Genomic DNA, 72,089 nt, shown 5'->3' with positions numbered 1-72,089 from the left:
TAGAGTTACCATATACTGGCACAAATAGTATTAAGTTTGAGGTGTTTATTAGACATCTAAGAGACAATATCAAAAGGCAATGGGATTTCAGTTCTGAGGTTTAGGGTAGAGATTTGGGCTGGAAGTCTAATTTTCAGGTTCACCATCACATAGAAGGTACTTAAAACCATGAGTCTAGAGGAGATACGTAGAGACAAACTACAGATGGAAAAGAGAAGATGCCTGAGGACAGAGCTCTGAGACACTTCGGAGTTTAAAGGTTACGTAGATGAGGGGAAACCATCAAAAGAGACTGACAAGGAGTAGTCAGAGAGCTGGGAAGATATTCAGGTAGCAAATTTAGGAGCAATCGTTCCAAATTGGCAATTTCAAAACAGAATAAGTTTGAAGAATTGTTAAAAGAATAAAGTTTGTAAGAAATGAATAGAGAGTACTTTCAGGAATGCTTTATAGCATACCTATAATGGAAAAACAAACCTTGAAGTCCAAGCTGTTCTCATCACAGTGGGAATGTAATGGGAGTGAAGAAGAATGTGGAGATGGGAAGACAAGTGCTAAATGGTAGTCAGTGGTGCAACTGGTGATCTTGACTTGTTCCCTAGGCGACAGGGAGCCATGAGATGAGGGAGGAGTCAGCCAAAACACGGGTAGAGGCTTACAACACAAGTGCTTCCTATATAAACGACTTTATGATCATAGATTTCTCTGTGGGTCTTATTAAAGTCATGGACACTTTACCCTGGAAGAGTAAAAACATACACACATTCACAAATGATTTCATTTACAATCACAGAGGTCCCACAGCATCTAGAATGACCATGGACTCCAAGCTGATGACACCTGGATTTTAAGTTTCTCATCAACTCCACTTTCTTTAAGAGAGGGGAGTCATTAGAGAATTAAGAGAGCTCCTTGTTTTGGGTTCAAAGCAACTGTGACCCAACTACTTGGTTGTAGCATAGGATTCTCACTGGTAGAGCTTAGTATCCATCTGCTAATAAAGAGACAACAATCATCCCGGGTGCCTGTGCCAATGGAACATTTTACTAAAAACAATTAATTCAAGTTTTAGTTGTGAAATGTTAAAGTAGCTTGAGGCAGAGTCACTTACATGGCCTCAAATAATGTCTCCAGTGTTGCAGAAACAACTATTTTCTCTCTGCAGTAGAAGAAGCAAGGTTGGGTTTATTTTTTTCCCTTTCTCTTCCCTGAGCAAATCCCCATAACAAATAAAGTTACACTTCAAGACCGGATTACTCAGACTATTGGCTTTGCATGCCAATGTTTACTTTAAGTAAAAATGATACTTCTGAGAATTCAAGTAATATGTTTAAGTATTTCCAGGCTATAGTTCTGCTTGCATTTGTCTTGGCACGAGCTCACAATGAATGTGTCAGCTTTAAGGCAGATGACTCTTCAGTCATAGCTGAATGTCTTCATCCAATGTCTCACACGTGCTGAATGTGTTTCTATGGATTTTTTGACTACTGCCATTTGATGACAAGTTTACTATCCCATTGACTACAGTTTCCTGATAGGATACGGTCATCTCTTCCAGAAATAGTCTCATTTTGTTCAAGAAAGAAAAATTAAAAGAGATTAAAAAAAAGTCTACTAAAATAAATTAGATGCTACAAAATTTATTATAATGGAAATAATCTTCACTCAACTAACTCTCCCCAAAGAAGTTAGCTCTGTCCTTGTCCTCATTTTAAATAAGTTCATTTTACAAATGTCAGTTATTGGCCACGATCCTAAAGATTACATTAACTTTATTTTAAAGAACTCAGCACTTTTTCCCTCTCTACTTTCTTTCTCTCTCTGATTCTATGTTCCATAAAACACATTATCAGATGACTAGAACAGTTCACATTTCCTGGGGATATCTATTGTTTGTACTCAGGTGATGGTTATCCACCTGAAAGAACAGATTACGGTCCCTACAACTATAATCTAAGAAAATATAACTTTCTTAAGAGGAGAGACTAGTACCAGATAACCTATCTTTAAGTTACCTGAAGCTCAAAGATTTTTTTTTTTTTATTCTAAAGGTACTTTTTTCAGGCACTATGTTCAGAATAGTGTGGGAGATATTTTAGAGTAATCAAAGGTGAACATCTTTAACTTCATTCATTTGCTTCATTATTTGGGAATGAATCATGCTAAGATTCTCTGTGACAGCACCTATGTCTTAAATGATGCATGGTAGCTGTTCTCTTACCTGGGAAGATTTCCAACTATAAAATCTGCATAAGAAAATGACCTTGGATATTATGCAATGGATATAAAAAGTTGAAGGAAACTCGGATCTCAGACATGATCATTTTTCAGCCTTTCTTGAAATATAACTATTTTTCCATGAAAGTTTCTTAATTATCTAACATAGTGCTCTAAAATATTTCCCTAGGGGTTAGGAAGTTCCTTTTATGTTTAAAATTCCACCTGGGTAAACATATTTCTCCTTATTTTGCCCTCAGTTGACACTGAGGACAACTATGTACTGTTCCTTTTAGATATATGTTTATAAATGTTAGGGACCCATTATTTTGTTTATATATGCATAGGGAATGCCAAGAATTCTAACTTCCTAGAAAAAGCAATAGTATAAAGACAGAGAGCAGATAATGACTACCTAGGGCTCAGGGTAGGAGCAGAGAATGACTGTAAAGGGTCATGTGAAGCTTTATAAGGTTATAGAAGTGTTCTAATACTGTATTGTGCTGACGGCTGAACAACTGTATAAATTTACTAAAAATCATCAAACTGTATACTTAAGTGGGTGAATTTTATGGTGTATATTCCTTAATCAACATGCATATAAATATATGAAATATATAAATAGCATAAAATATATCATATATATGATAAACATTTATATATATATACATTAGGCATGAATTCTATGAAAGATGGAGGTATCATGTAGTTACCACATAATTGCAAAATCTTAAATTAACTCTTTAAATTCTGAACAATGATACTTCATTTCAGTAGAATTCAGCTTCATTTATGTAACCCTGCACATTTTTAAAGAATATTCTCTTTTATGTTGTTTAATAAGCTATTCATTCAAAAGATAAAGCATTTCTTGGGACAAGAAAATAAACTGTTCACAATGGATTGATTTCTTGGGAAAAGTTCAAAACCACTTGAAGGTTACTTGTTTATGCTCAAAGAACAATTCATCTTTCCTTTCTTGAGTTTAAATGGGAACTCCTTATTCGTATGCTATTCACCAAATACTTATGGCTCTCTGCCTTCTAGGTTCATACAAAGATAGATCATCTGGTTTGGTGCAGTTGGGTAGTGTCATGTGACGAGTTCTAGCCAGTGATTTGTCAGCAGAAGTCATGCCTATCACTTTTATGCTGGAGAATTTAATCACTGTTGTGAAACCCACTAGAGATCTTTCTTTTCTCCATGGAGACTAGTAACTCATGAGACTTTGTTCCAACTGCTTGGATCTGAGTGAAGAAACATGGAGGAGAATTCCCAGCTGAATTGTGATAAATTATATATATATCTTCTCACTCTGAGATATATATATTATGAGATCTATATATACACATACACACACACACAGATAGATAGATAGATAGACAGACAAACCAAACTTCTGGCAGTACTGGTTGCTTGAGTATAACCTAACCTAACCTGAATGATTGAGGAAGCAAGTATATACAAAAGGAGACCAGTTTAGAAATTAATTGAAATAATCCATGTAAGAGATGATGTTGTTTGTGTCAGGATAGGGAAGTAGCAGGAGAAATGGTGAAACTAGTCATATTTGAGATGTGATTTGCAGGTACAGTTGATAAGATTGATGGCTCTGAGTTGGCTCTGCCATATGGCGGAAGAGAGAACTCAAGGATGAAGACAAGGCTTTTGTTATAACAGTTGGAAGATTGGACGTTGCCAGGTACTGCAAGAGGGAAGATTGGTAAAGGAACAGGTTTAGAGTGGAGTATCAGGAGTTAGGTTTTGGACAATATTAATTTTGAGATGCCTATTAGATGTCCAAGTAGAAATTGTTCACTGGCAGTAATATACATAAGTTTGGAGTTAAAGGGTGAAGCCAGGGTTGGACATATGAATTTACAAGTTACCAGATTAGAGATGGCATTTAAAGCCATAGCATAGATGAGATTATCTAGGAATGAATGCTCTCAGAAACAGAAATCCCAGAACCCAGACTTGGGCAAATCAACGTTTAGAGTGACATTTCTTTTCTTTTTTTTTTTTTTTGCAGTACGCGGGCCTCTCACTGTTGTGGCCTCTCCCGTTGCGGAGCACAGGTTCCAGACGGATGAGCAGGCTCAGTGGCCACGGCTCACGGGCCCAGCCGCTCCGCGGCGTGTGGGATCTTCCCGGACCAGGGCACGAACCCGTATCCCCTGCATCGGCAGGCGGACTCTCAACCACTGGGCCACCAGGGAAGTCCTTAGAGTGACATTTCTTAAACCATTTATTCCAGGACCTCTTTACACCCTGAAAAATTATTAAACTTCTACTTATGTGGTTTATATCTGTTGATATTTACCACATTAGAACTTAAAATTGAAACAAACTACATATTCATTGACTCATTTACAAATAAGAATTCAATGTTATGCTAACTTAAATAACATTCCTTATACAAATTAACTATATCCCCCCACCAAAAATATTCAGTGAGAAGTGTTGCATTACTTTACAGTTTGCAAACCTCTTTAACGTCCAGCTTAACGAGTACAGCTAAATTCTCATGTTTGTTTCTACATTAAATCTGTTGGGATATGTTGTTTTGGTTGAAATATATGAAGAAAATCCAACCTCACAAAGATATGTAATTTTTAATAGACAACTTTCCAGATATTTGTGGATATGCTTCTCTGAACTAATATCCAAACCAGACAAGTAGTAGTTTCTTAAAAATTAGTAACAATGTGGAGTATGAAATCATATCTGTTACACTGAAATCCTTTGATCTGTCTTACACTTTGAATGGATCTTTTACCCATGTGTGATTTTATAACATCAAGCCTTGGGTCATTTGGAAAATATTGTTTCACTGAGTTATGCAGATCTTCCAAATGCTTACACACATCAAAATAATCATATTATTATTATAAATAATTTCATGAGAAAATTCTTTAATTACTGGAGTTTTGTCAAGCTCATTGTAGCTGACACAGTTCTCCAAAATTCTAAGTTTTACAGGAAAGCTCAAATTTTATCATTGGCAACAAATACTGTTAGAATTTCCCTGAAGTAACAGATTTCCTTTATTGATCTTTTGAGAAAATGTCTACCAATACTACATTTTGTCTATCAGTCATTCTTTCAAGGGTAAATGGTTTTCCATGAAAAATGCAGCTAGTTCCACTCATAACTCCGACAATCACACAAAATGTTTCCTTAATATTACCATCCTATTTCAAATGCAGTAGTGATTTATGCATTCTTCCCATTTTGTTATGCACAAGATTAAAAAGATGTACCCAAGAGTAGATACTTAATAAAATTAATAATTTGTACTGCTCTATCTAGGACAATCTTTAATGAATTTTATGACTCCTAGTACAGTTTAATACAGGCTGAGGCACCAGCAGTTACCCAACACTGCTTTCCATCATTAGTATAAACATCAAAAAAGTGAAAAGGCAAGTGATATTTTGCTATTAGGAAAATATTTTTGAATTTGAGGACCCTTGAAAGGGTCTCAGAGACTCCCAGATGTCAGATGACCATACTTTTAGAACCACTGGCTTAGACATTAGTTCAAGAAAGTCTTCCAGACATCATGAGTATAAATGGCATATCTGAAAAATCTTACAATCATACAGTCCTATTGTTGTGGAATTCAACTTTTTTTTTCATATAAATGTGACTATGTTCCTTTTAAAAAGTGCTGAATGCAGTAAATATTTTCATGGGATAGAAAAACTATGATAGTCATGTAAAAAAACTATCTACATAACGAAGTATAGGAACTAAACACTTTGTGCTGGTATTATTCTCTCCTAAACAATGAATAAAAGGAAACGTTGGTCAAATTAATTAACACTTTGTTAAAGAATAAAAAACGACAGTAGTTTTAGGAATGACATGACCCTGAGATAAAGCAATAAGTCATTAACTGGTTATCTTGTGAAGACTTTGGGGAGAGTCCTAACAAGGTTACCATGACTTTGGCAGTGACCACAGCTATATTGCACTCAGGAACTTTAAGAGAAGAAAAAAAAACATATAAAGGAAGAGGAAGATAAGAAAATTGGATAGGTAATTAGGCAAAGGTCTTAAGTCTGCAAGGGTCATGTGATTTCCAGAAGGTGAAAAGGCAAAGTGCGTAATCAAAATGACTGAAATAATAGCTAACCCTAAATGTATTGTCACTTTTCAAACTGACATCAAAGAAACTTTAAAAGGCTGATAGCGGTTGTAAGAAGATAATTAGAAGGAGAGCCACCGACCATATTAAAGGTAGCTAGATAGCAGTGCTAATTAAAAATGTATACAGTCTAGGAATACAAATGCCATAAAATAAGAACAACACAAACAAGTGCAAAAAGTTTAGAAAATCTAAAATTAGTCATGATGAACATAACTTGAGTTTCCTGTATAATATGAATATGAAAATTTAAAATCTTTGGGGGGCAGATTTCTTAAATTGGCACCTTTTTTTTTAAGCATAATTTTTTAAATTTTCTAACATTGGCTATTCTGTTAGTATTAGCTGACTTTCATGATTGCTTAACGTGTGCCCAGCTCTGGGCTATTACTACACAGAATGCTGGAAAATATTTTTGCAATATGTAATACTAGCATACACTTGGACCTGGAAACTAGATTTTACTGTTTGAAGTTATAAAATGATGAACTGAAAGCACTGTCATCGTGTTTATTAGAACATAGTGCTACTTATTTGCAAAACCAATAATGTAAAAGCAAACATGCTTGGGGCACTTTAGTAATTAAATCCTGTGGAAAAAGGTCCAAAAGGAATGGCATACACTGCAATCTGCTTCATGGTGAATACAGGTATCCTTGTGAGCACTTTTTTATTCTGCAATAAGTGGGAGTTTTAAGAAATAGGTACAACTATTTGATAGTTTAGTGAAGGGCTTACCTTAAAATAGGGGAATGGACTAGTCCTTTTTAAGAATTGTAAAATGTGTCACAGAGAAATAGATTTGGAACATTTTATGTACTGGGGAAATCAATTCTCTACGTTACTTGAAATGTCAAAATGTAATTCTGGGTGCATTTAAGGTAATAAGCACGTTTGTTTTGGGGATTTCTTTTTTTTTGGCATAACTTTCTTACTTTTATGTTGAAATGTTCACAACCAATTCCATTTATAAATCAGCTGATATATTTTTACTTTTCTATTACTCTATTAATATAAACCAAGAATGTAATTCCATCTCTTTATAAAATAATTTATACATTGATTTCATGTCTTAATGAAATAATTTATCTATTCTCTTAAATGTCATTATTCTAAATTGCAGGAAATGTAAAGAAAGGATAACTGGAAAAGAGTGTTCCTTGGAAAACATTATTTTCATGTGTTTGATAGGTATTGTGATTTCCAAAATAAACTTTTGGAAAATATTTTCATGTATCCACAAATCCCCTTAATTTCAGGAGTTTACTAGATTATTATAAATCCATTGTGGTTTTTATGTTGATAGCATGGACACAAATATTTATTTTTCAAATATATGAAATACTTTTAGGGTAAAATGCACTGAAACTATTATTTCTTAGTAATACTGAGATATTTTGTCAGGCATTGGTTTCTACAGGAGATTATATCATTTATTCTAAAATTTTTTTAAAGATACTTATCAATTGTTAGGTTTAAAAATGTAGGCTAAAAAGAAAATATTGCTCTTAATATATTTTAAAGGTCCAACAGTGAATAGGAATGTATAAAGCTAGGCTTAAAAATATGATGTATTAGGTTTTCTCCTCCTAATTTTTTTTTTTTTTTTTTTGCTGTATGCGGGCCTCTCACTATTGTGGCCTCTCCCCTTGCAGAGCACAGGCTCCGGACGCGCAGGCTCAGCGGCCATGGCTCACGGGCCCAGCCACTCCGCGGCATGTGGGACCTTCGCGGACCGGGGCACGAACCCGTGTCCCCTGCATCGGCAGGCGGACTCTCAACCACTGCGCCACCAGGGAAGCCCTCCTCCTAATATTTGAATTACAATCTGAATTGGGCTACAGAGAAAGCATGGACATCCAGAAATAAAGACAAGAATAACATTACTGGTTTTCCCAATTGTCAATTCTTATTCCTTCTTCCTGCTCATCCTCAAAGATTCAAGACCATCCTATTAGAGTAATTCATTCTATATATTCTAAAACTGTAATGTCTACTTCAGGGGATGAGGAAGACTAGAGAGTGCATCAACGTATATTCTGGGAGGAGAAATTGTTCCTTGGTTTTAGATATCATGAAGATGGATAAGGAGTGAGTTTATTAAGTTTATCAGGTAAGGACTTTGCAATTCCTTCAGCTCCACAGGATTAAAAGGCAACATTTCTGACAGGATAAAAGGAAGTGAAAGACATGGTGTTTCTTACTGAGGATATGCTGTGTGGCTAACTTTTCCTTCACTCTGTAACATTTACAAATTACTCCTCACTGCCCTTCTGGATTGAATAAAGCTCGTTCCCATAGAAACTGGCTCTAATTTCACAGTCTATAGCACACAAATAACTCAACTTTCAGGAAACAAGGGTGGTAGCTCCTGAGAGCTCAAGGTCAAGGAGGAGCCTGTAGACACACACCTGGACTGGGAGAAGTGAACTGACCTCTAATGTTCAGTAAATGGTGCCTGAAAATACTCACTTTGAATCAGAGAAATAACATGATCACATATCAAACTACTTAACATAGCCAACTGAGTTTTCCTAGGTGAGGATGAGAACATGTAACTTATAGAACTTTTTAAGAGCTAAAATTCCTCAGTGAATGTGCATGCTGCCTTCCTGATGGAGGTGGTACCATGCAGTGTTGAGTGAATTCTGGAGTCGGCTCCCTCAGGCCCAGATCCTGCATCTTTCATTCTGTAACTGAGGGATCTTCCACAAGCTGCCAACACTTCCTAGACTTGTGTTTCATTATTTGTACAGTGGGGTAAGGGGAATATGCTTCTTGCAAGTTAGTCAAGAGAATTAAATGAGTTCAGTCAGGTTGACTGATTTAGAGCACTGTCTCTCAAAGCTTATCAAGGACTCGACACACTTTACCTATTTTTAAGAATGTGCCCCAAATCTTAATCTTAGGCTTATAACTTGGAAAGCAGAACAAAACAAATTGCCCTGTCTTTAATAATAATAGTAAAGACTTTTCATATATTTGAAATACTTTCTTCTTGTCTTTTTAGGAGCTTGTTTTGATACACACATAGATATTATTTAATGATATAATTTGATATCCTGCTTTTCCTCACTCTATAAAAATAAGGATTTCCAATGTTATAAATATTAGTATTTCATAATAGTCCATCATGTTTAATGCCACTTATTGATTGAAACTCCTCCTTCTCAGTAACGTGACATTTTATTTTAAAATATTAAGTTTTATGGATATCAGTGTATATGTGGGTGTGCGCATGGGGCTTCCTATCTGGCTCCACCGATTTACCTCATTAGTCTTGCAAGGAAATCCTACTATTTTAGTGATTATAGCTTTGGGGTCTTTACTAACATTTTATAATATTTATATATTAATTAATTTTAATGTGCTTTATTAATTACTTATTATATATTAATATACTTTATCATTGATATTTATAAACATGACTTAGTTATTTTTGAAAACTTTTTCTTCCAGATTATTCATAAACAAATTTATATAAGTTCCACAAACAAAAGTTAAAACAAACAAAAATACCATTATTTGGATTTTGCTTCATATCTGTATTACTATGCATTCATTTGTAGAAAAAAATATTAGTTATATTGAATACTGCCACCCAGAAACAATGTATGTATTATTCATTAAGATCTGTTTTCATTCCTCCCCATAAGGATTTTGGTAGTGTTTTCCTTTATTTATATCCCCCCTCCTTTTTTATAAATTAAAAAAATTAATAAACATAATGTGGGGAGGGGTTTGATTTATTTATCTTATACCTGTGATCTCTTAAAAATTTATTTATAATTTCTAACTGGTTATTTCTGGCGTAGAGAACTGCTGATGCTCTTACTTATTTACCTTGTTTTCAGTCATTAAACTCTTCAGCTAATTTTTAATGTTTTAATTTTTATATTTAATATTTTTCACTTCCTACTTAATATTTTCATTATCCTTCAAGACAGAGTATTTTTAAACATTTTTAAGAACATGTCAGTCACTTTTCTCATCTGTCTGTGTAGATATCTCTATTCAACAGTAAGAAGTCTTTTTTCTTACCTTTTTCTATGGCAATGCTGCGCTTGCCTGACTTTTCCTGTGTTCTTCTGTGTATCACAGGTGGGCTGATCCCCCCTCTGTCTGGATACCCATATATCAGCTGACTTCCAACTAGGAAGTGTCTGGAGGGATATTGGGGGCGGGGTGCTGCCTGCTTTGATAAACTCTCAGTTGCCTCACTATTCGTGTTTGCTTTTGGCTTTTCCATTGCCCAGCCCAAACTCCCTCTATTTTAAATTTCCAAGTGGATTCTATTTTCTGATTGGATCCTGATTGATCCATTTCTCACTCATCCCCTAAATCTGAACTTATTTTTCCTCTGAAATGGTTGCAGAAAATAATGTTCCAAACAACTGTCACTGAAAACATGTGATTTATTACAATGACCTAGAAGGACTTTTACAACAGCCCTACCATGTACAACAGTGGGGACCTTGGTAGAAAGGGTCACCAATGTGACTTTTTCTTGAAATGTCAGTATCTTTTTCCAAGAGTGCCACCATACCGAGATGACAAAGAAATGTACACCCCCGGATCTCAGAAAATTCAATAGAACACTTTTACACTTTCTACAGAACTGAAAGATTGTTGCTTAAACATGGGAATGACCATGTTCTCACTGGTAAATTTGCTTTTGTCAATGACATTTTGATTGTCTTCACAAGAGACTATAAGATGGAAGGCACCATTCACTGAGGCATCTTCCTAATGCTGCTTGGAACTAAAGACCTAGTCTATCAATCTTGTTATAAAAACCACTTTTTTAAAATTAGGTATACAGTTGATATACCATTCCAGATATTCAGAATCAAAGTTGCTAAACTTCTGCATGATGAATTATTCTATTGTCAAAGTGCCACATCACACCCCAGACTATAAACTTCATAAGAGTAAAGCCATGTCTGTGCTGTTGCTTCTGTAGAACACCGCCTCATGCATAACAGATACTCAGTAAGTATTTGTTGAATAAAAATGAATAAATGAATTGCTTTGAAAAACCAACTGTAAAAATGACCTCACGGTGTGATGCAGGGGGTGGGGGAAGGGGCCATTGGGCTCACAACGTGGAAACTGTCTTTCTTCACTTCATATTTGAAAGAAATGGTCAACTTTGCTCTGCGTTATGACTCTCCCACTCTGCACAACCAGAGTGACATAATCATAAATTGTATATTTTCAACAGAAGTTTCAGAGAGGATTCCATTTTATAAGTTTCAAAAAGAAAAAAGAACACAAAGCAAAACAAACTAAACAACAAGAGGGCTTGAGTCTCCCTGCAGGGCAGTGGGTTCTTATTCAATGGTTGGCACAAAGTAAACATTTGTAGGATGGGCGAAGAGTACAAGTTCCCTGAGAGTGAGGAAAGACAGACAATTGTTAGGTTCCCCACCACCACCTTTTTTACTTCTGAATTTGTTATCTTTTTCTCTTCCTACTCTCTTAAGAAACTTCAGAGCCAACTGAAGAATCAACACATAATAAACTGAATGACTAATTTTCAATAAGTGTGTTCCACTTTCAGATGACTAAAAAAATTAAGTTTTACAACAATACATTAGGACTATCCTTTTTTGATTTATGTACATCAAAGCTTGGGTGCATCTAAAACAATCCAGTTATTGATACCTTGCTTCTTTGTTTTGCTTTGTTTTTAGTAACACCATCTTTGGAATTTTCCAATGCAAATGTTCCACTTTTGTGTTAGCCAATTGCACTGGAAATGCAGCAAAGGATAGGCTGATACCAAAATGTACAGTTTCCTGTAATTACCCACTTTGTTCTCCCTTCATCGTCCGCATTTTCAGTCATCACTTTGGTGATCAGTTGAGACCTACTGTTGCCTTATGAAGGCCAAACTAGCAACAGAAAAGAATACTGAATCCAGCACATTATCAAAGAGAGAGGACATTGCGAGTTTCCTCATCCATAAAACAGAGTTAATTAAACCTGCACCCTTCCTAATCACAGGGGTGCATTCTGAATGAACAGAATTGTATTTTAAAAACACATTTGGGCTTCATAAAGAAAGGATCTGCATAAATACAAGATATTATAATTATTAGTGGGTTGATTTATTACTGAAACCACACCTGCATCGCTATTACCCAGCACCTACTTTTTTTTTGCACCATCCCAGCTTTCACACTGTCCTCTGCATGGCCTAGTTTTGCTACTGCAGAGTTGTGTAACACGTTCTGAGGATGCTTCACGATGCTACAGGCAACTTTACAGTAAAACAAGAATGAATGATTTTATTCTGGATGTGTTTCAGCTGCCCTACTCAAAATGAATTTTGCTTTTATGCATTCTTTCTTTATTTCTGGCCCAAACTTCTTTCACTATATACACTAATGAACTATTTTTGAAAAGAAATTAGTTTCATGTATAAGATCGTACTGTCCGACCCTTTGTAGTCTATTTTTCTCCTATAAAAAAGCATTTGTTACCATTTTTTAGAAAGTAGGTTTAAGCACACACTTTAGAATGAAGCTGAAAATGGACTAACCTTTGTGAATTAGTAAAAGCAGGGTAATTAATAATAATGCTTCTGTGAAAACATATATTGTGCATGTGAAGGCTTTTTTGGCATCACCAAATTTGCTAAGAAATTTCTTCTATAAATTAAATTCATTATCAAAAATGCTTTGTGAACCAGGCTTTAAAATTCCCATTTAATTTTTCTGAACAAATTTAATTAAAATCTTCTGAATTCCTAGTGTGTTTCTCTTTCAGTTTATGGAGAAAATACTTTAGACTAACCCTTCAGGATTACAAGCCTATAACAACCATTTATAATCATAGGGCTTGAGATATCTGTCACCATTTTAAAGTCATCTCATCTTTAATACAATGTTTTAAGCTGACAAAAAGTGGAAAGGGTTCCAATCAGGAAAATAATATTTCATAGAAGCTATGACTTATTCTTCTCCCCAACAGTGTTAATCAGATTTCATTTATTTTTATAGCATGCCAGGCATTAGCATTACCCTCAAGACATAGCCCCCTTTCTCTTTGTCCTTGGATAAGTTATCTGCTGCATTAGGATAACTTTCTTCCTCAAGATAAATGTTTCCTGATAAAACAATATTATTAACCTGTAGCAATTGCGTTGTGAAATAAATGCAGTTGTCAAGTCAACTTTGAAGTGGGGGAAGAACTGTGACAGATTAAAAAATTGCAGTATTGTTCCCTGCTTCTCCCGAGTTCATTTATCTTCCTAGCTATCGTCTATGACTGAACGGTAGAGAAGGCACCTGCAAGTAGGAGCCAATGACAAAAGATCTTAGCATCATGCCTGTGCTCTGATGCTTCACAGATACCGATAATCCTGCACTGAGTCATCCTGGTCACCTAACTTCATCAACCGAGAGAAAGTTTAATTCAAGAGGCCAATGTTTTTTGTTTGTCTGTTTCTCAACAAAAGGGGATGAAAGTGTTTTTGTGTGTTTCTAACTCTTCTTCACAGGTTAAATATCACTCTATGACCAGACCTTCCTGAGCAACCCCCAGAGGTGATCGCTAAATGTCTCTAAGTGGACACCCCTCCCTTGCCTTTGTATTAATCTGTGCTTTACCCATCCTGAGCCCATCTCATCATAACATCACATCACTGTTGAAAGCTAATCACACGCCATGGACTGTGCTAATTGCATAAGCTCGTCAAATTCTCACAACAAACACGGGAGATAGGTATTGACATCACCTGCATTTATTTATGTGTAGAAAGACAAAGTAGCTTGCCCGTGGTCACACAGCTAGTAAGCAGGGTTCAAAGTTAAGACCATCTGACAACAGAGGTCTAATTTTTTAACTCTTTGACTTGGTGCCACTAGCTTGTCTGTGTGTCTTGCCTTCACAAGTTTGTGAACTCCTAGAAAAGAAGGACTATACCTTATTTGCTTTTTTCATCCCTGTCTCTTAGCACTGTGACCAGTGCATACTAGGTATACGGTAAGAGTTAGTTGAATGAATAGAAAGGTGGGCTATCAAAAGTATGGAATAATGCCTACTTTTCACTTCTGGTAACGCTGCTCAACTTCCAGAAGCGTTATGGGAGGAAGCGTCTCTGACATAAAATACGCTCGGCTGCCTGGGTGTGGGGAAGCAGGAACAGGACGTACACAGGATGGAGTGAGCCTGTCTCTGGCTTAGGGAGCACGCTCTGTTATTCAGAGCACACCAAAGGAATGGTAAATAGTGATGCCCTACTTAGGTAAGCATTCTCACTTTGCTTGACGAAGAAGGCAACAACTTCAAAGAAGTAAAGAGATGGGGCTGAAAAGGAACAAAAGAGAGAGAAAGCCAAGTTTGTACATGCATAAGCAAAATAGCATTGTGACCTATGAACACACTGTACCATCTGAAGATGTGGCAGTAATTGGAGTATTTTCTTTTTAATTGGATGCAACAAAGATTATGTAGTGGTAGAAGAGCAATATTACTGGGACTCAAATAGTACTTTTGGGCTATTTCAGTATTAACAAATGAAATATAAATAACTCCATAGTTATTAGAAACATTACTGTTTACTACTAAATACTATTGCTCCAGAAGTAGAGACCACTGTAAGACAAACCACATAACCTGATGAAGAAAAGGTTTCTGTGACCAAGGATATAGAGCAGTGGTGTCAAAGAGTTGTAAAAAAATAATTCTGACTTATTGATCCCCTTAAACTAGACATTTCAAAGCTCTGACATATCCACCATATGATCTACCTAGAGAAAACTGCCAGGGAAGAAACTAGATGAGTCTTCTCAGCTTCACTTTTCAGAACTTTATGGTTACACGTTTCTTTCTTCTTCCTTTCTCCCTTTGAAGAGTTAGAAACAGAATTGTTCCAACACTGAGAACAGTATTAAATGAAAGTGAAGGACTGGCTCTGTCTCAGTTCTGAAAATCTATACATATTTCCAACATTGTGTTGTATGTCACTTACTGTATACTCACATCTGAGACTAACAGATATATATCTCCATTATAGTTCATTATGTGTATATATATACCTCCAAGTAAAAGAAAAAGACAAAGGGCTCCAGTAGGCGTTTTTAAGACTCACAGTGCAATCTTTTCATATTTTTATTTTCTTTTCCTGAAGATCTTTAGTATAAATACTTTTTGCATGACAGATTTATTACCCACTGTAGCTATAGATCTTCAAAACTGTGATCCAGCAATGCATATCATGATTGTGCTTTATTTAATGCACAGCTATCTTGTTTCCTTTCCTTTTCGCTTAATACCTTTGTTCAATTTAACTCATTTACCTATCCCTGGTATCAAGAGAGAAAAGTTACCTGACAAACAAGAAAATTCTCAACTAAATCTACTGCTCAAAGTCTACTTCCATGTGGTGTTATGGTTTGAAATGCACAGGATGGCTGAGGCTGCATTTGCAATTACCTGAATGTTTCTTAAAGTCTTGGATAAACATTACTAAAATAAGTGTGTTACCTGCCTCAGGGACTTCAGAAACACCTGTATAGGCTACCCACGCTCCTAGATGCACAGAAGCACCTAACTCTGTATATGAAACTATAGGTGGAGTCATCTGAAGAGTTAATGGACTGTCTTCCAAGTCAGAATTGACTGGCCTACAGGATAGGTAGAGAGGAACTCCAAGCCTTGTCTCAGGCCACAATGACCTGCATATTCACATCTGTGGATCTGACCTATCCTTCCTCACCTGAATTAGGACACAGCCATGGCTGATCATCTGACTAGACAGGTTGGAAAAGTGACAATTTCCATGGAAGCAGAAGTTGCACAGTTAAAAATCACCACAGCAGTTGGTGCTGGGGTTTTGATGCTAGAAATTCACAATAAAAAATAGCTGAAGAAGCTCCAGCAAGAGCCCTCTTGGCTGCTAATGGGAGGAGCAGGCACTGTAATTGTTCTCTACTTCTTCTCTTCCTCATGCCATCCCCTTTTGCTTCCTGCACCTTTTTACACTGTCATTTACAGGTACCCCTTGCCTGACCTTAATTCTGCCCATTCTTACCATGATCATATTGGCCCCTTATGAATTCCATAGGCCCACACTATTCACCTCAGACTTCCCTGTCTTAAAATACTGTGATATTAGCTGGGCAATTTCCTACATTGACAATATGTCTCTCCAAGTGGGAAAGCATGCTGAGAGTGTAGTTCCCTTCTGGGTAGCATCTTCGAAGCTGAAAAATGTCTGATGCCTGAGATTAATGACAACATTTACATTAAAAATGTGTGCAAATTTTCAAATGCTTTGCCAGGTCCTCAGTTTCTCCAGTATCCTTACACCTCTCCAAATTTGTCTTACATTATGCATAAGACATTTGTGTGAATGTGTTTTCTGTGTTCCTCTCATATGTGTAGGGGTGTTTTTGGTATAAATTTTTACAGTGAGCTAAGCATAGGGAGAAGTTCCGTTATTACTCTTACATTTTGTACAAATGTTAAGTTGTTTGCATAACATTGCATGGAAACTTTTAAAATAATGTTGTACACTCTACCAAATGGTAGGATTTTACCCCAGGTCCTCGCATCCTGCTTGGCCCACAGTAAATGGCCAGTAATCCTTTAATAATTATCTCTAGGAGGTACCTCCTAAAGTATTTGTGGAATAGCAGATTTTTAAATAATCTAATTAGCAAATACAACAAAAATAAGGGAGTGTATTTCTGACACATTGTCCTTTTTTGTAAGCATGTGTGAGTGTGTTTTCAGGCTAGATTCATTTGAGGCAGGAAAAGAATGGCATGTCGGATGTCTGCTGCTGAGAATTTGCTTCAGTCTCTGTTTTCTCCTCGTGTATGACAAAATTTGCTTCTATCCACATACTGTGGAGCTTTAAGGCAGCTCCTATAATTTTAGTGGATTTGGAACTTAATTGAAAATTATTGGAATATATTCTTCACACCTTATTTTCAAAACACAAGTACTGCATTAAGCTATCAAGTGGGGATAAAATATTGTAACATTTTTACTCTTAAATAATGTGATTTTATGTTATGTTGAACTAAGTGATAGTATATATGTCTGTGTGTATATACATATATATATATGGTATAAAAATAAATATATATACTATTATTTAGTTCAAATATATGATAGTTCAAAATATATATGTATACACACACATACACATATAAAAATGCACACTCATTTAAGGAGATATATTTTAGAGCTAAAAACCATAGCAATAAAATACACCAAATGATAAAATAAATTGGTTGAAACTTATGGCTTTTTGCTCAGAGCAACAGGTAGCATGAAAATAAAAGTTGTTATAAGAAAATGAAAATCAACTAGAAGAGTCATATATATAAAAGGAAGAATTGTTCCAACTTATACTCCTCTAAAGCAAACCAAACCCAAACAGCTTTTGTTTGTTTGGTTTGCTTTAACTAATGACTACTTCGCACGACTCTCCTTCAGGTAAATCTGCTTTGATTTGCCCCTGAAACAACTTTAAATTCTAGTCCAACCCTCTACTAAAATAAACCAAAGTAAGAAGGAGCCCATGAGAATAGAAGTCCTCAAATGCATTTTGCCCTCTTGAAAGTAAGAAGCTAATACACTCACTTAGAATACACTTAGAATACCAAGGAATGGTTCACTTTTAAGTTAATCCTTGGAATTGGATGGTTCAGTGAAAATTAGATTTTTTATTTCCAAATTAATGGGAGGCTTAATTAGCTAACTTGGCGGTTGGTAATTTATACCTTTTTGATTTTTTTAAAGGATTGTACAAGTTGACTCTCTTCTTTGCATGTTCTTACTCTCCTTCATTCACCATTCAATTAATATTAGAACTTTCTCATAAATGCAGAATATGTCATACATCCATTTATACCTTCATTCATTTTTATTAATAGATAATCCGCTTCATCACTCCCTTCAGTACATCCTCTCATTCGAGCAGGTGAAAGGCTAGTCTATTTATTAGCATCATAGAGGAGCACATGTTGCAACAATTCTCCCTTTTATATATAAGGAAATTGTATAAGGAATATAAGGAGTTGATAAGCAATATCAGGAAATTGTAGCTAACTTTTGTCCGGATAAAGGGGATCTTTCAGAGGGATGCCAAGGAAGTGTGTTCAGTAAGATTCCCCACTCTCGCTGCTCTGCACAGTTCTCTTGTACTGCTGAATCAGGTACAATTTCCCATCCAGCAGCTTGTGAACAGTTTGTTCTCTTTAGTCAAACAGTAAAGGAGAGAAGTGAGATATGAGGAAAGAGGAATAAAGCTAATGTTTCTCTCTGCAGATCTGGGCAAATTTGTATACTCTTTTGCCCTCTTTTACTTTTTGAATATTTTTATTACATAATCTTTTGAAAATACTGAAAAATCTTTCCACCCAGAGGTAGCCAGAGGTAGAAACCTTTTGTTTTGCCGAATATTCTTTAGGACCTTTGTTATGTCCTGTTGGCTGGGTTGTGTTTCTCCCACTTCTGCCCTAAACCAAGAAAAGGTAGCCGTCTGGCGAGTTTCAGGTATCGCTCCCTTCACATGTCAGCTGCCTGTGGACTGGGCTTTTAGGTTTAATTGGACAGACATTACTCACTAATATGATGGTTTTCAAATTAACCGCATCCATGAGTCATAGTAAGCATTTTGGTCACTTAACTAAATAAATGAGCTAAATTAATGAGATATTAATTAATGAGATAATTTAAATTAATGAGATAAATGAATGAGCTTCTATAACCAGAATATCTGTCTTTTATTTTCTCTTCTTTTCCTCTCACTCTCTATCTCATTACTTTTTTCTGTTTGAAATAATGGCATGACAGTGCCATGCCATAATATCGATAAACAGGATTTAATTACTCTGGAATTTTTTTCTTCTTTTTTAGCTTACTGAGTAAGAATTTAAATGTATGTTAGCAAGGTAAATTATCTGAATCAACCAATCTCCCTGATGTAAAAAGTTATGCAGAAAGTCTTCAAAGATTAGCTTTTCTCGCAACTACTATCGTGAGTCTTATTAAGCATGAGCTTTTATGAGAATTCAGAATCTAAGTGCCTTTTCTTTAGGTCAAATCACCACAAAAAAAAACAGACTTCAGTGTGGTATTTCCCTTTTGTAGTTCTCATTATAACCTTGACTTCCTCTCATTAACCTTATAGGATAACAAAATGTACAACTGTAAAAAACAAATGATATAAGCTATTTTGAACCTCAGATAAGATTAAATTGGGTCACTACTTCTGAATTAAACAAAGTTTAGTTCTGTTGCATTAAAAAGAAGCCCACTTGAGTTCCTTGTTCCTGAGAATACCTCTCAAATTCCCAGTCCTGCACCCATCACTTCTCAGATTTGTCTACTGAGCATGAAGTATGTGACCTTACTACCAATATGATCAACTATATCCTGAAGATATATTCCAGTACCACCCTGTTAAATATATGTGCTTTGTGCTCAGTGAGGTAGGAATAATTAAGCTTATATGTGTAAATGAGCTGGTCTGGGTTTCTTTGGCTGGTGGAGGCAAATATCTATTTTAAATGGTTACAGGTTCCTCTTGAGAACAAAAACAAAGTACTGGGACAGTGAAACTCCCAGGTACCATTCTCCAAGGGACCTTTGTCCGTAGTGAAATGCAAAGTGACTCAATTTGACAGGGTATATGCCTTGGCAGATCACATGAAAGCAAAGCCAGCTCAACAATTCCCCTAGAAAAAGTGCTCTTTACTAATACCACCAGGCAGTAGACAAGCTGTCACCAACAGAGTCATTATAATGCCCCAGACAGAGTACCCTGATAACTCTGTTTTATTCCGTCAGAGTCACTCTGTGCCACTTTCATCACTGAGAGTCTCCCTCGAGTTTAGAAAAAGAACTTATTCATCTTACCACTGTAAACTCAATACCTGGACATATCACCTCACACCAACAGTAGAATATGCAAATGGCAACACTTTGCACTTTATACAGAATGTTCCAGGAAAGGCTGTCAAAGTGGTTCGTGAACCAGGACTATCTTTTCTGAGGGTAAAGAAAGGCACCGAGTATTTAGATGATGGTGTCTCCTGGTCGACAGACCAACTTATAGGAACATGCGAACAAGAAAAATAAAAGCATCTAAGTGTTGTAGTACCCCAAATTGGTGTTATCCTTACAAAACTCTTCTGGAAAAAAAAAAAAAATGAAAACCTGATTTCTGATTTAGCAGAGACGGGTATCATTTTCTCTAAAATGATTTACCAAATCATTTACCAAAAAGCGTTCAAATGCCAAACATCAAAATATTTGGGTGGTACGTGGGTCCAGTCTTCAATTTCTATCCAGTTTATATTCAAGTTGGGAATCTCGTTTAATCTACAACCTGGCATTGAGGGACAGTGCCCTGGACTGCCTGGTGCCTTTTGTTAGATCAAAGCCCCTCTGCTCAGGTTTTTACACTGTCAGTGACATGGTGGTTTATAAACTGCCTCATCCTTCAACAGTTGTGTAGAAAGGTTCTCTGAGAAATTATTCTTCACCCAGTAAGCACAGAAGTGATACAAGTTGGAGCAGAGCAGATAAGAGCAATATGTAAAGATTAATACTAGTAACAAGAAAATTGTTTAGGAATATTTTCACCATGTTTATTTAAATGAGTGTACTGATAGATTTTTTTAGAAGTCCACTCAGCTTGATAGATATGATAGAGGAAGGAGCCTCTGAAGACTTTTAAACCCTAGAAAAGTAGTTAAGAAAATACTATGCTGGTCCCAAAATGGAATGATCAAGAATTCTACTTTCAAAGGCCATCAGTCTCTTCTCTGTATCTTATCATTTGTTACCCTTGCGTAGCGACAAGCTTTGGTTCTTGCTTTTCTCCATTAGGTGATCATCATTGTAATTTCTCTTTAATGGGATTTTTCCCCCTTTAGTCCCAAATTTCAATTCTGAAAAGTTTTTCCTTAGTTCTTTTTCAGTTCTTATAGTTTTCAGGTTACACTGGTTTACTATAAAATAGCATGTTCATTGGCTTTCTCAGGAAAGTCAGAACCTAAGGAATCAGAATCCTGAATCCAAAACATCTCCCTTTCCATTCAGTGTCTTTTCCCAAAGGGAAACGTATTTCATATCTGTGACCTGCAGTCTTTTCACACTCTCCTTTTGCTACGATAAGACAGGGATTCAGGTGCTTCTTTGTGTTGCATCAGAAAGAATGTGAAAAAAGCAATTGCTTTAAGTGAATGATAATCTTATTTCTGTAAAATCCTGAATGCCAGGTCAATATAAGGAGGGTGGTAGGGATTCTTTAGGACTGTGGCACTGTTTCTTAGGATTGACGAATTGATGGATTTACATATCTCTCTATTGTGAAGAACAAAAGAGAAAATGAAAGTGAGAGAGAGAGAGTTATGCCCATTGAGCTGAAAAATTTCAGCTACAGTGTCTGCACACATTGGGGTCAGCAGAGACGGGTTATCTATGTTCAGTCCTAACAAAGTCATCAGGGAGAAGACAGAAGATATCTTCTATAAACAATAATGGATAATGACAAACAAAATGGATAATCATATAAAGATACGATAGATCAAATGGAGAAGGTAAGGCTCAGATTAGACATATTTTGACTAGAAGAGATACAATCCGAGGGATTGTATTGCCTCTATAAAATAAACATGGTATCTTTTGCATTTCCTTATTAATTTTTTCCCATGCTTCAGAGAAAAGATTCATTGGGAGATTTTTTTTGATATAATATTAAACAAAAAAATAAGACTATAAAAGATAAAGGATTTTTCACCTCCAATTCCTTAGTAATAAATAAGCCAGACAGTGTTATAAAATGATGATAACTGCATGCACACTTAATAAAGTATATTAAATGTGTTGACCATCTAGCTTCATAAGGGAAGAGATTGTAAAGAAAAGAGGTCACCCTCAGTGGAAGCTGTTATCAAGGGAGTGCTCAGATTTGATTAACCATTTTCTGCCAGAAGACCGTTGGGCACACTGTTACTGTTGCTTTTGCCTTTTGTTACTTCACACTCATAATTTGTGAAGAGCTAATCTGTGATTTTAATCAGAGCCAGAGTGGTGTCATCAACCAACAATAATAATCACAGATTTACAGAAACATAATAAAACCGCTGCTGGCAGCGTTCACCAAAATCTTTACGTATAGTGTCATTTAATTCCCATGACAACTTGGGAGCTAAGAATCGTTACCCATATTTTATAGTTAAACAGGTAACAAGACTTGGAGAGGTTAAGTAATATTTGCAATTTCTAATCTAGGTCTGTTTCATTATGCTACATTATCAAATTATCTTCTTTCATTTCTGTTTTTATATTCCTTTCTTCTGGAAGTGTACAGAATATATCCTAATTTTTAGTTATTCAATTGAAACCTTCTTAAAATGAACCTAAACTCTAGCAGGGAAGGGCTGTGACCTTAAATTGATTAGTGGATGAGAGAGGAGGAGCAGAGAGTTAAAGGTCTGGGAAGGCAGTTTAGGAATGGGCCACTGCAAGGCTAGGGACACAGTCCTGGTATAGAATTTCTTGAGTTGATTTGGGGTATTTTCAGAACAACAACTGACTTGGGTCAACAGCTCCAGGATTTCCTCTGTGAAAAGTGGATAGCTGTGAATTGGTGGAATATTTAGAAACTACTAAAACTCAGAAGAATTCTATCTCCATTATACCTGTGTGACTGACATTTAGGAGTTAGCTACTCCCAACATTTAAAATACATAATTCTCTTAGAAAGCTGTTTTTAATACTTTACATATTTAATATTTTGCACCAATAAAATTTTGAAATCACTTTCTCTATCTAATAACGTACAATATCTCCAAATTATATTGCTATTTGAAAGCCATTTTTGGATTAAAAATGGAAAATAATTTCTCCCCCCTACCCATAGTTTGGTAGAATGCTAATGTCTAACAGTACACTTTTGGTATTCAGCTGCTGCATTTGGATTTACATGGCTTTAGCTTTCATATTAATCACCACATCCTCTTTACATCTAAAAATAGCTCCTATCTTTCCAAATGGGTACCAAGCCCTGTGATTTCTTAGAATTTGTTTTTCCCCCCGACTTACAATTGAAGCCACCCACCCATTTTTAGTCTTTTCATTGCTCAACAGTAATATTCTGCAGAAATGTTCATTCATCTTCCCTAGGCACCAAAGTTCCATTACTCCTGTTACAGAGCAGCTTTGATGTGTACAGGAGTGAGAGGGCAAAAGAAACAGAGTCAGAAGAGGTTTCAAGGTGTGGAGTATGACATTAATTTGCGCTTTGAATAATCATCTCAGGATGCGTATACAGGATGTCAGCATATCTGAGTCAAAAGTGGGGAAAAAACCCTGCAGTCAATCAACACATTGGTCTACACAGTTTTAAACAACCGACTTGGATTTTTTTTTCTTAATTTATTATTGCTCTGAATATTATAGAGACAAGTCAGCTTGAGTGTAGCACATAACTTTCCCATAAACTTTAATATGTATACTTTTAAACAATGCGCTCATAATAAAGAAGCACTGACCAGTAACAAACAGTTTGATATTTGTTTTTACTTCTTAGTATATTTGGCTTCCCTAAAATAAATAGTTTGGGAGTAATTCTGATGATATTCCTATTTCAATAACTTTTGGTTTGATTTAGAGTTTTGTTTAAAACATGTCTGATTGAAAAAATCTATTAATTTTGGTCAAGCAACTCTACCTACACTTAAAGAGTTGAAAAAACTTTACATTGGCACTTTCAAAACATTTAGAAAGGAAATAATATTAACTTTTAGAAAATGTTTGATTTTCTTCTATTATCAGTGCAAACGAAAGTTATAGGGTTGATCACAAGCATTTTACAAATACAGAATATTTAGAGTTTTAAGTTTAATTCTCTTGAATTAGATAAAATAACCCCAAAAATATATCTATTAAAATGCCTGCTTACTTTTTTTATTGTTTAGGACAGTTTTCTACCATTGTACCTTGGACCTACCTCACTTGATAACCTATTGACAGCTTTGCCTATCACATTCACTGGGTAAGAATGGGGGGAGGAATCTGTTATGAGTTGAACTGTGTCCTTCCAAATTTCATATGTTGAAGTAATTAACCTCCAGTACCTCAGAATGTGACCTTATTTTGAAACAGGATGGCTGCAGATGTAATTAGTTAAGATGAGGTCATACTTCTTGGAGCAGGGTGGACGCTAATCCAATATAACTGCTGTACCCATAAGAAGGGGAGATCTGCACACCGACATGGTCATAAGGAGAGAACCATGAGAAGATGGATGCAGAGATCAGATATATAAGCTAAGCTAAAATTGCCAGCAAATGCCCAGAAGCTAAGGGAAGAGGCATGGAACAGATTCTCCCTCACAGCTCACAGAATGAACACCTTCATCTCAGACTTCCAGTCTCCAGAACTGTGAGACAATATATTTTTGTTGTTTAAGCCAGCCAGTTTGTAGCACTTTGTCACGGCAGCCTTAGGAAACTAATACAAGACCTAACTTGAAAAGATCCATTCTCTTCCCTTTCAGAAAGACTTATCCTGTGTATCCTACACAATTATTCTCAGCCCCTTCCTTATATATCAAAAAATCATATGTATGTACATATATATATATATATATATATATATATATGGAGAGAGACAGTGGATAAGATGAACTCAGTTGTCATATTAAAACTTTGTTTATGCCCTAGAGATTCTGATTTGCACAGAATCATGGGATCCTGGTTTTGTGCATCTACTTTGCAAACCAAACCTTCAGTATTAACAATGTCATCTACCTTCACATGTGAGTTGAGCCTCAGTTTCCTCATTCGAAAAGAGCCAATTACATTAATTGCATTAATACTGTTCACTTTACTGTATATATATTACTTCATGTGACAACTTTTTTGAAATGAAAATTAGGTGATTAAGTTTTTCATTTAGTACAGTGATGGAACACATGATAGATCTGCAATATTATCACTATCAAAAGTTATCAAAGTTTATTGCTTTTAAGAAGTTGTATGTGTGGTGTATAGTTTTTAGTAAGTCATCTTAAAAAATGTTGTGTCATATGAACTAACAACCTTTCTTTAGCCTCTTTAAAGGATAAGAGCTTGTTAAATTACTTGGTAAACAAGAACCAACTGACACTTGGAAAAAGGAAAGTTATCTTTTTGTTTGTTTATCTGAGAAAGTATTTCTCCTTCATTATTCTTCACTAAGCTTCTTACTTTGAGGTAATCATAGATTCACATAACTGAAAGAAATAAAACAGAGAGCTCCCATGTACCCTTTATCCAGTTTCTGCCCAATGGTTAACACCCCGGAAAACTATGGTACAATCACAACCAGCATCTTGACTTTGATATAATGAAGGTACAGAATGTTTCCATCACTGCTAGCATCCCTCTAGATGCCCTTTTGTGGCACACCCACCTTCCCTCCTACCACCTCTTTTTAACCGATGGTAATCACTAATCTGTTCTCCATTCCTGTAATTTTCTCATTTCAAGAACGGTACGTAAATGGAATCATACAGTGTGTAACATTTTGAAACTGACTTTTTTCACTCAGTCTAACTTTCTAGAGATTCATTCAGGTTGTTGTGTGTACCAATAGTTTTTCTTTTTATTGCTCAGTGGTAACCCATGGTAGAATGTACCAGGGTTTGTTTAACTGCTCACTCATTGAGGGACATTGGACAATTTCCAGTTTTTGGCTACTACAAATAAAGGTGCCATGAACATCCATGTACAGGTGTTTGTTGGGGGAGGATTCAAAGTTTCTATTTCCCTGGAATAAATGCTCAAGAGTGGTAGTCACATGTTTAACTGTTTAAAAACTGCCAAACTATTAGCCATTAGGGAAATGCAAATTAAAATCTCGGTGAGGTGTAATTACCCACCTATCAGAATGACTGAAATAGCAACAGCACCAAATGCGGAGGAGGATTTAGAGAACCTGCAAAGCTCACACACTGCTTGTGGGAAAACAGTTTGAAAAGTTATCTTTTTATTCTATATTTCCTGAGGTCTCTTGTTCTCCATTTTAGATTTACCTCTTGAATGTCACTCAGAATCTACTTAGGTTACCCAGCTGTAAGTAAAGGTGTACATCAGAGTTAGGGGCAACATCCTACAGTCAATCCTCATTACGTACGGATTACAGACTTGTGAGTTTGACTATTCGCTATGAATCATTTGTAACCCCTCCAAATCAATACTCACAGTGCTTTCATGGTCATTCAAGAACATGTGCAGAGCAGCAAGTGATTTGAGTCGCTGGCTGAGGTGGAACAAGGGGAACCCCTGCCTTCTTGTTTCAGCTCTCACACTGTAAACAAGTGGTTTTCATGGAGTCTATTTGGGCCACATTTTTCTCATTTTCGTGGCTTTTGTTGCTTATTTCACTGTCCAAAATGGACTCCAAGTATGATGCTGAAGTGCTGTGTATGTTCCTAAGGGCAAGAAGGCTGTGATGTGCCTTACAGAGAAAATCCGTGTGTTAGATCAGCTCCATGCAGGCATGAGTTATAATGCTATTGGCGGTGAGTTCAATGTTAGTGAATCAATATGGTAAACAAGGTGTCTTTAAACAGAAACCCACATAAACCAAGGTTATATATTGATTGGTTGGTAAAAATGTGACCAGAGGCTCGCAGGAACCTAATCCTCTCTTTCACTTGAAAGCAATGGTTCAGTATTCTCTTAATTCATTGTTCCTGGAGACTTTACAAAACATATTTACCGCAAATGACAAAAAATTGACTGCATTTGACTATACGAAGGAGGTTCAGTTATATAACAACAACAAAAACCTTCCACCCAATCGAAACATGCCTTTCTCCCAAAATACTCTCTACTTTTTTATACAATGTGGTTCTTCCAGGCTATGGCGTAAAAATCAGTCGAGATGATTGTTTGAAAAATTAAATTCCTGGGCCCCACTTTCAAGATTCTGATTCAGAGGTTTTGAGGTGGAAATCAGGAATCTACTTTCCAGCCGTTCTTTACCATACTTCAAAAAACAATCCACAAAACTATCCGAGGTATTTACCATGAAGCAATAAAGGATACAGATATGAAAATAAGTGAAATATAAAAGGTTGAAACAAGTGCAATTGTGTCAAAAATATATTGTTTTCTCCTGAAGATAACAAAAATGCTATCTCCCATGACTCATTTTGTCAGATGATTTTATGGAACAGTGTGATTCTACCAAACCCCAAGCAGAATATTTAATTTTCCTCCAGTTACTCATTCCCCAAGCTAGTCACTTCTCTTTTCTCCATTAGGTAGAGTTAGAGTGACCAGACATTCCAGTTTGCGGGAAAAGTCCTGGTTTACATCCATTTTTCTACGCAATTATTATTAGTGCCTCATTTCATTCTCAGAATAGCATGATTTGAATGATAAATTGCATTGTCACTTTAATTAGAAGTGAAGCAAGTGTCATTTAGAGATTGAAATTTTCTTAAGGTATACAATGAAATAGAAAATTGTGTTTAGGGGAATTATAGTTGATATATCTTCATGTATTCTTAAATCAATTAATCTTATAGACTCTTACTTATTTGTACTGTATAGTACAAATAATTAATTTACTTACTTCATAAGTAAATAATTGATATATTATTAAGAGCAGGGGTCCCTTAGTTATCAGTGCTCTTTCTTTTTGTTTCCCGGAGGAATTGCCTAGGGATCTCCCTTCAACATGTGTTGTTCTCCAAAAGTTTGGGTGAATCTAGGTGTGGGAGAGAAGGTAGCATTACCTATAAGACATGATGATGTTTCTGGTGCAACAGATTTTAAAAAGCAAAGTCCAGTGCCTCTGGGGCACCTTGGCTCCAAGAAGATGGCACTTAGGGAAGTACTACTAACTAGGTCAAGAGTCTAGGCTTGAACACTAGGAGAATGAACCCTTCTTCACAGCCCTCCTAGTCGTGGGGGGAGTTCCTGGGGATATTCCCATGTGAGTCAAGGGGCTATTAGTGAACCCCTTGGGTGAAGATGACATCAAGGGTTCTCCCAGAGACCACCCCCCATGACTGGTCCTGGGGATCTCCGGGGCAGAAGAATTGTAAAATGAGGACAGTAATGCCAGAGCAGGTTTCTGAATCTATGGTTCCTGAAGGTCAGAGCTGTGATTCCCAATTTTCAGCCATGAGATAGAAAGACAGCTTCTGATAGTTTTGCTGTGGTTCCAGCAGCATCAAACCTTAGTCTGTGGTCAATTGCTCCAAATAGCATTATGCGATTAAAATGGTTTATGCTACCGAAAAAAAAGAAGAAAAACAAGAAATTTCTCTTGCCACATAATTCCAGTACTAGATTGTGAAATTGGGAGAACACTTTTCCTTCCATTGATGTTGTGAAGGTAAAAACATATTTTTTCAGATGATATTACAAAGTATATTATATAAACTATTTTAAGAATTGATAATAGGGACAAAAAGCAAATGACCTTAGAATGATAACATAGAGAATTACTTCAAACTGCCATTACGTTTTAAAGATAACACATATTTTCATCTGTTTATGCTCAGAGCAGGAATTCCTACAAAGTGATAATATAAAATTTGAGTTAATTTTTTACTCCGTTCCAATGCGTAAACTGGTACCTTGTTTTGATGATGCTTAAAGGTAGGAAACTGAAAATAAAGGTAGGTAATAATTCCTGAAAATGCATGAGTTAATTCACCACTTTTAGAATTATTTGCGGCCTTTCATTTTTATAAAGGCCAGAGGTCAATGAGAATGAGAAATAATCTCCTGTTTCCCAGGAAATGTTATTAATGTATCTGTATACCAAAACAAGGCCGCATGTTTAACTCTTTAAATGCGTATTTTCCAAAACTCCAGTTAACAATGAGTATTAAGGAAAGATTGATGTTACATCAAGAAATTATGTGTAATAGATGAATTCTGAAATTGCTTTCATCTTTCTCATCTTCAAATGTAGAATTTGCCCCACTGACCTGGGCATCCAAATACCTATATATCTGTTCATTTTATAATCAGCTATAAACACCGATTCCCAGAAGTGGACTCAGGTAGAATTGTGAATCATTATTTATTTTACACTTAAACAATTTTTAAAATTATTATCATTTATGAGTTTAATCATTGCCTGTGAAATGGCTAGAGCAAATTTTAAAATTCTGATTATACAGATTAGGCAATGCAATTTTAAAGACTTCAGATCATTTGACCAGACACACTAAGTACTAAGCAGGACTCAATTCAAGATTTTTAAGGAAATGTACCTTTTCTCTCCATCTCTATAGCTCAGTTTTCTTCTCCTTTGTCAAATCTCCTCTTCCGGGTGTTGCACTATGTTAGGATAGCCCATCTTTCTCATTTGGGGTGGAAGTAAAAAAAAGCTGAATTATAAAGCCTTACAGTCTTAAATGCTATCATTTGTGGTATACTCTATATCTTTTGCAGCTAAAACAACTCCCCCAAGGATAATGTGCTTGACTGCATCCTGAATGGCTACCACCAAATAGTGCCTTAGGTCTGCTCAGCTGGCTGTGCAGTTTTATCTGTTGGAAATTATTCATATTTCTAATGTCTAAGTCGTATTGGAGCAAGGTCCTAAAACACAATTTGCTTAAAATTCTCATAACCCTCAACCTTTCCAACAAAGCTGATGCAGTAACAATATTTTCTCATGTGAGGAAAGAGGAGGATGGGAGGAGAGGAAATTAATAATAGCTCTTTATATCTTTGTTCCTCTAGAAAATAAGGTTGTCCGTCTAGAAGCTACCTAATGTGCTTTCTAGCTTTGCGATTGTATATCTGATGACACTCTAAGAGCTGGGAGTATATTGGTGCTCTTCAATTAGATTTAGTGTGTTGAATTCTATGAAGGTAATTCAGACATGAATGTTTGCCTTGCACTCAAGTTACGGCAGTAGGATTGAAGAAAATTGGGTGGATTATAGAAGTATTTGGGAGATGGAAATCCTAAGATTTCATAAAGGAGGTGATGTCCAGACTAAGATGTAAAAATTCTCCTCCCCCGATCCATAATTCTGCCAGGTTTTCAAGTGGGCAACTGGGTAGATGGTTAATAGCATTTACAGGGTTAGAAACCTGGAAAGGGGAAAAGGATATTATTGGAGGGTGATGATGATGGTGGCCAGGGTGTGAGTAGCAGTGGTGATGGAAATAAAAGATTTCTTAATGTGGACATGCTGAATCTGAGCCCCCAACTGGAGAAGTGCAGCAGGCAGTTGGATATTTTGCTCTAAATATCAGGAATATTTAGATAGGACTGGGGATGGCCTTTGAAATGCTTCTGTTGAAAGTTGATATATAAAACGAAATGTAGGGCTGATAAAAGTCTCTTCTAGACCTTTAGCTAACACTTTTTTGCCTGTTTGGTTAGCCATATGAGTCTCTGAAATAGTCATTTAAAACGTTTAAACCTTAATGTATTTTTTAAGCAAAGGATTCAGATAGGAATATTTTTAGCTGAGTATATGTTGCCAAGTATTATATAAAGGTTAAAGCCACACCTCAAGTATAGGCATTTGATTTTTTTTACCCTAGGCAAAACATAATGATCTATTTTCAAATAATGTATGTGTGTGTGTGTGTGTGTGTGTGTGTGTGTGTGTGTGTGTGTGTGTGTGTGTGTGTGTGTGTGTGGAGGGACTGGGTTTTCTAAGCATATTTTAAAGGCTCAAAGGGCTTGCAGACATCAAATGGTTCTTCAAAAATAACAACGTAGTGATTGAAGTGTAAATGAATCCCGAAATATATGGAGTAAATATGCCTGGATTTATTACACATAATTAAAAATTTGACTTGCTTTGGGCAAAATATGACTGAGGCTTTCTACTGAACCCCAAACACCTGGAAACATTGAAACACTGTAATACCAAATCTTTCCAAGTTTGTAAGTCCTGAGATTTCGATAGATCACATTACCTATTTTCCTTCAGAAAAACATTAACCCTTCAATTAAAAGGTCTAAAATACAATCGTTGGGAAGAAATAACATATTCCTTGAAAATTCAAATAAAAGTGGGTTTGCTTACAGATGGAATATTAAAATAAAAAATGTATTTGGGAAGAATTGGATTTGTTTGACAGGATCTGGGTATAAAATGGACTAGACAAGCTGTAACCATAGACTACCTCTAACTGGTTGAATAAATGTTAGGCTCAGGATTGAAAAGATATAAATTAACAGCAGATGAAGCAAATGAAACACAATTTAGGGATTTTGGTTGATTATGAAGTCAGTACGAGTCTACAGCATAATAGTGGTGCCGTGTAAAAGTTATCTCGGACTGAATAACGCATTAAAGTGTGTGGACGCTCTACTCCATGCCCATCAAATCATGCTTCAGTACTATGCTCACATCGCAGTTTATGACTTTGTCTGAGGGAGATTAATGTCAATCATGAGTGGACTCATGTAGGAAACATTAAGCAAGTTCAAGAAAATAGTAAGTTCCAGGGGGACATGATAACTACCTGAAAAACAACTGGAAGGGAACAATCTGTGAAGGGTTAAGATTTTGATTTATAACAAAGAACTTTTCGTTGACTGGAGTTACCAGACTTGGGATAGTACTATTGCCTACTCTTCAGGTAATAGTAATTTCCTCCTATCAGAGGTCTTCAAGTAAATAAGTTGGGTTGCTGTATATTTGGTTGGTTATCACCTAGAAATAAGAAGCACCCTGTATGAGAGCAGGGAGTGTTTTGCCTCATGTGTGACTTCCCAAGAAAGCTTCAGCTGCCTCAGATGGACATGTCCGTTTCCCACTACCCACATTTTATTCACAAGTTGTGACAAATTTGGGGCTCTTGTCTGAGAAACAAGCGAGATGTGACTGAATGCATCTCGGGATAATGTATGCAAAGTTCTGTTATATTCAGCCAAAGACAAAACGTGCATTCTTTCATTGTTTTTTAAAAATCTCTCCCTTACTTCTGCAATTCCACTGCTGGGCCACAAAGTCTGGTTGACTTGGATTGTGAGACATACATTGAACAGCCAATAGATTTGTACTCAGGTGGCTCCTAGATGCAAGAACTCCTTAGGTCCCCCTGGAGAACTTTTTGCACAGTTTGCACCCCAAGTGCTCATAGACTGAAAGGAACTTTGAGTTTACAGCATTTGTGAAAGAGAAGGAGGGTGGCTAATATATTATTCGATGTAGACATTAATCTCAACATATGCCACGCTGAACCTGGAACCATCTGTCATTTTGTTGGAAATCTCTTTTGGTGAGATTTTGCTAAAAGGAGTTGCTGTGTCTGGAACCATTCACATTTTTTTTTTTTTTTTCCAGATATAACTCCATCCTCTGGTCAAGGTCTGGAAACAAACCAGTGAACCAGTAGGTGGATTATACATCATATATTCAAGGCAAGGGTGAGGAGGGTGACAGAGGAAAATGAACATTTATTGAGTGCCTACTCTATGTCTTAGATACTTCTGTTTGATCCAGATCATAACATTGAGGATTAGGAGTTGTGATCTCAGTTTTACAGTTAGAGAAACTGATCTAGAGAGAAGGTGAGTAGACTACACAATGTCCCAGTTGGGGACTGCACATATGTTCTGTTTGCCACACTACAACATAAAGATTGTGTATTCTGTGCTCCTTTAACACGTAATACATATTTCATTTATTATTTCCTTTATTTCTAATAATTTGTTTCAAAATGTACTAAAGAGAAAGTAAATAAGAACTTTTTTTTTTTTGGCCACATGGCTTGCAGGATCTTAGTTTCCCAACCAGGGATTGAACTGGGGCCACGGCAGTGAAAGTGCCAAGTCCTAAATCACTGGACCACCAGGGAGAAGTTCAATTGTGTACTTACAAGACTTTGTATAAATTCTTAGCATAGACTAGAGGTCCTAAAATTGTTTAAGAAATAAGTGAGTTAATGAATATGAGATTGAATAAGAACCTCACACATGTATTTAAATACCCTAGGAAAACTACTGAATTCTAGAGTTGCATGGAAAAAATTGTAGGTGAAATTTTCTACAGTAAGACCCCTGACAATTAGGTAATACCTCTAATGGCAGTTATTCCATTAGACTCTGGTGTGAAAACCTAAAAAAAAAAGTGTGTGTGAGTGTGAGTGTGAGAGAAAGTGTGTGTGTCAGCAGAAATTTAAGGGATTCTTTTGTTTCCTATGTGGTCAATCACAAATAGAGTTCCAAAGTATCTCTTTAAATTCCAATTATAACTTTTTTGTTTGAATGACGAATTGATTCATATTTCAAATTAATATTCAAATGGATTTTGGGGAAGGAACGGGGTACAACAGATCTCTCTAGTAGACATCTAAGAAGCACTATTCTTAGTGGAACAACTATCTAAGGATGGGATAAAGAATAGAGACAATTATAATATATATGCATTCCTTTCTTCTTCTCTAGAGATGTAAAAAGAATTCATTTTATTTTATATTTTGAATATACCGCAATGCATGTCATTTTAAACCACCTAAGCTTTTCAAAGGAACTCAAAGGAAGGATAACTACAACACAAAGAGAAACCTTGGCCAGTGGAAAGTGAGGAGGAGAAAGGCCTCCGGCAAACCAGAAAGTGAAAAACTGTTCTCAAATCAACTGCTACACAAATTACGGTGCAATATGTTCATTTCCCACAAACACCTTTTCCTTTACAAAATGTTTACCATTTGAAGTCTTTTCTCACTAAACAGCCACATGTGTCTTGTTTCTTTGACATGTATTTGCCTATATCTGAGTTACTTTTAATCTATTATGTGAGAGGAAAACTTCAGTATCTCTAGGTTTTATATAATGGATACAAGTTTTATACAGTCATGAATCTTGCATCTTCTTCATTTCCCACATAGCTGTGCTCAAAGAAAATCTGTAATTTTGTTGCCCAATAATTTGTAAAAATATGTAGGAGAACTTAGGTGTGAAAAATGAGCGGCTATATATTGCCTAATATCATGAATAATTTTGAAGTCGATTAAAACATTCCGGTTTGTTTTACTTAAAAATGAACACATGCAGAAGTTACTAGCAATGCCATAAACTTGTTTTAAGCAGTAACTGAACTGTAGCTACGCTGTACAATAGTTGACACCAGTTGGAATAGAGTGTTCTAGACCCCCACAGACCCATTTATCTCCATGGAACAAGCAACCAAATAACCTAATTTAAAATATTACATACAGATTACTTTTGCTAATCTAGGTTTATGAAAACATTCATTTGTTTTCCAAAGGAATATCTTTACATGTAGTTATATTGTTAGCTAATTTGATTCTATGTTTTCATATATGAATGGTATGTGCTTTGCTCTTTATTTTCTATTTAGCATATATCTACCTACTTATTTATCTATTTATCCATTTCATTCTTCACTCCTAAACTCATTTGATGTATCTTGAGAAAATAAAATTAAACTGGTACAGCAATTATATTGTTGAAAAACAGACCGAATGGTAAAAACACATTGTCCCAGAAAGGAAGTTATTACAAGTAAATGTATGTCATGAGGTCTAGACTATAGCTGAAGGTCATGGTCATTTACTAAAGTCATACCTTTGGCAGGATTACATCAGTTGCTCCATAGGAGGAAAGCTTTTACTCCTACAGAGCTCTATTACAATTTTCCTTCATGATTTCTTACAACTGTATCACTCACTTGATGATTTCATGATATGTGGGCACTTTCAACAGAATCCCCATAACTTCTGATGATATTTATACATCTATTGAAAATGTACCAAAAGCATAATACATAAGAGAACACGAAATATTTTTGCAGCACAGTGCTATGCTCTTGTTATTATTAAATTAAATCTATGATTTCTACAGATTTCTTTTATATTAGGCAGTCTAGTCTATTAGAATATTCAGAGATTATATAGAACACACAAGTATTCTACCTTTCAGCTTTCAAATAGGAAGCAGATTTTATTACATGACAAGTATACCAGTCCTTGCCATTTCTTAGTTTTAAAAGGCCAAGTTGGTCAAGAAAGTCATGGTAACTTGGATAACACTTGAAAAATCCCACTTCACAGGAGTACACACAGGCGCATCCTTTGAGACTATGTCCTTATACCTCCAACTGTGTTTGGTACTGTCTCTCACCCCACAGTGATGGAGGTTGGTCTCAGCAGGGCTGCTGCCAGCACACCAGGGATGGGGCTCAGGGAGTGGATGGTGGGTGGGTGATGATGACAAAGACCTGGGGAAAAGCCTCTTGCCCTGAACTCTCATTTCCACTTAGTCTCTAAAGTGGGATATTCTTCCAAAACCTTTAAGTCTATGATAAAAACTAAGGGTGAAAATACAAAATGGCTCAGAGGAAGCAACAGTAATTTCAGTTCACGAAGAGATGCAAATGGCCTTTGATGGCTGGGAGCTTTTCCTGAGAGGCAGCAAGTTAAGTAGGAAAGAGTAAAGCATTTTGAGTTCGATGTGAGGCCAACTCGCCTTGCCACTTCGTTCAGTCCCTTCTGTCCAAATTTTAGCTGCCTCGCCTGTCAAACAGGGATAATCATACTAGGGATTTTTAGAAGCTCAAACAGATGAAAGCACTGATGAACACTAAAGAGCTAGCTGAATTTTATTTAATTCCTCGGCTTCTAAAACCAACTTGAGAGAGTTCTTCAAGACACGAGGGTCCTGGTAAATAAAGTGGGCAGAGTGGGCAGGGAGGAGAAATCGCCAGAGGGCAGAGGGGGGGTAGGGACAAAGGGAGGAAGCATAGATATCTTTCTACATGGATTCACTCCTCCGTGATTTTCCTGAAGCCCTTGAACTGCTCACCTACCGCAAGAAATTCCATGTAACCATTAGCAAATAGAAAATTTATCAAATGCTGCCACCAGAATGCAATGCTATCCAACTATACCTTAACAGGCAAAGAAGCTGATCAAGGCTGAATGACAATGAGTATTAGTTTCTATGGAATGATTCAGAAGTAATGAATACTCAACCACATAGTATTTGCAAAAAATTCATTTCATTAGCTTATAATGTACTTCTAACTTTGGGAGCATGGAACATAATTTGTTCTGTGTATAGAGAAATAGGCTCCTATTCAACATAAATTCCTGCAATGCAATTCAGTCCAATCCACTCTAATAAAGAAATATTTAATATGTTTAGGGCACATTGCTTAGAGTTTAGCAGTGCTTAAGTGATCCATCATAAAAGGATACAGTGTAGGACCAAAATATTTTAGTAACGTGGAACAAACATTAAAAGTGAAAAATACGACTGCATGAAATGATGCATAAATGTGGTTTAAAATGAGTCTCCTTTTAATCTTGACTAGTTTTGAACATAAACACTTGCAGTGTAAAAGCCACAGGCAGTCAGTAAAAATTTCGGGATAATCTTTAAATTTGTTGTTAATGCTACAGTTTACTTAAAACTGGAAAGCACCCCCTTACAAGTGAAAAAAGTCAAAAAAACCAAAAAGACTACTCTTCAATATTATTACCCAGCACTAGAATAATAAACTGAACAATTTTTTGACTCTTTTTATTCAGAAAGAATACAAAAGTTAAACCCTACTATCATTAGTCAAAACTGAGACACCTATTATTAAATAATTACATTATACTTAGTGAAAGATTTGTCAGTCAAGCTCACTGAAAGTTCAACTCCATGAGGACAGAAAATATGTCTTATTCCCTGAAAAATCTCTATCTTAGAGAAGAGTGACTAACAAAAAATCAAATTGTTATTGAATAAATCAATGCGATGGATTCAATAGGTAGGCCAGACGTAACAGGAGGCTTTGGAGTCAAGGTTACTTTTTAAAATAATTTAATGCTAAATAAAATATAGCAGTTAAATATTACATATTTACTATGATCATAAATTAATTAATGATAAAAGCTTTATGGGAAATATTTCAAAATATTAATAATCAGTTGCTTAAGGGGAAAGAAATATAATATTTCCCACTCCCACTCAATTACAACTTTATACTTTCCAAATTTTCCACAGTGAGCACAGATTGTTTTTATCATAAAACAGTTTTTAAAAACACCATTTCGCTTTGCAAAATAACTAGCAATGTGAATGATTGTGGGTACTGATTGGCAAAAAGAAGGGCAGTTCAGAGATGTGGGAATTGAGGGGGAAATGGACCTTTCCTGTGTTTCACTGAAAAGAGACTGCAATATGGTTAATATAAAGAGAACTTTGATGGACTCACAGGTGGCTGCCGGCTGTGCCTGCCTGAAAGGTAATAAGTCTCTGTGGGTCAGGACAGATTTGGGAACACAACTTTCTGGATGTGAATCTTGCTTCTGCCTCTGGCTTGCTTTGAGAGCCTGGGAACCCACAGACTCTTGCTTGTGTTTCAGTAACCTAAACTGAAGTTACTTACATTCTCTATTTCTTTATCTGTGAAATGGGGGCAATATTAGTACTTGCTTCCTATTGTGTGGATTACTAAAGTTAACATTTGTTAGAGCATTTAGCACAGTGCCTGACAACATGTTAGATGCTATATAAGTGAAAGCTCTTATCATGAACTATTATTCACTCTATGCAAGGGACCACAACAAAACAAACAGACATATTTGTCTCCATCTTTGTCTTTTTTTTTTGCGGTACGCGGGCCTCTCACTGTTGTGGCCTCTCCCGTTGCAGAGCACAGGCTCCGGACGCCAGGCTCAGCGGCCATGGCTCACGGGCCCAGCCGCTCCGCAGCATGCGGGATCCTCCCGGACCGGGGCATGAACCCGTGTCCTCCGCATCGGCAGGCGGACTCTCAACCACTGTGCCACCAGGAAAGACCCATCTTTGTCTTTTAACTTTACCTAACCCCCTTCCTGTCTAGAGCAACCCTTCCCCTCCTCTCTTCTTGTTTTGCTCAGTGCTGTGTCACGGCTGGGACACCAAATACTCTTCTGCATATATGGCTACCAAGTCTGTATTCTCCCAGCAATATATTTATGAATCACAGAAGCCCCACACAAGCTGAGGCCACCCACAGTCCCACATGCAGTTAACCATTAAGATGTTATGGTAAGACTTGTATTCTCTGCTGTATGTATAGTTTTTGCTGTGAGATTGTGCTACACACAACTACTCAAAAAAGCATTTCAGGTATTTTTGGCACCCTAGTTAAAAGACACAGAAAAAAACAGGCTATTGCCTCAGCACATGTCCCATAAAATAACCTTTATTGAAAGGTACATCTCTTGTCTAACCAACATTCCTTTTGGGGGTGGCAAGTGGGTTCGTAGAACCAAGGAGGCACTGGACACCATTTCCGAAAGGTAGACCAACATCAAACCCATCAAAATCTTACATCAAAATGTAATATTTCCCAGGTTCAGACAAAAGAGCCAGCATATTAGTTCCCAAGCCGCTATTAAATCTTTTATATGTAAAGTAAAGCATGCTATTGCTCTTTAAAGTAATACCCCCAATTTCTTAGCAAGATGTTACAGTATTCTTAGTCAATGGAAAGTCAGAGCAGAAGGGAAACACAGGCTCCCATGCACATTTTACCTAAGACTATTTCTCTAGGGAAAATGATTCCTCTCTTAGCTTTAAAAAGACTCGCTACAGAAAAGTGCTAAAGGAAAGAGACACCGGCTCAACCTAATCAAATTATCCAATCTTAGTGATCAGTGAAAATGGTGGAGAGCATCACCATTTTTCTCTAACATTCAGGGCAGAGAAAGGGATCTGTGATTAGTGTCAATGAATCTAGGGTTAATACTAATACTTCAGTAGGGACAGAGATAACCAAGGGCTAGGTGTCTGAATCTATGATGCTTCAATGCCCAGGGATGACCATCCCAGGGCACCTTCCCCTCCTCTCTCATTTTCAGGATTGAGAAAGAGATTAAGATGCGTAGAAATTAGGCTCAAACTTTGGAGAAAAGTATGGAGGCTCCTTAAAAAGCTAAAAATAGAGTTACCATATGGTTCAGCAGTCCCACACCTGGGCAAGTATCTGGGGAAGACAAAAGCTCTAATTTGAAAAGATGCATGTACCCCAATGTTCACAGCAGCACTATTTACATTAGCTAAGATATGGAAGCAACCTAAATGTCCATCGACAGATGAATGGATAAAGAAGCCGTGGAGTATATATATATATATATATATATATATATATACACACACACACATACACACACACACACACATATATATGTATTCTACATATATATCTTCCATTATATATATTATATATAATGGAATATTACCCAGCCATATAAAAGAATGAATAATGTCATTTGCAGCAACATGGATGGACCTAGAGATTATCATACTAAATGAAGTAAGTCAAACAGAGAAAGACAAGTATCATATGATATCACTTATATGTGAAATCTAAAAATTGATACAAATTAACTTATTTACAAAACAGAAATATACTCACAGACAGAAAACAAACTTATGGTTACCAACTGGAAAGGAAGGGGGAGGGAAAAGTTGGGAATTTGGGATTAACAGATATACACTGCTATGTATAAAATAGATAAACAAGGACCTACTGTATAGCACAGGGAACTATGTTCTATATCTTGTTATAACCTATAATGGAAAAGATCTGAAAAATGTATATGTATATCTGAATCACTTTACTGTACACCTGAAACATTGTAAATCAACTATACTTTAAAAAAAAATAAAGTAGGCTCAAATCCTCTGAGCAAGACATCATGATACAAGAATAGAAAAAAATCTAATCAGAGTAACCACAGTCTCAGTCCTCTAAAAATTTATGTAATACTCTAAAATGAAAGCTCATCTTAGGATGAGGACATAAAAGAAAATAAAGTGATCCCAACAACTGGATTTTAGGAAAACTCCACCTCGATAAATATCAGGGAGGCTGATGGTAGACTATCTGGTAAACCAACCAGTTTTATGAGATTGTCTGTAGTTTACTTATCTTGAATGTGGTTCAAGCTCTAAGATTTGCTGCTGCTTAGAAAAGGGGACTGCATTCTTTCACACAGTTCACTTTATGTTGAGTGTGACCTTGAATGAGTGGAAGAGAAAAAAAAACAAGAGTAAATACAAGAAAAGCATTGATTTCCAGGATATCTTTCTTTTTGGAGAATCCTTCTACCTCTCTGAGTCTACTTCCCAAAGTAGTAGCCACATTTTTTTTTTTTTTTTTTAAATCAAGCAAGCAGCAAAATAACTTGCCTCTTGGAGTTTTCTTTCTATACCATATTTTGAAGGCTGTTATTCTCTGATGTTATATCTGAATTTTGTAAAGAAACATTAAGAATGTAGATCCTCACTAATTAGAAGCTGAAAAAATATCTCATATCCTTCACTTTAAATGACCTATTTTGGTAGTGTGTGTGTGTGTGTGTGTGTGTGTGTGTGTGTGTGTGTGTGTGTGTGTGTGTGTGTGTGTGTGTGTGTGTGTTGGTATTGCTTACAGAAGTATAATTCATTTTGTTCCAGGCTTTAAAAGTATTGTTTCGTCAAGATCAGGAATTTTATTCATTTTAATCTTTCTTTATACAATGATATACATAGGAACCTCTACCTATCTGCTAGGTTTTTTTTGGGTTTTTTTCCCAGTCTGTTCTATTGCCCTGAAAGGGAAGTTTTAAAAAAAAAAAGTTGTGGCATTTTACCACCACGCAGTCCTCAAAGTGAGAGGTGAAAGGCCCATACAGTATTGCTTTATAATCTCAACCATGTTTCCACTTCCTGCCATGCAGCAGTATGATCAAGTACATCTGCCTTGGTTCTCAGCTTTACCTTGCTGTAAATGTTACACAGAGGCTAGCTACTCAGTAACTTTCTTTTTCCCTCTTTTAAATCAGTGCTTTTTGATATTGAAGCATATCTAGTCTCTTCATGGCCCTTTGAATTATTCTGTCATTTTTGCACAAGAGCATATCAGGAAACGTAGAAAATTCACAAATGCCTACTGATAATTATGATTATTAGAATACCTCTGGTGACTACAGTGATATTTAGAAAGCCTGCTTGGTTAGACATAAATCCCAGTGCTATAGGGAGACTTTATATTTACATGAGACATTTAAATAGTTACATTTCCAATAATTAGTCAGATAGTTTTTAGCTTTAAAAAATCACAGCAACATTCTATGATTATATTTCCCAAAAATAAAATCTGCAGGAAGCTTTAACATTCTATTATTTGAATTGCTGCAGGCAAGAATCAAGCACAGGAACCTTCATTTAAGCTCTGATATTCTACGGATATTTCAACTGTTTGTATTGTTGTTAAATTTAGTATTATTTAAATAAAAGGTATTAGTATGTTTATTCAGTCAATAAAAAATTATTTCTGAAGAACATATTAAATGCAAGTTATTTAAGAGTTTAAAAGATAATAAGTCAAATTTTATTCACAAATAAAAATGTGTTGGATGATATATTGTGTGAAGAAGGATGTGGCAAGCCCACATATAACTGTAATTCAAAATATACTATTAAGTAACCACAGACGAGGTAGGCTCAAATGCTCTGAAGTGTCAAATGCGAGAGCAGTCTTGGACCATAAGTGAAATTTTCTCATAGTTTATAGCATGTTTATGAATTACAAGACTGAAATTTTAAAATAGCTTTGAAAATATATTCAGGTAAACTGAATATGTTAAAATAAGCTTAAATTCAAATAACTGATTTATTACAGAAAAGTGTGTAGAGTACTGTTTTATATATATATGTATACTGGTGGGGTATAAAATAATACATTATGTTACTACTCATCTAGTTTGTAAGTAACCAAAAATCTCAAACGAATATTCCCGAGTATGATTTAGAATAAAAAAAGAGAAAAATAGGGAAACTGGTACTGAAGGTGGATTTTTCTTTTTCTTTTTTTTTAACATCTTTATTGGAGTATAATTGCTTTACAATGGTGTATTAGTTTCTGCTTTATAACAAAGTGAATCAGTTATACATATACATATGTTCCCATATCTCTTCCCTCTTGCATCTCCCTCCCTCCCACCCTCCCTATCCCACCCCTCTAGGTGGTCACAAAGAGCTGATCGCCCTGTGCTATGTGGCTGCTTCCCACTAGCTATCTATTTTATATTTGGTAGTGTATATATGTCCATGTCACTCTCTCACTTCATCCCAGCTTCCCCTTCCCCTTCCCCGTGTCCTCAAGTCCATTCTCTAGTATGTCTGCGTCTTTATTCCCATCTTGCCCCTAGGTTATTTATGACCTTTCTTTTTTTCTTAGATTCCATATGTATGTGTTAGCATACGGTATTTGTTTTTCTCTTTCTGACTTACTTCACTCTGTAGGACAGACTCTAGGTTCAACCACCTCACTACAAATAACTCAATTTCGTTTCTTTTTATGGCTGAGTAATATTCCATTGTATATATGTGCCACATCTTCTTTATCCATTCATCTGTTGCTGGACACTTAGGTTGCTTCCATGTCCTGGCTATTGTAAATAGAGCTGCAATGAACATTTTGGTACATGACTCTTTTTGAATTATGGTTTTCTCATTTTTCTAAAATATTTTTCAGTATTTGACATATCAGATAGTAGACTTTCAGTGGAAATCACGCACATTTTATTCATGTTCTTCAATCTTCTCCTTCACTCTTTCATAAATTATTTGGTTAAATGGCATTTTTTATCATGTTTCTTAAAATGCTATTTAATTTTAATTTAGTCAAGGTTTTTATAAGTATATCAGTTAGGAAGGAATTTATCTTCAAGGGTCAATAGTAATCTCTATTATTTAATCTCCTTTTAGCAACTATAATTTCGTTTTGATATACTCTTTAGCACATTATTTTTTTCTTAACATCTTTATTGGAGTATAATTGCTTTACAATGGTGTGTTAATTTCTGCTGTATAACAAAGTGAATCAGCTATACATATACGTATATCCCCATATCTCCTCCCTCTTACATCTCCCTCCCACCCTCCCTTTCCCACCCCTCTAGGTGGTCACAAAACACTGAGCTGATCTCCCTGTGCTATGAGGCTGCTTCCCACTAGCTATCTATTTACATTTGGTAGTATATATAAGTCCATGCCACTCTCTCACTTTGTCCCAGCTTACCCTTCCCCCTCCCCGTGTCTTCAAGTCCATTCTCTACGTCTGTGTCTTTATTCCTGTCCTGCCCCAAAGTTCTTCATAACCATTTTTTTTTTTTTTAGATTCCATATATATGTTAGCACATTACTTTTTAGGAGATAAGTAGATTCTGGCAATTGAATCCCATCTGCAACCTACCCCCTTGATTAAAAAAGAAGTCAACTATTTTAAGAGAGTAGATCTGTTTTAGAATCAAACAATGTAAAGTAAAAATTATATTTAAAAGTATCAGCCAGTCCACAAGGCTGATACGATCATTTAGTAGGCTTTTAAACTGCTGCTAAGAAACATAAATGTGTTTTATTCTTTAAGGATTTGGAAGTAATACAAGAAATATTCTAATAATCCTCTGAAAAGGAAGGAAGGTCAGAAGGTAGAAAAGTAGGAAGGGAGGGAGGGAGGGATGAAGGAAGGAAGGAAGGAAATGTATGACTAAAGGAAATAAGTAGTATGTCTAAATTTTTCCTAAACATTTATCATATACTTTTATATTTTAGCTATCTTCAGATATGTTAGCTTAAAAATTCACTAGATATTTTTAGAAGCTGGTTTGTTCATCTCTAAATACAGCAATTTCAAGCGGTCTCTATAATCTCTGCAAAGCATAGAAGTCTGATACTGCATAATTTTATATCAAGTGAATACTAAATTGATTATTAAACCAATGATTTTGGAACTGGAGGAATTTGTAACAAGAGCTAAGAAACTACATGGTCTGAACTACGTGGTTACAAATCATCAGGAGACTGTTGACAAATTCAGATATTTGGGGAATTGGTGATACATAAAGAATATGTCAAAATATTTAATAAAGAAATTTATCTCGTCAAAAAATGGGTGGAAGATCTAAATAGACATTTCTCCAAAGAAGATATACAGATGGCTAAAAGTCACATGAAGAGATGCTCAACATCACTAATTATTAGAGAAATGCAAATCAAAACTACAATGAGGTATCACCTCACACCAGTCAGAACGGCCATCATCAAAAATCTACAAACAGTTGGGCTTCCCTGGTGGCGCAGTGGTTGAGAGTCCGCCTGCCGATGCGGGGGACGCGGGTTCGTGCCCCGGTCCGGGAGGATCCCACGTGCCGTGGAGCGGCTGGGCCCGTGAGCCATGGCCGCTGGGCCTCCGCGTCTGGAGCCTGTGCTCCGCAGCGGGAGAGGCCACAGCGGTGCGAGGCCCATGTACCGCAAAAAAAAAAAAAAAAAAAAAAAAAAAATAATCTACAAACAATTAATGCTGGAGAGGGTGTGGAGAAAAGGGAACCCTCTTGCACTGTTGGTGGGAATGTAAATTGGTACAGCCACTATGGAGAACAGTAAGAAGATTCCTTAAAAACTAAAAATAGAGCCACCATGTGATCCAGCAATCCCACTCCTGGGCATATATACAAAGAAAACCATAATTCAAAAAGATACACGCACCCCAATGTTCATTGCAGCACTATTTACAACAGCCAGGACATGGAAGCAACCTAAACATCCATCAGCAGAGGAATGGATAAAGAAGATGTGGTACATATATAAAATAGAGCCATAAAAAATAATGAAATAATGCCATTTGCAGCAACATGGATGAACCTAGAGATTGTTATCCTGATTGAGCAAGTCAGACAGAGAAAGACAAATATCATATGATATCACTTATATGGGAATCTAAAAAAAGGGTACAAATGAACTTACCTACAAAACAGAAATAGAGTTACAGATATAGAAAACAAACTTATGGTTACCAGGGGATGGGGGGGGGGGTGTGGGAGGGATAAATTGGGAGATTGGGACTCACATATACACACTACTAATATATAAAATAGATAACTAATAAGGACCGCCTGTACAGCACAGGGAACTCAATACTCTGTAATGGCCTATATGGGAAAAGAATCTAAAAAGAGTGGGTATATGTATATATATAACTGATACACTTTGCTGTACACCTGAAACTAACACAACATTGTAAATCAACTATACTCCAATAAAAATGAAAAAATTATATATATATATCTCATGTGTTGAGGATTTTACTGTCTTGGCAACAGGATATTTTATAAAATCCTACATAATTCAGACTCTGCAAATGAAAAAAAAATGAAAAAAACAGTCTTACTAGGAGTTCTGATTTTAACTTACATTGAAATTGTTTGATGCTCATATACACACAGTAGCCTAAAATCTCAGTGACAATGTCACAAGTCTCCCAAAATGCAGAAATTGGGTATTATGTAGATAAAATTCAGAAGGTTCACTAAATTTAAAACTTTTCACAGCCAGTACTTCAAATGGATTTAGCAACTATATTAAACAGGCTGGGCCAATAAACTAATACAATAGTCAGCTTTAGTGTTTTCAGTCTTGCCCAGTGTCCTTTTCTTGGCCTTAATAATTATTCCATTTGGAATTTCAGTATTATCAAATAAATTAGTAATCACACAGAAATCATTCCAACCTTTGTGGTAAGAATATCAGCTTAAATGCATTACCTATTTTCTAGAACATTATCTTTTCTGGAATTTTTTACAGTGGTGCCTGCATGGGGAAAGGCACTGGTTTTCTAAAATATGAACACTCTGAGAATTTACTAGAGATTTGTACCAAACTTATGAGAAGTGGGTTATTGGGGTCTTTTTCAATGCCATTCCTTTTCAGTGTTTACTTTCCCAATTTACATTGTTCTTACACTTCCTTCAGATTTCCACTGTTAATATTCTAATGTATCTTGGTTGATCTTTTGAGTTATGTCTTTCTTTATTAATCTTTTCAATTAAAGTAGGACTTCTTGAGGTTTGGTCCTAGAATAGTGGTTTTCAGCCTCAGAGGCCAGTCTTTGGCTAGGTGACTTATTTAGGGTCAAGCAAATAGACAAATCTTATCTCATTCTACATAAAAATACATGTTAACCACCAAGAATAGATGTAACAGACTTTATAAACTTGACATACTCCATCAAAAAAATGACACTGTAATACTTACTAGATTCAGAATTACTAAACCCTATCTTATTTAAAGGGTTTGCTTTTACATATGTGCACTCATGTTATTTTTTATAACATTGTTATTTTAAACTAATTTCCCCCCTCAGATTTAACATTTTTAGTCCTTCCTTTAGGTAAACAAGCATTCATTTAAAAATTTCAGTGATTTTTATAATATCCAAGTGTAAAATAAATGAGGAGAGAGCACCAAAAATGCCTTATTCCTCATCCTTTGTGTAACTCAGAATAGCTGAATTTATTTACCTTCTAATAGCGATATAGAGCTTAACTTGGAGTAGACTCAAAACATACACAAGGTTTTCAGAAACTTGTAAGTGACCAGAACATGGAAGGATCTTGAGACTTTAAACACACTATCTTTTAACCACAACCATTTTAATTTACTATCTGGTGATACAAACTTCTGAAACAGCCATTAGCTTCTCAGTTAAAATGCAGCCTTGCATATACCTGCATCTGACCTGTGTATTTCTTTTTTTTTTAATCACAAGAAGTGTAGCTATCATTTGTAAAATAGATTTCCTGTGTGATGTGTTTGACCACTCCCCAAAGTATTTGATATTTTTTTAAAAAGTAACACATTGCAATTTTAGCTAATTGTGTTGAAAGGATAAGAAACACTCTTTTAAACCTGAAGATATCCCAGTCACCCTTAGCTCTTCTCATTTAACAAATGCAACAGTGCCATACAGGACGTCAAGTGAGATTTCTCCAGGTAAATGACCTCGTTTCAGAACTTGGTGATGATGGGAAGGGTGTATCACCCCCAAACCCAGCTCAGTCTGCATAGTTTAAATATAGAATTTTTTACCCAAATATTCCAGGTTTTTATTTAGCCAGAGACAATTTAATTTAAGCTTAGCAAATACCTTTGGAAAGCTAACTTTTTTCTTTCTCACCTTCAGTTTTGTATTAATCTTAACCTTTGAATTACTGATTTGCTTAAGGAAGACTACTCTTTCTACTTAAGATTATAGATTTGGGCTCAGTGCTTTTATGCAAGTGAAACTATTGCTAGCCACAGCCCTAAAGACTGTCCTAGCATTTATTTACTTGAACTGTTTGCTCTCCACCACAACAGTTTTTCCATTCTTTTCTGTTATCAGCCGAAGATGAATCTGTTTTTGAGATTTGTTCCCAGAACAAAAATGAGGTGATTTAAGTTTGGCCAAGAAGTATTTTGAAGAAGAAGATATAGAAGTCAAAACTCCAACTAAATCACTCTCTGAGGACACAGTCTCTTTTTGATACACTAATGAGGTTCATTAGTTCTTCTGAGTTTCTATGGGAGATCTGTGGGCAGAACTCAACCAGGAAATGGTCGCCTCCAAACTTTGAAAATACCAGGGGACAACAGTTGACAGTTTCCACTAAGTAATCCTGCTGACCCTTGAGCTCTGCTTTTATCTTCCCTAAATGACTCACTCTACTGTGGTTTTAATTAAGAAAAATCATGTGGGTAGTGCAAAGATCTGGGAAAGATCGAACCCAAATTTATATACAACTGGCTACTTATAGATACAAAGGATATTTTTCTGCATAATTCACTGTCTAGAATTTTTAAAAATTATCCTTAGGACAGAAGACAATTTTTATAGAAATGTTTTCATTCAAAATCCAAAAATGTTAATTTATTAATTTTATCAGAAGTATCCATTTACTCTATGTAATCATCACACTGTCCAAAGTCCCTTAATCACTCAAAAAAATAGTTTCACTTCTTTTGAAGCCTCCGTTCTTCCTTTCCTGGGTACTGTGGTGGAAATCAAATGGAGCTGATATTTTCTTAGAATAACACGCAGTTTTAAAAACGTTAAGTCCTTTGTAACTATAGCGACTTAGCTGACTCTAATGGTTTAAACTGATGCTTCTAGAAGCTGAATTTGTTACTCTTAGAATTGTGCAGACTATTTTAAAGGCTTGAACATATATATTGGACAAGATGGTTACCTTTATGGAGTTTGTTCAGATAAAAATGCGTTAAATACAGTAATGAATAAGCACAGAGGAATTTAGGTAAATGTGACACATTTTAATAGTTTAGTAATAAGAGCCGAGTGAACCCAGGACACTTGGAGAACTGAAACTACCTTGCTCAAGAACAGAGAAGAGAGAATGGAGGCATGGTAGAAAACGCACTACTAGAGTGGAATGCAAATATGTGATGCTTGACTTAAATGAATTTACTTGATTCTAGGTGACAGCCTCTGAGCCTACATCTTAACCATTCCTATAATAAGTTAGATATTGTTAAATGATCTTAGATCAATGTAATTGATTAACAGAAGCAAAGTATAGACTTTACTTTGGGGGGGTTAGTGTTTTTAAGAAAGTTTTTCATCATTTAAGCAAGTGATTTTAAGAGACTTAAAATGGCTTTTTTTTTAATGATTTTTATAAGTTAAAAATATCAGCTGCAGAAAATATAGACCACAACTACAGTTTAAAACTGCATGTATAAATCTATTTTTTTCTTTTTTGTTTTCCTCTTCTCTAAATTTCTACCTGAGGTCAGTAGAAATTCACCTGTGGTGCATGAATTCAGATTGAGATACAGTAACGATGTGATAATAGTGGGGGCTTTTTGTTAACCCAATAAGTAAAAAAGATCCCTATTTTATACCAATGAAGATCAAATCAATTTGAGATGCCTATTATTGGATCATTAATTATACATTCAATTCATCTTTCTGTCATATACTTTCTACAGTACAGTGTTAGAGGCTGGGGACAAAATGGAGAGAACAGTGAGTGACACTGTGGGTTGGTACAAAAAGAGTCTATATAATTCAGTGACTTGTACATTCATGAGTCTGACTGGAACAGGATACACAATTTCTGGTAAAGTGTGGTAAGAATGACAGAACTGGCCAGACTCACAGAAATCACTTGTTCCAAACTCCTATTTTATGGGCAAGGAACGTGGAGCTGAAAAGGGTCATGTGTCCAAGGTTACATAGTTTATTGATAATATGCTGGTTGGTTCCCAGAGCCCAGTCTCCTATGTGTAAATTATATTCAAGTATTTCTAAGCAAGGGAATACAGAGGAGTCTGATTCTAACCCATAATTCCCTTTTAAACGTTTATTAAAAATGTGTTTGTCTCATCAAATACTTCCACTTCAAAAGAGTAAAAAGTTGAAAATAATGAGGCATCATTTCATGGCAATTATTGTCTATTTTAGGGAATCGGCTGCTTATTGTCACAGATGGTGGTCATGTGAATTTGTTAAACTGCAGATTTGGACCTTTTAAGACAGAAAATGGCCAGAATGCCAAAGAGGCAAAATAGCTCTATCAGCCTGAAAGCAAACAGGAGAGCAGTGGAGGCAGCACTGAATGGCGACCTGAGGGAATCCAGCCCAAAGCTGTGCGCAGGAGGAGGGCAGCACTACAGTGTCAGCTGCCTAGAGATGAGGACAGAGTGCTGTACCAGTGCACCTAAAGAGCAGACTCACCAAATCTAAAACCCTATTGGAGGGACAACCTGTCCAGTCCATTTAGGGACATCAATTGGCTTTTTGTACTTTCATCACGTTGTATAACGTACAAAGAGCTTCATCTATATGCTCTCAAAGCATATAGGATTCTCATAGCATTTTTCTTTTGTTTCTGAAACTAAACCAAACCAAACCAAAATAATAACTTAAGAAGAAATCAACTTCTGCAATAATCTGCAGTAGTAGATCCTAACTATACCCATCTTTTCCATCACTTCTTTGAATAAGATATTAAATAAGCTATGGCTTTACATTTAGAATTATAGCTCATCTAATCTGCAAATATTATGTGTAGGATACAGGAAATGCATCATTGGTATGCTTGGTTTCTCAGACAACACAGTTGGGGTCTTGAAACCACAAACTCACTTTCCTTATATGAATGATATTTCTGCAATAGTAACACCAAATATATGTACCAAGACTGTACTACTAAATGCATATTCTCAGAGTGAATTGCATGCAGTTTAGCACTGGGTGGTTTTCTAATTTATGATTTCTCTTAATGAACATACTTCAAATTTTTGGAAGAATTCCACAAAAGAAGGAAAAAAGGCAATTCAGTTACCGTTTTAGTTTTGTGAAAATACTATTTTGGATTGGATAGCAGATTAAAAATTCGAATTTCCAAAGCTATAATCTCCATGGAGAAAATATTTGCTAGAGTTTAAAAGGACTGCATAGGGTACTTACACTGCATTGCCAGGGGCCTGGAGAGTTGATATCCTGAGTCCTCTTGACAAGCAATGAAGGGTTGTTTCATTAAGTACAAAGACATCATTCTTATTTTAAAAACTGTGGGCAGAAACAGAAGCCCAGGGCTAATTTTTCCAGTCTTAATTCTGGAGTCTTGGTGACTGAAGACTGAAGATACTCTCTTTGAGAAAGCATATTATTTTTACTCACAGATAAACATTAAAATATCTTAGCTGATCAGTGGGCTGAGATTAAAAGGTTTCATTTTTGAATCATCAGATTGGGGTGTATAAGGGGGAGAGCTTGTAGGGCTTGTTCAGAGGAATTTGCTAAGGTGCTCAGCTCCCAGCATTAAAAAAGTAATTCTGGCATACCGTCTTGATTTAAAACACTTCTTTGCAAACCCTAGTCATGGGATAGAAGGAAAACAACAGCTACAATCACAACTGGTTTATGGTTCTCTCCATTGAAACTGGGACAAAATTTGCAAGATCCCACTCTGGAACTGATTACCTTCTCCATTCTGTAAATAGCAGAGAACTTAGTCTCACTAACTCAAGGTAGTTTTAGGTTGTGTTCCCTCCTGACCTTGTGATGGAGAAGTCAAAAGGAATAGCTCTTGGGGGATGGCAGGGAGGCAGTTAATGTTCCAGAATCTTCTCTCTTTTCCTCTTAATGCAGAAATGGGTGAGCACAATAAATCTGTGTTCCCTTACACATATATTATGGGTGGGTGGGGGTGGGTTGCTAGAACCCCTCTTTTGCTTTCCAGTACCTCCTTCTTATTCACCTAGGATGAAGGAGAACTGGCCTTCAATTATAAGTGTATCAATGTATATCTTTAGAGGGTAGAAAGAAGTTGGCATATAATAAGATTTGCTTAAAGTGATAGAGTAGAAAATAATTTCAGACACATCAAAATGCTCTTCAAAGTTAAGCCCCATATAGCTATTCAGCATTCTTTCCATTTATATCATTGTCTTTTCCTTCCTTTCCTCCTTTCTTTTTAAGTCCCCCCCCCATTTTTTTTCCTGATTAGCTCATTGGAAATATAGTAAATCACTTTTTTTTTTTCCTGTAGAGAAATATGTCTGTAGTAGAATTACATAATGTTTTCTCAAGGAAAAAAATGTGTATTTTAAAAAGTACAGAGGATGGGGGATGCTTTCAAAAAATATATTCATTCCTCTCACTACAACAATGAGAGATAAGCAGGGAAGACCTGTTCTTCTTAAATTAGAGACTATTAAAATAAGATCTATGGAAAGATGATATGATGCGTTGTTTATCAAGCCAGAAATTGCAGAACCACATAGAATCTGTATCTAACTACAGAGACACAGTCTCTATCCTAATAACGTACCCCTGTAACTCACTTTAAGTGTAGCATGGGCCTGTAGAAAAAGGTCAACATCAGACCTTTTAATAACTAGGATTTGTATACTGTGGTTCCAGCTTGTTACCTTAATTCCAGGAATTTGGCAAGAGAGGGATGCTAAGGAGACTCTTTAAATTTTAAAAAATTCTCTCCAAGCCTGATACAGATGCAAATTGCTTGCTCATTACATTTCACCTGCCTTTTAAAACAAGTTTACTAAAGCAAAAGCCTTCTCTGGCAATAAGACAGCTTACCTGCGAAGCTTGACATTTCTATAACCAAATCAATATTTCAGTAGCCTCCAACCATAAATCTGATGTTGATTTGAATTCAAGAGAATAATGAATGATCCAATTAGAAAACAAAAAGTAAAAAAAAAAAATAATAATAATTAGAGTGTTTATTCTTCCTTGATGATAAGGAGTCCTTGACAAGACAGAATGCTGTTCCCAGCAAGCTTCTTTCTATAGGTGTAATTGATCTTGGAAATTAAAGGTTTGCTTGCATTTTTAACATTGGTAGTTAAATATATTGGCTTTGATAGAGCCGTTAAGTGGCAGCTTACCTACCCCACAGTTTATTACTCTTTTGTGCCTGAAATAAGCAAAAATGTTCTGCTAGGTAAGATATGTTTACAAATGAGCGCGCACATGATAACAAAATACTCAGCACAGTTCCTATCGTGTAGTAGAACCCATTAAATGTCTGTTGAGTGAATAATAAATGCTCTTATACTTCTTTTTATGAGTGTTTTTTCTTTTAGGAGTCAAGAATTTGATAAGTATTTCAGATCCATCCACATGCTCTATTCTACTGAAAATTCATCCATTCAATTCCATCCATCCATCCTTTCTTCATACATCCATTCATTTATTCATTCAACCAATGTTTATTGTAACTAATATCATCAAAACTTTGTGGAACACGCAAAGATGAAACAGAAACTGACCATGATTCCAAAGGGCTTAGTCTACTAAGAAGAACTGGATAAATATATATATTTAAAATATTTAACATATATTTAAAATTTAAGGCATACTAAAATCACTAAGGGTAAACCGACAAATATTTGGGAGAGGTACACTTGTACATTCATTCCTCCTCTTGGATAAGCCAGCTATTCTTTTGGAAAAGCCGAGCTCAGATGGTTCAGTCAAATTTTATCACACAGAGAAAGCAATGCTCTCATTCACAGGTATGGGGCAAAGCACAGGAATGGATCCTCAATGTAAAAGCCACAATTTTGTGTCCTAGTTTGCCTGTGATATAGGAAAATGAAATAATGTTATTCTTAGAGGTCATAAATGCTAAGTTAAAGATTTTTATTCCACAGGCAGTGGGGTTTTGGAAGGGCTTCAGAACTTTGCATTTTGAAAGTTTGCTCAAGGAGCAATGTATTGTGACCAACTAGAGCTGGCGGGTGCTGAAACTAGCAGAATGTTGAAGACTGGAAAAAATCAAGGTCAAGGGGTTGAAAGGTCTGAACTGTGGAAGATGCAGAGAATGTAGGAAATAAATTTTGAGATAGAATTAAAATGACCTTTATTTATTCAACAAGCACATCTGATTTTCACCTGATTCTCAGGACTATACAAGGTGATATGGACACTTATATAAATAAAATACAACTCATACATATGATATACCATAGTAGTATTCTCATGGGGATCAAAATTTGTATCTTTAGTTTATGTCTAGACTAGCAAGTTAAATAATTGCATGGATAAAAGGAAACATCAAAATATGCCTGAGGGTTCAAATCAGGGTGAGAAAGGTGATTTCCAACAGCCTAGTGGTCAAGCCCATGGGCTTTCTAGGAAGAACCACCTTGGTTGAAGTCCCAGCTCTGCCTCTCAATAGCTATGTCAGTTTGGAGCAGTTTAACCTTCACCTTCCTTAAGTTTCTGTTTCCATTTCTGTATATCAAGAACCATAATGTGTCCTTTACTGTTTGTAGTAAGAATTAAATGAGCAAATGCATGTAAAGTGCTTACAACAGTAGCTGCTTCATGAGTAATACTTATTATAAGTATTTTTAACAAGTAAAATTAGTGGCAGAATTCGGAGAGCAGGTCATTAGCTCAGTTTGATCTATATACAGTAAACATTTAGAATGGGGATCCCAAGAAGAGCAAAGATTATGAACTGGAGTGCTGTTTTCAGAGATGCTAGCTGACTAGGAACACAGAAGATAGAGCCTTCCACTGGGGCACATACAAAGAGGAGAGCCATGGACTTACCCCCGAAAAATATCGGAAATTAGGAGGTAGGAGAAAGCATCAGAAGACGAATGAAGGAACTGGCAAATATGAGAGAGAGAGCTTTTTCATTTTCTTCAAGTTAAAATCGTTTGCTCTGTTTAAGAAAAAAATGCAAACTTGAATTTCAGGGACTTCCTATTTGATTTAAATTCACAATAATTCAGATGGGCTTTCTTAAGAATCTTGTTTGATATGAGCACTTTATATTTTCCTAAATTTAGGAATTTCTACATGGCTGTTTCGGGGGAGGCATGGTGTGTTTTACTAGTTCCTCCCTGGAGCCTTGTGAGAGAACTTAGCTGTTAAGTTTACCAATTTAGTCATTCAACAAAATGCCTCTCAGAAAGAGTTCAAGATTGTGTTGTGTGACACCTGCCTTCACTACACTGCCTTTTTATTTGTGAAAATTTACATCCGTGGACAGTTATCAGTAAAGATGTAATAAGATGTGACTGGTAAATACAAGTGTCTAGGTGATCTAATAATACATGTTTTCTCATCATTGTAGGTGAATCAGTATTTGAGAGAAATCTCAATATGATAATTTTGGGCCCTAAGTGGCATCAAAAACAAAGTATGCAAGCCTTCAAATTAAAGTTCTCAGTACATGAGGTCCAGAAAACAAGCTGGGTTTAATTAAACCTCTCAATATATAACTAGAGCATGTATTTGAAGAACTCAATCTGCTCAAAGCCTACAGTGGCAATTCATTTCAATTTTTATGCTAAAATTGTTTACATTCTGCTTTCCAAACAATAAGTCTAGAATCTATGGTGTTTGGAGTACTAAGGGTAGCAGGTGCCTACTTCAGGCGTTTATTAACCAGAGGAACTGCATAAATAACCACACCCTATTTCCTCTCTTTCTCAAATACAGTCGGTTGTGAGAGACAACAAAACAGGGGACATAAAGAAAATTAACCAAGATGATAGAGCAACTCCTGGCAGTTTAAGCTTTCCCCTATGTAGTTACAATGTATCATTATTTACGTTAGAGACATGTTTTTCTTGAGTCAGAGCTTCTGGGTTAAATAATTTTAAGAAAACAATAACAAGGTTTTAAAGTAAGTGCTCTGATATAAGAAATGTGATATATGGCTAAGAGATGGGATTTCATCCTCAGTTACTGCCAATGTTTATGAGCCTCTTATTGCTTTTAAAGAGACATAAAGACATATGGTAGTAGAAAGCTGTATTATCTCAATTTCTATAACATGCCTTTGTTTTAAATATTACTGTTCTTTCTACACAGACTGAAATGAAATGGGAGCCAAAATAAAGTATCTAGCCCAAAAGGAACCTCAAAGAAAAAAGGCAAATACAATTTTTTAAGGAATTAAGCTCCTGACATATTTTGAACTGTTGAAGCAAGTTTACCTCTCTTTATTGTCAAGTAAAAGTCAATTCATTTAACACAATCCTCCTAGAGAAGAATGATTTTAAAAGAATACCCAGAGATAATACCCACTTATTTAGGTGATGATGATGATTATAGCTGTTGAAAATCCAGAGGACTGACTTTATCTCTGTTTCCTTCAATCTTAAATAGGACAACGATAAGACCATTTGCTAAAATGATACTCTAGTATCACGCATAGATACTGTTTCTCAATGCCACAGCTTACTACTTATAACTAAGTAGCAAAGTATTTATTTCACAAAATACTGTCCCAAGGATCTGATCCTGAAAACTGTGGGACTGGCTAAAAAAATGAATAGATATTGAACTGAATTAAGTCAGGATTATATGGTAATTTGGTCATGTAGGTGATATTTGAAATCATATAGATCTGGGTTCAAATTCTAGTCCTTTGCACTCTTAGCAGCTACTTGACCCTTGAGCTGTAGTTGATCCCACAGGGAGCTGTGAAAATCAAATGAGGCGGTGTCTGTGGCACCCAGCCCAGGATATAGCACCCAACATAGTACACACAACAGCACTCGGTTTCATACTCTCTTTTCCTTTGTTTAGGATTCTGCTTCGTAGAGTTATAGCAAAGGACAGTTGTACTGGGTTTATTTCTACAAAAACATTCATGCATGAACTAAAGAGTCTATTATTGACTCAACTGTCATCATAATAGGACCATGAAGTAGATTTTCTATGGTTAAAAACACTGGTTTTAAAACTATGGAAAGTCATAAATGAGTCATGGCAACCTTTTGACAAAAGCACAGATTATACAGAAATGTATGATTCATTTGTGTTTTCCTTAAACTTTTACCTGGGTGAGAGAGGAGGTTGTATTGATTTGCACATCTCCTTCTAGGATTATTAATTATAACTATGAAATTTACATTCAAAATAGAGACTGATACCTGCCAAAAAATATTTTAGTGAATGGAAAACTTATTACAGTTTTCCTATTTTACACAATTTCTGGAAAAAGAATAAATTTTATGACCTGAAAAAAGTTCAAAAAAGAATAATAAAATTATGTACAGTAATAAAAAGCTACAGCCCATTTGACAAAGAGTATGTATACACAGGATATTTAAGAAAAAAATGTTCTTCTCATTCCCAAGTCCTCTCACTTCAATAAGCATAAGAGAAATCGGCTTTCATTTAGGATGAATAGTTGTGAGTTTTTCTTAAAAAATAGAAAAATGGTAAATTTTTGTTGTTTCTAGCTTTTTCCCTTCATTTTATGAAGTGCTACAATATATAAACAGGGATAGGCATCACCTCTCACTCGAATGAATAGATTTTTAGGATAAATGCCTAGACGTGTAATTGCTGAGTCATTGGATAGAAACTTTAAATATTAAAGATAAGGCAAATTTCTCTTAAAATTTGCACTAATTTATGTTGCCAACAAAGGCGTACAAGCATAAACATTTAACCACATCCTTACCAGCAATAAATATTATCAACCATTTTAAACTTTGCCAATCTGGTAAGTAAAAATGGCATTTTGTTGCTTTAATTTGTAATTCTTTAATCATTAGTTAGATTTAACCTTTTCTCATAGGATTATTAACCAATCTGTGTATCTTTTTTTCTGAATTTCACCTGCTCAAGAAAGTTGACATTTTCACGATCTAATTTCAAAATCATGCGACTTTTGCATTTTTATTTATACTGTACTATTTCAATCATACATTCATTTCAGAAAGTATAAACACCTATTATGTGTCTGGCACTGTGACAGTTTCTGTATCTATTGCAATAAATAATTCATAATTAATAAGTAAGTACATTAATGCATACATATTTTCTCTCAGTATATAATTCAAAATAATTTTATAAGTAAGTATTTATTTACAAATGTGACTGTTAGAGCAAAAGAGAATTATGGAATACTGTGCATATGACTATAATAGGGGACTGACTGGCATCATATTTAGGGATATTTGCATAAACATAATCAGGGTGCATAATTTGTAGAAAATATTTTGAGCAATGAAAGACCGATAACAAATGCCACAATGAAAATGTCTTAAGAATTTCATTTATCCTTATAAAAATACCTTCATGCAAGTTTTTAAACTTGGTTTTGGAAAAAAAATCTCAAAAACTATGCAACCTTATGCACCATTAAATTTTTTTCTGAACAATCACTTCATTAATAATCAGTAAAGAATGGGTAGAGGACTGAGATTTGCATTAAATGGAGAGAGGTGAATGTGTATATTTTGGGATACTAAGGAAAGTGAGAGAGGAAGAGATTGTTATAAGAGAAATAAACCTTGGATGAACAAGGAAAAATCCATACCTCTTTACTCACTCTTCTTTGTAATTAATAACCTACTTTTGCAGATTTTTTTTGAGAAATTAAATGGCTCAGTAGTATAGTGTCTTAATTGATTGAGTTAACCAAACCAGAAAATAGACCACTAATCAGCTTTAGAATTCTGAACAGTTCTGCATATACTGAATATAGTTTCATTAACCATAAAAAGAGGAAATGTTTTTTGTTTGTTTGTTTGTTTGTTTTTGCGGTACGCGGGCCTCTCACGGTTGTGGCCTCTCCCGTTGCGGAGCACAGGCTCCGGACACGCAGGCTCAGCGGCCATGGCTCACGGGCCTAGCCGCTCCGCGGTATGTGGGAACTTCCCGGACCAGGGCACGAACCCGTGTCCCCTACATCGGCAGGTGGACTCTCAACCACTGCGCCACCAGGGAAGCCCAAGGAAATGTTTTAATATCATAGAACAACAGTGGAGAGAAATTTGTGATATGTTAGTTGAACCGCATGAACTAGTCAATATTTGACCATTTTAACTTAGAAGAAGTACAATTTTATATGGTTTAAGTGTATATGTAATACAACAAAAATAAGTGCTTTCCTTTTTACCCAAGTGGTGAATGAACAGGTCTGCAGGTGATGTGATACTTATATATCTATTTATGTTATTTACACACGTGAAGAGAGTGAGAGAGAGATTTAAGAAAAAAATGAGATGCAAGAAACATAAAAATGCAAATATTTTAGGAAGTCTGGTAATTGGATATTAACTACTCAATCACAAACTGCACACAGGTCTTCCCCACACAGCACCTCCTGCAAATAGTTAAGATATAGGAAACAGCCTGAAATATAATATTGTGTAGTTTTGCTTGGATTGTTTTCATCATTAAATTTTGGGGTTTTTTCCCTCAAAAATACTGTATTAAAATAAAAAAGAGGGACTTCCCTGGTGGCGCAGTGGATGAGGCGCCATGCTCCCAATGCAGGGGGCCCAGGTTTGATCCTTGGTCAGGGAACTAGATTCCACATGCATGCCACAACTAAGAGTTCACGTGTCACAACTAAGGAGTCACCTGCCGCAACTAAGACCCAGCACAACCAAATAAATAAATATTTTTAAAAAGTACACAAATCATGAGTTTATAAAAACAAATCCAAAAAAATAAAATATTCATAACTTTACTGGGTATATTTTTAAATACATGCACATATAGGTATATATATAAATATATATATAACATATGAATGTATATAAATGTATATCGAGATTTTTTACATCTTTGTCTTAAAAATGCTACATGGTTTAAATTGTCACTAACTTAGATACTGTCTTTTCTTTTTATGTTTCCACATATTGCTTTGAATGCTCCCTGGTAATGGAAACTAAAGAATAATTTAATAATGTTATTCATTTATAACTTGTTTTTATTGGAGTAGGAGTAGGAAGTTGTTGAAGTCCATTAACCGGAGAATGTTCCAGAGAAAAATATTACTTCTACAAGATTAGATACAGTAGAATCTTTTAAACCAGGAGCACATAGGTCTCCGTAACGCATAATTTACAGACTTTTCAGAAGTGCGTAATACGAATGAGCTACTAATCTCTTACTTTGTACCAAGGACTATCTTAGATGCTATGGGATGAGACAAAGCCCTTGCTTTAATAAAGCTTAGTTTTCAATGTATTTCCCCATTTTAGTAAAGTTGCAAAGAGATCTTCTCTTTCCTGTTCTGGTGTATTTTAATGTAGCACGGCTTCTCCAGCATACAAATAAAATAAGTAGGTATTCATAAAGATTTACGGAGCCTTACGCCATAGTCAAGGTGGGAAGGACCAGACATAAAGCGGAAATACAGACAATTATCTAAGTAATAAAGTTTAGGGTCAAGAAAAAAAAATGTCAGAAGTTTTGAGTTCACTGAGATTCAGACATTTAAAAAAATGTATCAAATTTGTAGCAAATTTGTTTTTATAGTATGTTTAAACATACTAATTTTTCAGTAACTGGATGTTTCAATTTTTAAGTTTAATTTCTGCAGACAGCTAATTACATAATTAATTAGTTACAGAAATCAGTTAACTTTATTACAAAATCAATTTACTATAAAACTCATTTGCCTGAAATACTTGGATTAAAACCTTTTTCTTTTTTGAATGTCAACAGCTCAAGTAATGGCTACTATAGAATCTGTCCAGAAAATGCCCAGTAAGAAGACAAAAACGTCTGAGGATGGGGTAGTGGTATCACGAAGAATATTTTTTCCCTCCAGGACACTTGACAGAAGCCTAATAAAAACTTTACTTACCAATGTTCTATTGTGGCTTACCATATCAGCCAGGTACATGTTCTAAATCTAGGCGAAGTTTTAGAAATATCACCAATGCAAACAAAATACACGTAAAAATAAATTTTACCTCTTAACAACTTTTTAACTCCACGTGAGTTAACACTTTCAATACCTGACCACAATTATAAAGTATGCCTTTATGGGTATTCATAACAAAACACTTTGCTTTGGAAAAAGAAAATGTGACATGAGGAAAGAAGTACTTAAGATTTAGTTATATATCTCGGTATTCATTTGGGTTCTGCCATTTATTTACTCTTAACTTTAGATAAGATACTGAACTTTACAAATATATTGAAACTCTCTGAGCCTAAGTTCCTAATCTGTAAAATGGAAATAATATTTACTTACCTTACCAGATTGTTCTGAGAATTAAACCAAAGTATGTTAAGTGCTTAGCAGTGAATAAACTTTGCATGTGATTGTCTATTTTTTTTTTCCTCACATAAAATATAGTTTGTTTTGTTATCTTCCTAACAGATTTTTTTGTTAAAGTTCATGGGAAGCAGATTCAGTCACCATTTCTCCAGGTAAGAATTAGCTTCCTGTAATTCTTAGAAATAATTATATTTTAGGACTTACCTAACAATCCGTGGACATATTTTTTCCTCGTAGTTTGTGAACATCTCAGACAAAATCCTATCCCCAGTCCATGGTAGTGCAGATTCTCACACCCTCATTTTGAAGTGTTTACTTCCGTGCTGTATGATATACACAAGAAATTCTCAATGAAATGTGGCTGAGAAAAGTTGAAAGGCAACTTCTTAATAAGTGCCAACCTCTTCTTTGAGTTCAGTTTTTCAAAGATACAGAAGTATCAAGATCTCTTAGTAAATTACTATTAGTGACTCATTTACAAGGAACTGTATAATTGAAAGAGTCATAGTAATATTGAATGTCTGAATCCTTTATTTTCCAGTTCATCACTTATTGTCCTTATTTCAACAGTGCTTACTATATTACTGTAAAATTATAACTTATAAAATGAGAGAAATAAACATAAAATCAATGCCTGCCAGGGGTGATATCTGGAGCTAAAATGAACAAAAGCTTAAAAATTAGAGATTCTAATTCTATCCGTGCTACAAACCATTTCTGTATATTTTGCTTTGGAAAGGGATTTAAAAATTCCCCCAACATGCTATCCAAAGTATATTTTTGACAAATTTCAGCAAATCAAAAGAAAAAACTTTACAGATACTTTATAGAAAGAAAACAGATGTGATAATCACCACAAATAGTTTATGAAAAATTTAAGAATCAAATGAAAGTCTCCTTTTCTCCTAGTTTAGTTTTCTTTCCACAAAACCAAGCTGCCTTCCTGAAATAATTGCTACATACATATGACTAATTATATTTACCTTCACAATATTTGTGGAAGGTGAAGTTTACTTTCATGCATTATTATTTTTTATTGTTTGAGGGAGAGTAAGCAGCAAGAAATAATACTCAGGATTAAATGATGATGAGTTATGAAATGATTATATTAAATGATTATCCATTGGTGTGGTGGAATCAAAACCAAACTCTTCACCTTGTTTATGACCTCCTAAGATAGAATCATTGAGCAGAGAATCCATCAGTAATATCATCAAAAGATGTGTTTTTTCTCGAAACAATCAAATGTGCAGATTAAAATAACGTGTCTTTTTAGGTAGACCACTGGACTCTGGGTATGTCCATGTAACTTTCTGGGACTTAGTTCCAATATCTAAAAATTTCAAACTAGGCTAAGTAACATATGAGTCTCCTTCCATCTCTAATACTCTATAGTTTAATCTATAATTATGAAAAATATGATGATGAATATTATAATTAAAATTTTATGAATATAATGATATCATTAATTCCTTGAGCAATGGCAGTTAATTTATAATTTAAAATTATGCTATTTTTATATTTGCATTATGCAATATTTCAAACAAAATATTATTAGAAAATAATACTTTAAAAAAATCTGTGCCTATCACCCAGGTTAAAAATGTTTAATAACTGTCCTATATTTATTCAAAATAAAAAAATGTATTACAGGAACAATGGACACTCCTAACTAACATCAGAGAAGTCTACCCAGAGGTTATTTTTGGGTAATATATATTGCTATTGCCATATATATTTTTATATTACTATAATCCACATGTTACAAAGAATGTATATAACAGTTTTTTATATAAAGGTTTTTTATAATTTAGACATAAGATTTTATAAGTTTGTGTGTGTGTGTGTGTGTGTGTGTATTTGTGATCCTTGCCTGCTTTTGATATGCTGGCTTTGTCAAATGTGTTTGGAAGAGTTCCCCCTCTTCCCAGAGGTCTCCTTTCTCCAAAGTTTGAAAAGGATTGGTACTAATTCTTTGAATGTTTGGGGGAATTCACCAGTGAAGCTGTCTGGTCCTAGACTTTTGTTTGTAGGCTTTTGATTAGTGATTCAATCTCCTTGTTAGTAATCAGTCTGCTCAGAATTTTTATTCCATCATGATTCAGTATTGATAGGTTGTATGTTTCTAGGAATTTATCCATTTCTCCTAGGCTGTCCAATTTGTTGGCATATAACTGTTCATAATAGTCTCATGATTTTTTGTATTTCTGTCCTCAAGCTTCATCCATGCTGTAGCATATTTCCTTCCTTTTTAAAGGCTGAATAATACCCCATTGTGTGTATATACCATGCTTAGTTTATTCATTCATCTGTCAATGGACACTTGAGTTGATTCCATTGTTTCAGCTATTATGAATGGTGTTACATGGACATGGATGTATACATCTCTCTTGGAGATCCTGCTTTCAATTATTTGGGGTATATGCCCAGTAGTGGAATTGCTGGATCATATGATAATACTATTTTTAATTTTTTTGAGGCAATATGCTGGATTGAAACATGTCAATATGATAATATTAAAACACATTTTGTCTTTGTGCTTACATTGGCTGCTATTATTTCCTTGCTCTAGAATCTATTTATCCCTCAGTTTTAATTGTCCAAATTTACTTACTCCATAATCTTATTTTTCCTTATCTTAAACCTATCACCCATAACACATGCTGATCTTAAATAATTTATTCCTCCTCTTAGCTCATTAGCACTTTGTACTTTTCATGGAACTTTTTTTGTTTTTTTTTAACATCTTTATTGGAGTATAATTGCTTTACATTGTTGTGCTAGTTGCTGTTGTATAACAAAGTTAATCAGCTATACGTATAGGTATATCCCCATATCCCTTCCCTCTTGTGGCTCTCTCCAACCCTCCTTATCCCACCCCTCTAGGTGGTCGCAAAGCACCGAGCTGACCTCCCTGTGCCATGCAGCTGCTTCCCACTAGCTATCTATTTTACATTTGGTAGTGTATATATGTCAATGCTACTCTCTTACTTTGTCCCAGCTTACCCTTTCCCCTCCCCGTGTCCTCAAGTCCATTCACTACATCTGTCTTTATTCCTGTCCTGCCCTTAGGTTCATTAGAACCATTTCTTTTTTTTAGTTCCATATATATGTGTTAGCATACGGTATTTGTTTTTCTCTTTCTGATTTACTTCACTCTGTAGGACAGACTCTAGGTCCATCCACCTCACTACAAATAACTCAATTTCGTTTCTTTTTATGGCTGAGTAATATTCCATTGTATATATGTGCCACATCTTCTTTATCCATTCATCTGTTGATGGACACTTAGGTTGCTTCAATGTCCTGGCTATTGTAAGTAGTGCTGCAATGAACATTGTGGTACATGACTCTTTTTGAATTATGGTTTTCTCAGGGTATATGCCCAGTAGTGGGATTGCTGGGTTGTATGGTAGTTCTATTTTTAGTTGTTTAAGGAAGCTCCATCCTGTTCTCCATAGTGACTGTATCAATTTACATTCCCACCAACAGTGCAAGAGGGTTCCCTTTTCTCCACACCCTCTCCAGCATTTGTTGTTTGTAGATTTTTTGATAATGGCCATTCTGACTGGTATGAGGTGATGCCTCATTGTAGTTTTGATTTGCATTTCTCTAATGATTGGTGATGCTGAGCATCTTTGCATGTGTTTGTTGGCATTCTGTATATCTTCTTTGGAGAAATGTCTATTTAGGTCTTCTGCCCAGTTTTGGATTGGGTTGTTTGTTTTTTTAATATTGAGCTGCATGAGCTGCTTGTATATTTTGGAGATTAATCCTTTGTCAGTTGCTTCGTTTGCAAATATTTTCTCCCATTCTGAGGGTTGTCTTTTCATATCATTTATGGTTTCCTTTACTGTGCAAAATCTTTTAAGTTTCATTACGTCCCATTTGTTTGTTTGGTTTTTTTCCATTCCTCTAAGAGGTGGGTCAAAAAAGATCTTGCTGTGATTTATGTCATAGAGTGTTCTGCCTATGTTTTCCTCTAACAGTTTTATAGTGCCTGGCCTTACATTTAGGTCTTTAATCCATTTTGAGTTTATTTTTGTGTATGGTGTTAGGAAGTGTTCTAATTTCATTCTTTTACATGTAGCTGTCCAGTTTTCCCAGCACCACTTATTGAAGAGACTGTCTTCTCTCCATTGTATATTCTTGCCTCCTTTATCAAAGATAAGGTGACCATATGTGCATGGGTTTATCTCTGGGCTTTCTATCCTATTCCATTGATCTATATTTCTGTTTTTGTGCCAGTACCATACTGTCTTGATTACTGTAGCTTTGTAGTATAGTCTGAAGTCAGGGAGCCTGATTCCTCCAGCTCCATTTTTCTTTCTCAAGATTGTTTTGGCGATTCAGGGTCTTTTGTGTTTCCATACAAATTGTGAAATTTTTTGTTCTAGTTCCGTGAAAAATGCCAGTGGTAGTTTGATAGGGATTGCATTGATCTGTAGATTGCTTTGGGTAGTATAGTCATTTTCACAATGTTGATTCTTCCAATTCAAGAACACAGTATATCTCTCCATCTCTTGGTATCATCTTTAATTACTTTCATCAGTGTGTTATAGTTTTCTGCATACAGGTCTTTTGTCTCCTTAGGTAGGTTTATTCCTAGGTACTTTATTCTTTTTGTTGCAGTGATAAATGGGCGTGTTTCCTTACTTTCTCTTTCATATTTTTCATCATTAGTGTATAGGAATGCAAGAGATTTCTGTGCATTAATTTTGTATCCTGTTACTTTACCAAATTCATTGATTAGCTCTAGTAATTTTCTGGTAGCATCTTTAGGATTCTCTATGTATAGTATCATGTCATCTGCAAACAGTGACAGTTTTACTTCTTCTCTTCTGATTTGGATTCCTTTTATTTCTTTTTCTTCTCTGATTGTCGTGGCTAAAACTTCCAAAACTGAATAACAGTGGTGAGAGTGGGCTCACGGCACTTATTTTTAATGTGTGTGCATTACAATATGTCTCCTCTGACATGATATACTTTTGGGAGGGGTGCACAATGGCCACACCATCATCTGCTTTGAGGTTCAAAGAATGTCTGAAGAATGACTGAACAGTGATTGAACCCAACAAGTGCTTGGGCTTCTTGATTTTAATAAGAATAATGTTAAGTACCTATAATAGTTCTGGGCATATAGTAGGTACTCGATAAATGTCAATTTCCTTCCCACCTAGTGTATCTAAAATAATCCAATGAGGTGTCTAAACAGATTGTGGGCCATAATTCTCATGTCATATGCACTTTAATATGCTTTTCCAAAACACTGATGTTGACTTCATTCATTTTGTTAAAATTTCATTAACAATCGTAACAAATCATAAACAGAGGGGAGGTCTTGCACAGTCACTGGAACAGTATAAGTCTTTTCTATGTAGTGCACTTTTAAACAAATACACTTTTGTATTCATTGTCAGTGCTTTATAGTTTTTGTTAGATGTAATTTCTGAAATATATATTTTAAAATAATTTTGTTTTTCTTTAATTCATATAGAAAGTCAAAGAAAAATTTATATTAAAGCCCTAAAATTCCCAAACTGTTTGGTGAAAGATTTCATTAAGCTGTTATTGAGTATTCCCTCCAAAAGCAGATACAATTTGGGAAAGAACAATGAAACCATTTGTTATTCAAGTTTTGGGTTTTTTTAAAAAAAAAATCTGTTAATATTTCTCATCATTAGGAATACACTTTGAAAATAGTGTTGTAAGGCAATGGATTTTCGTCACTATAAAATGCACTTTAATACAAAAGAAGAATTTGAAGAGTTGATATTGCCACAACCAGTTTTAACAGAATGTAAGGAACATGAGCAGATTGAATAATGCTCATTAAAAAAGTACCGTATCATTGTCTGGCTGCTTTTGGTGTGAATATAATCCCCTTGCAGAAAGGATCCTTCATCCGAACCAGATATAGCTTTCTAAGTGCATAACATTTAAACATCACACCTCTATTTATTTAATGAGATTACAGTAATTTAAAATTTTAAAGGTGTATCTTCTCTGAAATAAATATGGGGGCCAAAGAAGAAGGATCGCTGAAAAATTTTAAATAAAAAAGTGGTCACAGTGATACAGGAGATCCCTGGCTCTGAGGAGACGGCTCATTCCATAGGGTCCCATTTAATTTGAGTGATGATTTTGATGCTGTTTTCTAAAATGACACTAAGCTGAACAATAAAAATGAGTTTTAGTAGCTTAATATGGGAAAGAGGATTTCTCTTATTTATCTCTTTAAATAAAATAATCTAAAACAATGAGAAATATTAATCATTTCTTTTGTCCCTGGAATCTAGTTGAGGAATGATTCCATTAGTCACACTGGGTAAAACAACAATAAATGAATATCTCCTTGGAGGTTTTACTGCATAATTTACAAAAGCAGGCAATACTTTATTATCTCCTGGAGATTACTGTCAAGGAACACAGAGGAATTCACCCACTGCATCTCTATTCAATATATGGGGCAATTATAGCATTTTTATTACTAAATAAAGTATTTTCTTTAAATCCTTTTGCCACAATCTGATGGGATTTTAAAATGATCATTTTTGATTTTTAACTGATTAAACTATGGTCTCTTGTTTCATCAGTTCTAACTTTCTGTTATTGCTGTTGCTCTTAAGTTTCTTAAAGTAGATTTTTAGGGCCCAAACATGTAAGTATTTCACTATTGATTAGTGTTCTATTTAGAAAGTCAGAATTTGCTTTAGAAAAGATTTTTCTAAAGTATTTTGGATTTGTCAAGAGAAATACTGAGAGAGGATGGGTTAACAGGGATGGAGGGAGGGAAGGAGACAGAGAGAGACAGACATATTTATTGTATCAATATCTTCTTCTAGGAAAGTCATAAGTGGTATGATGGCTCATCCCAGGAAGCTGGCTGGTAAATATTTAGAAACCCTGTGAGCCAGTCATTAAACCATCAGTAGCTTGAACTCAGTCTTTGTGTACTACTCAGCAAGAGTTACAAATGAGGGGTTTTTTTTGTTTGTTTTTAACCAGTTCACCCACTGGACCCATAAATATATTAACACATGTGTAAGAAGGTCTAACAACTTTCTGAGAAGTACCCCAGTTTTAAAAAGTAGTGTATTTATTAGACCAAATATTTTCCAGATTTTATGAAGAGGAGACACTTCTTACTGAAATAAAAGACACTATTTATAGTGGTTCAAGAACTTAGGTTCTGGAGCCAGATGACATGGGTTCAAGGCTCTGCCATTTGCTAGCTTCTTAATGGAATAATTATTTAACTGCTCTGTGGCTTACATTCGTTATTTGTAAAGTTCCATTAAGTATGCAAAGTTACAGATAAAGTATATAAGGTTACATGCTTCATAAGCTTGCTTTGAAGGTGAGGTGAGTTAATATTATGAATAGTTAGAATGATACCTGGAACACAGTAAATTCTCAATAGGTGTGAAGTTCTGTTATTTTAAGAAAATAGTGCTCCTCAGAACTTACATGAAAACTTTCCTTGAAAATGTAAGACAGTCCATGGGGAGATAAACTAGGAATCCTCTGATTCATTTTAAACTACTCTGAAGCTATGTTGTTTTTAATACAATACACTGAAAGCTGTATAGGCTTTGTAATTCCTAGGTCAGTTTCTATCATAAGAACACAACAATTAGAGTTTTGTTTCAATAAAATAGCTTAGGAATTTGAAGAATCTCAAAATAATCTGTTTCCCATTGAGCAACCCTTCCTTATACTTGCTTAAAATGTTAACACTATGAAAGCAAGTTATTGTCTTTAGGTCACTGTTAAAATATACTTTTACTAAAGAGAGAAGTAAAATGGGTACAGCCTGCATGTTTTTATTCATTTTCCTTTGTGTTAGTCCTTTTGGGATGCTTATTTTTTAAGATAATGGGGAGCTTATAAAAAGCAGAAATTTATTTCTTACAGTTTTGGTGGCTGGAAAGTCCAGCATCATGACACCAACCCTGTTGTGTCCTAGTGAGGGTCCTCTTTCTGGTTCACAGCCTGTGACTGGTGGCTCTGTGCTCACATGGTGGGAGCTCTCTGGGGTTTCTTTTGAAAGGACACTAATCTCATCATGAAGGCTCCACTCTCATGACCTCAAGACCTCCCAAAGGCCCCACTTCCTAATGCCATCACTTTGGGAGTTAAGATTTCAACATATGAACTTGGGAGGGGAAACGTTCAGACCATAACATCCCTGAAGAACTTTCTGAGTGTATATAATCTAAAATAAGTAAAACCTAAAAACACAATTTCAAAGTGACCTGCATAGTTCAACCACCTGCTAGAGTGAAACCCAACACTCTTCAGAGGAAGATAACAGAACATACAGGATATTTAAAGCACATCATCCATAAAGTCCAGTATGCAACCAAAAACTACAAGACATGAGAAAAAAACAGACTATATGACACAGGGTCGAGAGAAAAATCAAAAGAGACTGACAAAGAGTCCAGGTGTAGGGGTTAGTAGACAAGAACTTTTTAAGTAACTGTGATGAGTTTGTTAACAAGTGTAAAGATATATTGTTATAATGGGTGGTGTGATAGAGAATTTCAGAAGAGATTTAGAAACTGCAAAATGGAAATAAATGGAAATCCTAGAATTAAGAAAGACAATATATGTAGTTAAAAGTTCACTGGGTAGATTAACACAAATTGAACATAAGAGAAGTAATTAAGTTGCACACCTTCTAAATAACTTATCAGTCAATGGAAGACATTACAGAAAAAATTAGAAAATATTTTGAACTGAATGATCATGACAAGACATACCAAAAGTGGTAGGATGCAGCTAAACTGGTCATTAGAGGAAAATTTCAGGTTTAAATGCCTATATTAGAAAAGAAGAAAAGTTTAAATCAATGACTAAAGCTTCCATTTAAAGAAACTAGATAAGACAGAGCAATGAAACTCAGAGTAAGCAGAAGAAAGTAAATAGTAGAGATAAAAGTAGAAATCAATGAAATGGAAAATAGACAACCAAAAAAATCTAAATAAAAAATTGGTTCTTTTGAAAAGATTAACAAAACTGTTAAGTCCTTAGCTAGACTAATCAAGAAAGGGAGAGAGGATACAATATGAGGAATGATAGTGGGGATGTCGTTACAAACCATACAGATATTATGAAGACCTTAACGTCAATGGTTTGAACAGTGTGTACAAATGAACAAATTTACTGATAAGCACATCATACCAAAACAAAGACAAGAATTATAAAATCTGAATAGTGTTATATTTATCCAAGAAATTGAATTCATGGATAAAAAATCTTTTTATAAAGATATGCACAGGCTCAAATGCCAAACTGGTGAATTCTATCAAATATGAGCTAAGAAATATTACCTGATCTACACAAACTTTCAGAAAATAGAGAAGGATTACTTCCCAACTCATTTTGTGAGGTCAGAATAACTCTGATTCCAAACCTGATATTGTCATAGCTACAAAATAATCACAGACCAACAGCACACATGAGTGTAGATACAAAGATACCTAACAAAATACTAGCAATTGAATCCAGCAATGTATAAAGACGTAACACACCATGAAAAAAGGTACTCACCCCATGAACATGAGATTAAATATCAATCAATATAATTGATCTTACTAATAGAAGTTTTTGTATTGGTCATTTTCTTTCCAAAATGATATAGCTTTTTAGGTATATCCCTATTTTCAAGGTAAGCCATACATGAAATGAGTTGCAACTGATTGAATAAGCACTGGCCCCTTTAAAATTAACTCTACCTAAGCATTCACCTGCTTATGTAACATAAACATCTTTCTCCATTCCCATTACTAACTGGAAATCAGATGAACCTTATTTTAATGTTATGTAATATGTTTTTCTAAAGTCCTTAGGCATATGTACCCAAACTATCTGCCATTGAGTCTTTTAAGGTCACATTGCCACATGAGAAAGATGGTGAATTCTACCTACTATACCAGGTTCAGAAGCTTCAAGTGGAAAAACCCCACAGGTCGAGGCAGCTTTGTCATGGTTAACCAGAGCTGCAGAACCTACAGGGCTGAAGCAGGTGATTGTGAAATCCAAACCAGCTGTTGGCAGGAAAGGGCCAAGCTGTGCAACAGCACCTGGCCAGTGGATTGCCAAATGCTGAGCCAAAGCTAGGCGCTGACCTACTTATTCAGTAACGTACAAGTGCAAAATTATGTATCCAGGCTTCCCTGGTGGTGCAGCAGTTGAGAGTCCGCCTGCCGATGCAGGGGACACGGGTTCGTGCCCCGGTCCGGGAAGATCCCACATGCCGTGGAGTGGCTGGGCCCGTGAGCCATGGCCGGTGAGCCCGCGCGTCCGGAGCCTGTGCTCCGCAACGGGAGAAGCCACAACAGTGAGAGGCCCGCGTACCGAAAAAAAAAGAAAAAAATTATGTATCCTTGTCTCCCTTTAGAGGAGACAAAAATAGAAATGAATTCTCAAATGACCTCCAGCTCCTAATCCCCCTCAAACTGAGTGGTTTCTTGGATGACTTGAGTTAGTCACTGGAGTCTATAGAGTGGAAATAAAGTAACTGTGTCACTCACATTTCTCTTTTGTCTTTACTTGTATAAAATATACACAACTTGCAGATGACATATAAACGCAAGGTATGTTTAACCAATTAAATTGATAACTCATAGGAGGAAAAAATATATATATATATATATATATGGAGGCTACAAATGTATTCACTTTAATTTATAAATTATGATTTATAAGTGAATATCTTTTCCATTATCTTAAAAAATAAGAATAGCCACTCTTTTGACAAGTAAATTTAAGCAATTGATAATCATTATTATTTAGTAATATGAATAATAGATAATTACTTAGTATTTATGTAAATAAGAACCTAAGTTTCATTGGTGGTCAGATGACCAAACTGTGGGTCTCATACATAGGTGAGGAGCAAAAAGAGCAAAGAGCTTGCTTAGAAGACCTAGGTTGGTTCAACACCACTGGCTGAAATTGGTCACTGGACACTGGAAACCAAAAAGGTCTCACTGTCACAGAATTGCCTAGATGTGACCTTTCCTCCCTTCCCTGTTTCTGTTTTTAGCATTATGAATGGGGGGAGATCTCTTTTTTTTTAATTTTTGAATTTTATTTATTTTTTTATACAGCAGGTTCTTATTAGTCATCCATTTTATACACATCAGTGTATACATGTCAATCCCAATCGCCCAATTCATACCACCACCACCACCACCACCCCACGGCTTTCCCCCCTTGGTGTCCATACGTTTGTTCTCTACATCTATGTCTCAACTTCTGCCCTGCAAACCGGTTCATCTGTACCATTTTTCTAGGTTCCACATGTATGCGTTAATATACGATATTTGTTTTTCTCTTTCTGACTTACTTCACTCTGTATGACAGTCTCTAGATCCATCCATGTCTCA

The 72,089-nt window shown here is 35.5% G+C and overlaps 1 long non-coding RNA gene across 1 annotated transcript; it reads right to left on the bottom strand.

Moving 5' to 3' along the window:
- Positions 1-29,627: 29,627 nt before the first annotated feature.
- On the bottom strand, positions 29,628-60,910 carry LOC125963452 (uncharacterized). The gene is made up of 4 exons (XR_007475451.1): positions 60,895-60,910; positions 50,631-50,732; positions 34,713-34,765; positions 29,628-29,716 (listed from the first exon to the last, which is right to left on the bottom strand). It is a non-coding gene; the product is annotated as an uncharacterized LOC125963452 (long non-coding RNA).
- Between the last annotated feature and the right edge of the window lie 11,179 nt (positions 60,911-72,089).

The sequence above is a fragment of the Orcinus orca genome, chromosome 2 (genome assembly GCF_937001465.1).
Source record: "Orcinus orca chromosome 2, mOrcOrc1.1, whole genome shotgun sequence".
NCBI lineage: Eukaryota > Metazoa > Chordata > Mammalia > Artiodactyla > Delphinidae > Orcinus > Orcinus orca.
The sequence above is the reverse complement of the archived record's forward strand: the minus strand, read 5'-3'. Positions and strand labels throughout refer to the sequence as shown.